General features: G+C 38.7%; 1 protein-coding gene across 2 annotated transcripts; it reads left to right on the plus strand.

Annotated features, from left to right (window-relative positions):
• Positions 1-236: 236 nt before the first annotated feature.
• Positions 237-46,647, plus strand: NAB1 (NGFI-A binding protein 1). 2 transcript variants are annotated; one of them, XM_042994923.1, is made up of 8 exons: positions 237-527; positions 10,913-11,750; positions 21,777-21,910; positions 24,389-24,440; positions 36,456-36,545; positions 38,186-38,348; positions 40,301-40,414; positions 42,124-46,647. In XM_042994923.1, the coding sequence occupies exons 2-8, from the start codon at positions 10,932-10,934 to the stop codon at positions 42,210-42,212; spliced, it is 1,461 nt and encodes a 486-aa protein (XP_042850857.1). In that variant the 5' UTR covers positions 237-527; positions 10,913-10,931; the 3' UTR covers positions 42,213-46,647. The 2 variants fall into 2 exon arrangements, with proteins under 2 accessions (XP_042850857.1, XP_042850858.1); XM_042994924.1 differs by having other exon boundaries at positions 38,189-38,348.
• Positions 46,648-72,089: the final 25,442 nt, after the last annotated feature.

Here is a 72,089-nt window from a genome sequence, read left to right on the forward strand (position 1 = left end):
CCGAGCCCGGGTCCCGGCGGCCGCCGCCCCCGCCCCCGCCCCGCGGCGGCCCACGCCGGGATCTGCGTCACTCGGCCGCGCGTGGGCGGGAGCCGGAGCGGCGAATGTAGCAAGAGCGGAATCTCCCAATGTGACAGCGCGCGGGGGGTGGAGGCGGCGGAGGCGGGCGGGGGAGGGGGAGGGTGCAGCGCGCGCCGGGAGGAGAAGGGAAGGGAGGAGGAGGGAGGACGCGGCGGGGGAGGTGCGGCTGCCACCGCCCGCGCGCCGGAGCCCTGAGGAGCCGCCGCCGCCAACGCGGCCAAGCGGAGCGCCGTCGGGGCTGGCGGGCAGGAAGGAGCGGCGGGTCCGAGCTGGGGGGGAAGCAGGGAGAGCGCGCCCACCACCTTCCCTTCCCCCCTCGATGGGAGCGGGGGCGTCCCGGCCGCCGCTGCCGCCTGAGGAGGGAGAGCTGGGGGCCGTCACTTCGGAGTTGGGGCTGAGCAGTCCTCGCGGGAGAGTGTGCCAAGACCGCTGCAGCCGCTGGCCGAGTACGTACCTGCTCGCTGTCTGCCAAGTGCGAGACGCGTTGGCGCTCGTGAGGCGGCGGGCGAACTTGGGGCGGCAGAGTCGCCGGGCCGCGCGGGCACTCGGGGACCGGCGTCCTGGGGAGCGGGCCCCGCGCGGCCGCCACCGGAAGGAGAGGGCGGCATCTGGCTCGTGTGGGCGATTCCCGGAGAAATTCGGTGCGCCGGGGCAGCGAGAAGAGGGCGAGCAAGGCAGCGGGCCTGGGTTGTGCGTCTTTCCTCCGAGAGAGCCGGGGGTGCGAGTCCATTCTAACGCGACTGGGGTCGTCGCGCGGGGCTCGGGGGTGCGTGGTGTATTGTGCGTGTTGGGTGTTCGCGCTGGCCCCTGACTTTTGCAGCCACCTTCCCCAGGGGGGGAATCTTTTTGTTGATTTGTTTACTTTATAGAAATGTTACACTCAGTCTTAATTTTTCTCCTGGGTATCCTCTCCTTCCAAATGTAGTTTTCTTTTTAAAAGCGGAAGGAGAGTTTTGCTTGGAAGTGGCTTACAGAAACTTGGCACCAAGGTGCAGGGAAGCGAGAGACTCGTGCTCACTAAGGCCGAGTGTGGAATTTGCAAACACATGTGGGACATAAAAGCCTTGGATGCAGGCAGAGGTGTGTGATCTTATTCATGGAGAAACATTGCAAGTGCTATCAGGTTTATGGCTTTCAATCTCAGGGTTCACAAGGCGTAAGATATGAAACGACACTTCCAAGTAAGCCTAAAAATATAAAAATATTCCGAGGTCTTGGAAAAGGATAATTGAGTTGGAAGATGCAGGTATAGATTCTGCAGACCAAGTTTGCAGCAGGTTATCTGAAGGAATCTTTGACTTGCATGTAGCTTTATCCCACCACACTCATTGAGATCCGTGAGGCATGGAAAATTTGGGGTAACTCAATTTCAGATTGCATCCCAAAGAATTGACTTGGAGTAACCTGTCACTACCAATTGGTTTGCCAGTGACGTGTCTGCAAACTCAAGGAGTGCAAAGATCAGAAACTGAGAGGGAAATTCTCAGATCTTGTTTAAAAATATTTTGGCAGTTTTAATAGATAATATTAGATTGCATAGGAACAGAGGAACGGAATTTAAAATAGATTAGTCACGTAGGAAATGCTAGGCTGTTTTGTTAGAAAAGTGTGCACACAGTGAATTACCTTTTTAGATTTTCACTTTTTTGAAGATTTTCCCTTGTGAAACATACCAAATTATGACACGTCACAATTTATGTGTGGGTTTTAAGGAGAAATATTGGAAAAGGATGCATAGGACTTTCTCTATTTTGGGTGAAGGCTTAAAAGAGCTGCTTCTAACCTAAGTGCCAGTAGAAGTGGGCTCTTAGATTCAAGGGTATCCTTTTTCCTCCATCTTTCAATATCATTTGAGACATTTAATATTGTCCTTTAAGCTTAAAAATTATGTTATACCCCTAGGTATTAAAACACATATAAAAGTCCTCTTAAGAATGTATAGCTGTCTGGCAAGGTCAGCCTTCTTTGTTCTTGTTGGGGTGTTGGATGCTGGAAAATTAGGTCTTGAAAGAAAATAATTTCAAGGAACCATGGGAAAGTTTCTTGTTTTAATTTTATTAGTTTAGCATCTTGCACAAAAGTTAATATGCCATCCTGGTATTAGAAAAATCTCCTATTCCTTGTCTCTGGTGATCTCTGTTATATGTGAATTAATCCATATTAATAATAATAACATTGAGGCATTGTAGACTTTTAATTTTATGTCATTCTGCCTGCTAATTGTGGATGTAATTAAAATGACAGAAATCCTTAGGAATACTAAACCTGATAAAAGAAGATTTAGTGAGTTTATGTGTCTAATAAGTAATTTGATATATTAATTAAATCTCATCCTTTTTCAGAATTATTGATATAATTTAATCTCAACTAAAATAATTTAAAATTTTCCTTTTTTTGTGACTATTAAGGAACACCCATTTTCCTATAGGAAAGTTAATAGATTTTCATTCCTCTGAGAATCAGCTAAAGCTTCCGATATTTTAATCACACTTTAAGGACATAATGGTTTATTATTAAGGATTTTGGGGGTTTGCATTGTGGATGCTCTGAAAGAAGAAATTAAATGTATTACAAAGTGGGAGAGACCTTTGAAGAATCTATTGCATGAGCTTTAAATATTTAAAGTAAAAGGTAGTTGAATGGAAACAAATATGGCAGGTTTGTGTGTCTCTTGACCTAGACTCTTTTCTAAGACTTGGGTCTCATCTATTCCATTAGAAGTCTGTTTATTTTTGTTGGTGCTCTTCATGTGCATTATGAATATGATGTTTTATGCTTTATATTTCTTTCATGGAAAGGACCATTTTATAATGTTTTGAACAGTTTAGATCTTGCTAATGTATAATTGTCTTGCATATGAATATTTCATCATGGAGTTCTTTAAATCTATTAAGGAATAAATAATCCCCATTCAGGCATAATAAAAGGTCCCTAGCCCCTTTGCTTTGGATTTAGTTTTATCTTACCTGCTTCTTTCATACTTTTCAGTAGAATGAAGATTAGCACAGTTACGATATTAAATGCAAATTTCCTTTTTGATCTGACATGTTCAAAAAACTAGTACAATAGTAGAATGTCTTAAACTCTCTTAAACTTAATAATGGAACAAGTGGGAAATCAGAGAAGTTGATGCTGGGAAAAAATAGTAATCCTCATCTTGTCAGAATTCTCACAGCTAAAACATACCATTAGGGTTTCAAATAGTTTGTCATTTCTCAATACATTCTGTTTAGGGGGCTGCACGTTAATTTGCACAGTACATTAATTTAATTTTAAAGAGAAATTTTTTTTTCTTTCTTTAACATTTATTTATTTTTTAGTGACACAGAAAGACAGAGCATGAGCAGGGGAGGGGCAGAGAGAGAGGGAGACACAGAATCCGAAGCAGGCTCCAGGTTCCGAGGCATCAGCACAGAGCCTGACGCGGGGCTTAAATTCACGAACCGCGAGATCATGACCTGAGCCGAAGTTGGACGCTTAACTGACTGAGCCACCCAGGCGCCCCAAAGAGAAATTTCTGAAAAAAGTGATAACATTTATATACACTACATGCATTCTGTGTGCTCAGGGGACAATGTTTCTTGAATGATTTGGCTGTGAGTTAATTGAAGAATTTCCAGCCGTATCCTATAAAATACCTATGTTAATGCATAGTTATTGTTTAATTGAAAAAATAAATCTAATATAATGTTTTTCTAATTTAATAGATTAAACTTAAGCATTGGATACTTTAATTAAAACTTTAAGGGGTCTGTAAGACATTTTCTCCAGCTTCATTCAGAAATCAGAAAAAATCAATAGGAGGGAACATTTTAAGTTTCCTAAGTTACGACTAATATCCATTAGGAGCTATATGTTTAATTCACAGCTATGACAGCAATGAGATCCAGAATACCTTAAGATCACTAAATGCTTAGTAGTAAATGTGTTTAAGTAAATTATTTGGCACTTGGAACATACAGGAGTTAGTGCCTAGGCCAAGTCTGCAGTCTTAAGTGTAAGCCATGATGTAACTAAACTTAATTATTTTAACTTGAGTTGTAGGACTAGGATGAAAGTTAGAATTCATTTCCTAGGCTTAAGGCTCATCCGTTCCTAAGCCCAGTTCTGGCTTTTCGTAAACCTTTTGTGTTTCAACCTGTGTTGTAACCCACTGAGCCCTTCTCCCCAGGCCCTATACCTTTAAGCTACAGTCTTCCGAACTTGGTGGTACTTCAGAGGCTTTAAATGCAGTCTCTACCCTCAAGTTTCCTGTTTTTTCCTTACCATTTCCAGTCCCTATCTTTCATTCCTTTGGCACACACTGGATCTCATCTAGATGTTAAGAGGAAAACAGTCTGGTGGAACTAATTCACCTTAATCTGTAAATGACTCATGAGCTAACTTCCCAAGTTTTTTTCACATTTTTTATAAATCTGTAAGAAGCTGCTGTTAACTTAGACAATTTTAAAGTAAAAATTTCAGGCTGTGTTGGGAGGAAGGAATTTATAGTCCTTTGCATAAAAAATCAGTCACATTTTACTGGGATTTTGCCCTTGCTTTCTCCTCACTGCTGGAAGAGTCTCTCCTCTTTGGAATGCCACCGACTTCACAAAAGTGTGTATATTTCCTATGTCATGAAGAGGAGGATTCAAGAGTAGTGATTATGAATCCATTTGGTATTTGTTATTTGAGGATAGCTTCTATTGCATTTTTATTTGTAGAAATGGAGGGAAAAGATTTCTCTTTCATGATCTCTTAAAATGCTGGTGCTGGGTCTGGACTAACACATGAAGTATATTCTAACACTAATCATGTGTAGTTTCTGCATCAGGGAATGCATCCTTTGATCTCTTGGAAAAATAGCCATGTTATGGGAATCAACCATACAGCCTTATGAGAAATAAATATTGAGGATGAGAGAATGTAGGAGATTATAGGGAAAGTAACAGCTAAAGCACTGTTACTAGATTCGAAATTCTTCAGGACACCAATTTACACAGAGAGCATCCCTTTTGGTATGTGAAAGGGGGCCAATGATCAGATTTTGTCTCAAATGTTGGTTTCATTCAACAGCAGCCTTCATAGAGACTTTATTCTACATTGAGCACTTTGCTAGGAACAGAGGGGGACAACAAGGCCGGTTCCTACCCTCAGGGAGCTTATAGCCTGACAGTAACCTGTTCCCCAGAGCCAGGTGGGGTTGCTTCTCTGTTCTGTGGCTTCTTATGTATAACACTTAGAAGGGCATTTGTCACAGTGTTTAAGTGTCTGCTTATCTGTCTTCCTACTCCCTCTTAACTCATTCCCCATGAAGGTCATCTTTCTTCCAGATCCCCAGGACTAGGTCAGTAACTGGCATATTTGAATAAGTGGGGAAAAAATGAGACAGGAAGTAGTGTGGGGTTCAGAGAAGGGAGAGGACACCTACACCAAGGGGGTGTGGGAAAGGCTTTATGGAAAAGGCTAGTGGAGGTGGGTGGGAGGGAGCGTGCCTGGCACAGGGGCAGGGAAGTGGGAGGCACATTCGAGGAATGCCCGGTGTATCAGTTTGGCATGAGCACAGGGGCATGTTTGGGACCAGAGAGAAGGCTGGAAAGGTAGGTTTGGGTCTGGGATGCCTGTATGAGTAGTTTGGATTTCTTTCCCTTGCAGTGGGGGCATTTGCACAGGTGGAGTAAAGAGGAAGATCTTTAGGAAGATAAAGTAGGTATTGCAGTATGGGATGTATTGAAGGTAAGGGGGAGCTGTTTTCAAAGTTGAAGCAAGAAGCAGTCAAAACTAGAATTGGGTGCTTTTGAGGCAGAGAAAGAAAAAGGGTGGTGATGTGGTTTAAAGAGATGAGGATTTGAGAAAGGAAGAGGAAAACAAAGATGAAAGAGTAGTGGCGCAACTAAAGAAATAAGAGTTGGGAAGAGTAGATTTGGGAGTGTGGAAGAAGGGAGGAAAATGTGAAGTTTTGACAATTTCCAGGTAGTAGTTGAAATGTGAAATTATCAGAAAAATGATTTGGTCTGATGGTTCTCAAAACTTTTCAGTTATGAAGATTATTTTTTTAATTAAAAAATTGCACATGTTCATTGATAATTTTTAGTATTTTTGAGTGAGAAACATATACTGTAATGACAACAGCTACTGTGACCACTTCGACCACTACTGTAAATTCGGTTACACTTTTTTTTTTTTTTAATTTTTTTTTTTTTAACGTTTATTTATTTTTGAGACAGAGAGAGACAGAGCATGAGCAGGGGAGGGTCAGAGAGAGAGGGAGACACAGAATCTGAAACAGGCTCCAGGCTCTGAGCTGTCAGCACAGAGCCCGACGCGGGGCTCGAACTCATGGACCGTGAGTGAGATCATGACCTGAGCCGAAGTCGGCCGCTCAACCGACTGAGCCACCCAGGCACCCCTGAATTCGGTTACACTTTTAAATAAGTTTATTATTTTATTAAATCACAAAGTGTTTACTTTCATTTACAAAGTAGGCCTGTGTGAAAGGCATGTTTTTTACTCACTAGCCAGTGCTTGTTGCACATTTGCCAGTAACCCCATGGTCCCTGGCACTGGTCCAATCTTCAGATAACGATTTGGAGGTCAGTCTGCTTTTTGTGATAATTGAAGCCTGGGAGTGGTTGAGATTCTCTTTTGATGGAGAATATGGAAAGACAATAGAAAAGAGATTTAATGTAAAAGTTTAGAGAACTCTTTCACTTAAGGAAGGCATTGCCATTACCAAAGTCTGGCATAGAGTGTTTCATGGAGTTCTGTCAAGCTGCAGAGAGGTTAAAGAGAGAGGCTAATGATAATAGCTGCCTGAGAGTTTTGATAGAGTTGTAGGACCAGGAGGCAGGCTGAAGCTTCTTGGAATGGATTCAGGCAGGTTTAAGGGAAAGGTTCGTTTCTCTAGTGACCAGTAAAGGCCTCTGTCCTACACTAAATGCCAGAGAAGTTTTTTTCCTGTAGCCATATTAAGTGCTTCGTTGTGGTTCAAGGACAAAATAGTAGGAGTTGACCTGTCAAGTTTTCTGGGCCAAGCTAACCCCTTATTTTATTGAACATAATTCAAATCTGACAGGTGACTGATGGTATCCAGTAAGGAAGCAAAGTGAGTTTGTTTTTAAGGTGCTGTAACAATTATTACCATTAAAAATAGATTAATGAATAACAAATGGCCTTAACTGAATCCATTGTTGTTTAATTCCTCTTCCTCTTGAACTGACCAGGCTGAGAACATTGAAGCTAGTACAAGTGGAGGTTTGCTGTATATAGGCAGCAGGCCTTTGGTTGAGATTTTGAATGCAGTAAAAATTAGTAACCGGTTTCTCTTAACTTTGGAATTCATAAAAAGGTCAGACTCAGCATGGTTGTTTCAGCATCCTACAAAGGCCAGGTAGCAGTAGTTTTCAGCTGAGTAGATTTACTATACTATTAGCTACCTGCTTATCGTGTTGTCGTTCGGATCTTTTTATATTTACTAAAGATTGGAGAGATGTAGATAGATGCTTGCTCTTGACTTGTTTGACCTTCATGTTGAAGCATGAATAGATACAGCGTTTGTAAAAACAGAAAATCTCATCTTATAAGAATTTTCTTTTAAATCAAATCAAGTTAATGTATGAAGTGGTGGGTGTTTAAATTATCACAACTGGCTTTTGTAGGAAACTGAAACATTCTCCTAAAGCAAAAGCTTAAGGAGAAAACTCCTTTCCCAGCAGTCAGTGTGGGCCTTTAGAAGCCTCCTGGGACTCTAAATAGTTGACTTATTTATCTTTCATCTGGTATCTTGACTTTGGAAATGCACATTTGGTCCTATCAGTCATTACGGAGGCAGTATGATAATTACTGCTTTCTTAATGGCACTACTTTCTTACCCCCTTAGGAACTAGAGGGTTTCTTTTCTTTCTAGGTAAAGATGAGAAAGGATAGACATTTTAAATTAATATTTTCCAAACTTATAGACTTAATGTCAGAAGAATAAAACTTAAGTTTGGGTCTTTAGTTCTTAAGTTTTTTCTCTTTTATATTTGTCTAACATATATTCCTTTCCTTTCTTAATTGCTAATAAAAAGATTCAAAAACTATTCTTACAGATTTTCTCATGTAGTCTTTCCTTTATTGTATAATTTGGGGGAGCACATATGATGAAATCATCACAAACCCTGCAAAGTTATAGTCCTTTTATTAAAAAGATTGTGTGTGTACCTGTATTTTTTTTTTTTTTTGTATACTCTTGAGCTGCAAGTCTTTGAAGCTCTTGCATTAGGTGCATGATGGGAAAGGAGGTTTCCTTTTTTCTACCTCAGACACTTTCTAGAAGTCCTTCTATTTGGTATAATGTAGTTCAATACGAACTTTATCTTGCGTCTGTAGTTCCAAAGAACTGTGTTCTTAGGGGTTAGTGTCCAGCTGGATGAAACGCTCTCCCTGGAGAGGCTCCCTGGAGTGGGAGGGCAAGCGGATCCTCTTGTGGGTGATTTGGAAGATGCGAGAATGTTTTTAGCCAGAGGGCTGAGGTGGCATGAATATGAAGGTAGACTTAAAAAATCTGGATGATCACAATATGTAGGAGTTTGTGGTACCCAGAAGGTATACTAAATAGGGATCTTCTAGTGTATGTTGCCAAATTTATCAAATCATGAGTCTCCTAGGGTACAACTCTATGACGTAGGAAATTGTATTTTTTAGTAGCACCCCAAGTGATGGCTGCTGCTCCCCAATTAAATTGTTTTTTTTATATCCCTTATAAAGGGATATAACCCTTGGTGACAGGTCATCAAGTCACCTGGCAATACCCTGGTAAAATAAAGAACCATAAAATTTGAGGAAGTCACTACTTGATCCAAGCAGATTGTGGATGACACAGAGGTCCCCTTAGAAGTCAGTCCTTAGGGTGTTAGGGAGTTACATTCTTCTTCAATGGGATGACTGAGACTAGGATTTTGTATAGCATTCTGGTCGATGACATAAAACAGAAGTCCCAGATTTGGTGACCTCCTGGCCTTTAGAGATGTTCCTAAGACTCCTCTGCTTGCCGTATCTCCCAGTTAACTGTTGCTTTGTACAATTTTGAGTTGCAAGTGGAGCTTCCGTTTTCCTCTGATGTCCATACTCTTTTGGCTTTTGGTAACTTTCTCCATGGAGGGCTATAGGATACTTTTTAATCCTAAAGGAGTAGGTTGATTACAACATGTTTGTTTGTTTCTCTTAAATGGAAGTACTTGGCCAACTCCTCTTTGTATGTGGGAGGTCTCCAGGCAACTGTGAATAACTTTTAAAGGCTGCTAAGAGGTCAAGAAGTGCTTTGCTGGGTCTTGTTCTGTCTCTTTAAAAGCAGGCTTCTCTGTCTTGATTGGGTTCTAAGAGTATGTTTCTTCCTGGACTCTGTCTTAGGCTCTCCACTGTTTCTTTGGAGGGCTGTTCCACCCTCCCTTTTTCCATTCTGTATCTCTAACCGTTATACACACTTAGGCTCCAGTCTGTTACTTTGCATGCAGGGCATATCTATTTAAGCATTCTACCTTACGCCATCTTCAAGTGCCATATGTTTGAAAGAGAATCTCATCATCCTGATTTTTCTGTATCCCCAATGCCTGTCGCGGTTCTTAGACTGTGTAATCCTGTAGTCATCTATTAACTCTTTTCTTCGTGGAATCACAGAAAGTGTCAAAAAATGGTAGCCATTTCCTTTCCTTCATCACTTACATCTAAGTGATCACCAAATCCTGTCATTTATTTGTTTGAATTTTTCCTGCTTCTCTTTTTCTTGGTTCTTAAATTACCACCACCTTCTATCTTCTCACCTCCAATTCATACTGAAATCTATCTTCCTCTGCCTGCCAGACTAATCTTGCTAATTTTTCTTCATAAAATGGGAATTACTGTACCAATTTCGCAGGGCTGTTGAGAGGATTAAAGATCTTCTTTGACTTATAACATTCCAGTAAGTTGTAACATGTCATGTGTTGAAAATGCGTTTAATACACCAAACCTAACTGAACATCATTGGTTAGCCTAGCCTACCTTAAACGTGCTCAGAACACTTACATTGGCTTACAGTTGGGCACAATCATCTAACACAAAGCCTAGTTTATAATAAAGTGTTGAATACCCATGTAATTTATTGAATACTGAAAGTCAAAACCAGTGGTTGGCATGGGCACAGAATGATGGTAAGCATATCGGTTGTTATCCTCATGATTGTGTGGCTGACTGAGCGTTGGCTCACTGCTGCTGCCCAGAATTACAAGAGAGTATTGCTAGCCCAGGAAAAGATCAAAATTCAAAATCTGAAGCATGGTTTCTACTGAATGCATATGGCTTTCGCACCATTGCAAAGTTGAAAAATCGTAAGTCAAACCTGTAAGTTGGGGACCATCTGTAGATGTAATGTAAAGTATTTGTCATATTGTCTGAGGCAAAATAAGTATTCGGCAAATGGCAGTATAACATACTTATTATGTCCTTCTGAATTTGATTATCCTTCACTTCACCTCTGTATCCATACCATGGAAGCAGCAACGTGAAAAGTCAAAAGTAGAGGATATAGAGCCCTGTAAGCCTTCGTTTGAGTCTTAGACTTCTGCTTAACTAGTTGTGAGATTTTAGGCAAATTACTTGCATTCTTTATAGTTTTCACTTTAAAATGGAAACAATTATATTGACCACTAGGATTGGTAGGAGAATAAAATGAGAGAACTTATGTAGAGGGGGGATGCTTCCTTAACAGTTGCTATGCAAATGCTCCTTGTCTTTGTTCTTCCCACACTGTATTTGTAAATCCTGTGGTGTTTGAAAAACAGGTTTAAGAATTTTGGAGCAAGTGAGATGAGTATTTCCTCTCTTCTTCTTGCAGGTTAAGACCATCCACAGTAATGGCTGCGGCCTTACCCAGGACCCTGGGGGAGTTGCAGTTGTATAGAATATTACAAAAAGCCAATCTGCTGTCTTACTTTGATGCCTTTATTCAACAAGGTGGTGATGATGTCCAGCAGCTCTGTGAAGCTGGAGAAGAGGAATTCTTGGAAATCATGGCACTCGTGGGCATGGCTAGCAAACCCCTTCATGTCAGAAGGCTACAGAAAGCTTTGAGAGACTGGGTTACAAACCCTGGCCTTTTCAATCAGCCACTGACTTCCCTGCCTGTCAGTAGCATACCCATCTATAAGTTACCAGAGGGATCACCAACGTGGCTGGGGATATCCTGCAGCAGTTATGACAGGAGTAGCAGTGCCCGGGAACCTCACTTAAAAATCCCCAAGTGCGCTGCCACCACTTGTGTGCAGAGTTTGGGACAGGGGAAATCAGATGTGGTGGGGAGCTTAGTGCTGCAGGGTATCGGGGAGTCCAGACTCTGGCAAGGCCACCACGCCACTGAGAGCGAGCACAGCCTCTCTCCCGCAGACCTTGGCTCCCCGGCTTCCCCGAAGGAAAGCAGCGAGGCCCTGGACGCTGCCGCCGCGCTGTCTGTGGCCGAGTGTGTGGAGCGGATGGCCCCCACGCTGCCAAAAAGTGACTTGAATGAAGTGAAAGAGCTGCTAAAAACCAACAAGAAGTTGGCCAAAATGATCGGGCACATCTTTGAGATGAGTGACGATGATCCACACAAAGAGGAGGAAATTCGAAAGTACAGTGCAATATATGGCAGGTTTGACTCCAAGAGAAAGGATGGGAAACATCTCACGCTTCATGAGGTAAAAAGCCCACATTTTTCTTTGTATGTGTGTGGTAGGTTTTGTTCCTTAGAGGTAAGTTGGGTAATATTTTGCAGCGAAGGAGATACACTCCCTGAAAGCAGTGTTAAGAACCTTTAGGTGTTCGCAAAATATGAACTCTTTTATGAAAATAGACCTTGTTTATTGTGTTGGGGTGTTTTTGCGTTGGACTCAAACATGTTGAGCTTTGGAACTACGGTGTAGGGGAAGAATTTAAGCAGGGAAAGCATAAAGTCTGTGCACTTAGAAGGCAGTTTGTATTTTAATGAAGAAATAAAACAGGATTTTAAATACAACCATTTAAAAAGCATTTTTGTAGACATTTTTTAGAAAAAAAATTTGTAAAAAATAGCTGGAACTTAAAAGGAATTTTCAGCTAGCACAGAAAATAAAATTATATTAGATGAACGTTATTATTATAGGTTTGAAAATTGTTTTGGTTTGACATTTGGCATTCAAATTCTCATCATTGTATATTTGTAGCACTCTGTCCAGAAATATCTTCCTTAATTAGAAGAATGCATATATATCTCTTTTGCACGTACTTCCTTTCTCTTCTTGTCCATCTGGTCAGTGCATCATCTTTAAGATTTCACTCAAGCATAAGCTTAAGTCTGTTCTGATATGTTTTCCCACAAGTAGAATGATCTCCCTTTCCGTTTCCATTTTTATCCCTACGTATACTACTGTCATAGTAACTTCGGCACTTCATTGTACTTATTTGAATACTAGTTCTGTCCCTCACAGTTTACTTTGGGTTCCTTCAAGGCAGAGGTAATGTCTCATTCATTTTTATATCTTCAGAGTCTAACACACTCAATATGTGCTTAGAAAATAAACACATTTTCAAGAGTTAAAAAGGCGATTTTATTGCTGATTTTTTAAATAGCTTTTATCCTGTAAAGATTGAAAAAATGTTCAGTTGAATATAGTATTCCATGTAAGAAACGTTAGATTTTTCTCCTAAGATTTGTACTTTAACACAGAAAAGAATGTATACTTACTGCAAAAATATTCAGTCATTACAAAAGGATGTAAAGTAATTGAATCTGTAAACTTTCAGATAGTTTTCTTTACACATACAAATAAGGGATCATATTTTGCACACTGTTCTCCAAATTCCTTTTTTTTTTAATTTTCACATTGGTATTCCTTTTTTTTTTTTTTTTTTTTTTTTTTAAAGTTTATTTGAGAGAGAGCAAGTGGGGTAGGGGCAGAGAGAGAGGAGACAGAGAATCCCAAAAAGGCTCTGTGCTGCCAGCGTGGAGCCGGATGCAGGGCTTGAACTCAGGAAACTGTGAGATCATGACCTGAGCGGAAACCAAGAGCCGGATGCTTAACCGACTGAGCCACCCAGGTGGCCCTCCAAATTCATTTTTTTTTTTTTTTCCAAAAAACTTAACAGTACACTCACAGTAGAATATACCGTTAGATATCTTTCCAAGTAAGTAAACGTAGAGGTGCCTTTTTAATTTTTGTGTTGCATTATATTCCATAATGTGAATGTGCCATTATTTATTTATCTGAACCATTCACTTGTTGGTGTCATTTAGGTCATTCTATTTTTTCGATACTATGTATGGTGGTACATGAATATTATACACCTGGTCCTTTACAGACAGACTCATGCATATTTTCTATGGAATAGCTTCCAACATATAAAATTATGGGATCAGAGAATATCTAGATTTAATATTTTAGTAGATACTGCTAAATTGCCTTCTGCAACTTCTATACTGCCATTACTATATGCAGGTATCCATTTCTCCACACTCTTGCTAATACTACAATTTTCATTCTTTTTAATCTTTGCCAGTCTAACAGATGAAAAATTTTCATTGCTCATATTTACTTTCCTTAGGGAGGATGAGTGTCTTTCTATATGTGTAATGGACATCCAATTTTATGTTCTTATCCTTTGTTTTAATGTTGGGGTTGTTTTTCTTAACCTCTAAAAAATTGATTGGATAGAACTTTTTATATTTTAAGGATATTAACCTTTTGTCTCACGTTGTAAACATTTTCACAGATTATCATTTGTCCTTTGACCTTTCAGACTCATTGCCATACTGAAGTTTGATTTTATGTAGTGTTATTTACTGATCTTGTCCTGTTTGATTTCATTAGTCTAACTCTCTATTCCTATACCAGTGTAGAGTTACAGTAATTAGTATAGCTAAATAATATATTTTGGTATCTGGAAAGGCAAGTGTTCCTTCAGTAGTCTTGTTGCTTCTGTTTTTTTAGGTAGCCATATGCATTTCTCCTTTCAAATGAAATTTTTAATGCATTTGTTAAATTTCCCAAAATTTTCTGTTGGTATTTTTATTAGAAATTCCTTAAAGGTATGGATTCACTTGGGAAAAACTGACATATTTACAATAATGAAAACGCCCATACAATAAGTATAGTGTCTATATTTACATATTCCTCAGTAATTTTATAGTTCTTTATTCACATATCATATAGGTTTTGCACATTTTTTGTTAGGTCAAGTATTGCGTACTATATATATGCATGTTAAATGTTTATTATATATTTAAATTTATTTTGTTTAATACAGGGTATGCAAATATATAGGATTTAAAAGGGATATAATTGTAAATGAAATTTTTTTCCCCACTTTTTTTAAATTACTATCTCTGGCTGATTTTTGTATATTGACCTTGTTTTCAACAATTTCACTACCTCATCTTTTTAAATGCTTTAGATTTGGATGCATAATGGAGCTCAGAAAAGGAAATTGGTTAGTAAAATGTCTTAAAGTAACAGTGAGTCTGTAATTTGATATATGTTGGGCATATCCTTTTGCAATTGTTATACGTATTGTTGCCATACAATAACAGACTCACAAGGATTTAGGAATAGATCCAGAAAATACACTTAGTGTTATAATTCTGATACACTTTGACGTTTTCACTACCTGTGAATTAATAGAGGAGTTGTTGTGGTTGTCATGAGTAGAAAACAAAGGGCAAAACATGTTGGCAGTTTTAGTTTCATGCTTTAATCTAGTTTTTATGTGATTTTTTTAAACATAGCAGATGAAACACAGAATTGAGCCAGTATTATTATCAAAGCAAACGTATGTTAAAGAGATGACTTTAATAAACCAAATCAACCTCACTTTTTTCTTTTAGAAGTCCTAACCTACTTTTAAAAGAGAGAAAATTATTTCACACTTGGTTTTTGCTAAAGGGTTCTTTGCTTCTGTAGATAAATAGGTACAGATGGTATTTAGGTAATGAGATTATCGTGGGTTTCCCAAAATAAGAGAACACTCAAAATGAATGCTAGTAGGCTGAGATGTGGGGGTGGGGGCTTTAGAATATGTGGCTTGTATTTTTGAAACTTAGACCACTTGTTATTTGTAACTCAAGTATGTGAATCTGGTCCAAAATTATAGCTTAGGATAGATGTTTATGAATCAGGATGCTTCCTTCAAACTAGTAACCATTCAACAGCTTGGTGGAAATTATGAAATCTTGAGAGAATTAAAAGAGAAGGTGCTACATTAAGTGTACCATCTAAGTAGGATAATTTCACATCTTCTCACTTGACTGTTTAAAATGAATGAAAGATATTTGAGTTTTTTCTAAATTCCTAAGATTAAAGAACGATACTGGTTTGTCTTCAATTTCCAAATATAGAAATACATTATTTACTGTTAATTCACTGTTCCTGTTTGTGAGTTTTCTTCATATACACGCAGTGGATACTGTTCTTTCAATCTTTCAAGACATAGAGCTGTATGTAGGTCTTTAGTGGATGAAAATCAAGAAGTTATCTACACCTGAAAACATTTTTTCAACTTTCTCAGGTACTTAAAATTCTTTTTTCTTGTATGTATTTTTATATTTGTTTCCAAATGCACTGTACATGGGCAGTAAAGAATTACAGAATTAATCATTGTTATAAACTTTTTTTTAAGCTAAAGAATCAGCAGTGGTCTTAAGACCTGGTTATATTGATTTAGCATAATTCCCAAAGTTTTGGTATGAAGTTATTTTTTCCAATTCTGATTACTTCTCTTTTTATTTATGATTTCGTACCCATGAACTATTTATATGTTTTTTTATTTCCAAATATGAGGGGTTTCCCTTAATTATTTTTCTAATGATTTTTAACTGAATTACAGTGTGGTCAGAACACAAGGTTTGCATGATGCCAAAGCTTTAAAATTTGTTGAGATTGTAGTTACAGTTCAGTATGTGGTGTTTTTTATGTGCTTCTGTAGCTGTTGGTAGAGCGTTCTGTGTCTGTTTTAACAAGCTTATTAACTTCACTAGACCTTCTAAAGTAGTATTTTATTTCATTTCATTTCATTTCATTTCATTTCATTTCATTTCATTTCATTTCATTTCATTTCATTTCATTTCGGTCTGCTTGCTCTATCAGGAAGACTTTTGTGTGAAAATCACCTACTGTGATTGTGGAGTTGTCTGTTTCTCTTTGTATTTTGCAGTAACTATATCAGTCTTTAATAACACATTTTGCTTTAAAAGCCTATTTTGGGCACACCTGGGTGGCTCAGTTCGTTGAGCATCAGATTTTGTTTCCGGTCATGATCTTGCAGTTTGTGAGTTGTGCCCCACATTGGGGTCTGCGATGACAGCCTGTCAGTGCAGAGACTGCTTCAGATCCTCTGTCCCCGTCTCTCTGCCCTTCCCCTGCTTGCGCTCTGCCAAAAAATAAATATTAAAAAAAAGCCCATTTTGTTTGATATTAATATAAATACATGTGCTTTCTTTTTGTTAGTAATTGCTTTATGTTTTCTGCATCCTTTTACTTTCAGTTTTTCTGAATCCATGTTTTACATACATCTCTTGTAAATACCAATAGTTGGATTTCTTAAAAAAATCGAGTCAAATTTTGTCTTCTCACTGTAATATTTGACCTTTTTACATTTATTATAATGACTAATATTTTGAATTCATTTCCCTTATTTTATATTTCTATCCTGCCTCCCCCTCTTCAGATCTCAGGTTTACTATTTGGAATTAAGTTTCCTTTAGCCTGAGGTACATATTGTAGAATTTCTTGAAAAAAAATTTTTTTAATGTTTATTTTTGAGAGACAGAGACAGAGTGTGAGCGGGGGAGGGGCAGAGAGAGAGGGAGACACAGAATCCAAAGCAGGCTCCAGGCTCTGAGCTGTCAGCACAGAGCCTGACTCAGGGCTCCAACTCACTAACCACGAGATCATGACCTGAGCTGAAGTCGGAAGCTTAATCGACTGAGCCACCCAGGCGCCCCATATTGTAGAATTTCTTAATGAAAGCCTACTGACCTACCCCAACCACTGGAATATAGCTTAATTTTGCCCTCATTCTTAACTGCTGTTTATTCTGTGTATCAAATTCTATATTGTTATCTTCCCTTAGTAATTGAAGATATACTTCCTTGGCTTTTGGTTTTCATTATTATGTTTGCAAGTCAGTGGTCATCTGACTACTGGCTGCTTTTGAAATCTTCTGTTTGCCTCTCCCTGGTTTTCTTCTCTCCTGATTTCTCAGTTTTTCTTGGTCTTTTCTTTACTGTATTATTCGTGTCATGTTTTCAACTCTTTTTATTTCTTTAAATGAAATCTTTGAGAGCTCATTCTGCTGTCATTTCTGCTGATTATTACTTTTGATGCCTTGTTTCTTTGGATGTTTTATGATTTCTACCATTCATATTTCTTGGAACTGTGGGAATGTTTGGAGGTCTGGGAAGAAAATGGATTCTCCTAGAGGTTATTTGCTTTTGCTTCTACCAGGCACCTGTTCTCTGCGCAATACAACTCTGGGACCCCCTGAAAAAACTTCTCAGCCCACTTAGTGTGAATTAGGGCTAAAAATCATGTGAGGGCTGATTTGGAGTTATGAAATCTCCAGAGAGTATCTTCTGTTTTCTCCCACTCATAGTAACAAGGGTCAAGACAGGTAATTTCCCCAGCACTCTCCTGGGAGTACAGGTGTATTTTTAATTCAGGCTAATAGTGGGTGTGTAGTGCTTTGGGATTTCAGCTTTGTGGAGGAGGGGTCTTAGACGCCTCACCTTTAGTGGATCCTGCGTTTTTCTTCTTCTCTTCCCAGAGAGATGTTCCCACACTTCAGGCCGTGAAGACTGAAACTCAGGGTCATCTGGTTTAGCAACTGTCCTCAATTTACTCCTTTGAGATACTGTCTTCATTCATTTGAGCCTGACTAACCCTTACTGTTGTCTTGCTGGCTTATTGATGCATTTAAGATATTTTTCCCCTCCATTTCATCCAACATTTTTTACTTGTTTCCTTTGAGGGGGCCAGTCATGCCTTCCCTGTACTGGAAAATGAAAGCCTTGAATGCCTTTTGAGCCTCCCTATCACACAGCGTTCTCATGGTATTTTTATGCTAACAATACTCAGTGGAAAGTCAAATCATGTGATTGTTAAAGATTATAATTTTAACTACCAGTAAAGGAAATTTTAAGTCTAGTTATAAATGATAGAAAGCTAACTTCAAGAAATATTTTACATCAAGATTGAATGGAATTTTGGTGTTTTTAGCCACAAAAAGAGGAATTGGAGGAAGTAAACAATTAGAATATTTTATACTTTTAACAAAATTAGACACTTGGAATTTTTAAAAAGCTAGTGTGGTACTGCAGTGACTACTGTATTAGAGTATTTGTATAAGTTTTTGAAATATATCATAATATTTATTGATTTAATTATTAATTAGTATGAAATCTAGAAAACACTGACAGAAAATACATTTTTGACGGGTAACCTTGATGAGTCAGCTTCTTATTATAACTTGGAGTGGGCCATAGTTATTTCTGCAACCTCAGTTTTAATACCAGAGGTCTCCCTAACAGCCTGGAGTGCTCAGTCTACTTTTTTTTATTTTTTAAGCCTGAATTCAAGTAACGAAGGATGTGTTATGTTTGTTTGCTTTTTTGGTTCCTGATAGGATGGTGGAAAGAATACCAAATACTGTTTTCAGTTTATGTTGAAAGTTTATTTTCTCTGGTTGTGCATAAGGTGGTACCTCTAAAGTGTTGTCAACTAAAATATCTTAATGACAGTCAGAAGTTCTCCATACTAATTTAGGGTTATGAATACAGGAAAGACCAGGCTACATAAGAAGGAGCTTGAGAAGTACTTCAAGGTCATTGTAGCTACTACTAAGCCAAAATTGAAGTTAATTTATTTAGGAAATCATTCTTTAAATATATTTCACTTTTAGCTCCATTAACACTGTGCCTTTCAAAAGCACTTAGGGAAGAAATTGGTCTATTGATGATTCTTTAGGAAGAGGGAAAAGACTGAAAATACATTGCTTCTATTATGCTCTCCTATTCAGTTGTGGATTTAAAATAGGAAGCCTGGGGTTGGGGGGGGAGGGTGTGCCCCAGCGGAGCTCAGTTGGTTAAGCAACCAATTCTTGACTTAGGCACAGGTCCTGATCTCACAGCGGTTTATGAGCTCAAGCCTCGCTTTGGGCTCTGCACTAACAGTGCAGAGCCTGCTTGGGATTCCCTCTCTGCCTCTCCCCTGCTCGCTTACTGGCTCTCTCAAAATAAATAAACAAACATTAAAAATAAAATAGGATACTTGGGTTTATTATAACATTGTCAGTAGCAAAATTATTTGAGAATAAGCCAGTGTAAATTACAGGTGGAAATCTGGGGAGGAGGATGTAAGGTATGTAATTTATATCATATATTCTTTCTAAAATTTTTTTTTATTTTAATGTTTTTTATTTATTTTTTTTGAGACAGAGAGAGACAAAGCATGAGCAGGGGAGGGGCAGAGAGAGAGCGAGACACAGAATCTGAAGCAGGCTGTAGGCTCTGAGCTGTCAGCACAGAGCCTGACGTGGCGCTCGAACTCACGGACTGTGAGATCATGACCTTAGCTGAAGTCGGACACCTAACCGACTGAGCCACCCAGGCTTCCCTATCGTAACATATTCTAAATGGTTTCAGTACTTAAGTGGAAAAAATAAAGCTGTTAGACTAAATTACAGGAAAACATTTATGTATTATTAGGGTGTGAATGGAATTTCTATGCTTGGCACCCAAGACAAAAATTATAAGGCTGATGATAAACTGAAAAAGGAAAATACCTCTGCACATGAAGAGTTAATGTTCTTAATGCGTAAAGAATTCCTGAAGTCCATAAGAAACAAAATAGTTCAATAGAAGAAACCGGCAACTGCCATGAGCAAGCAGATTTTAAAACAACTTAAAAACATTAAAAAAGGATCAGTTTTATAGTTAAAGAAATGTGAATTATAATCAAATGTCATTGAAAATACATTAAATTGGTAAAGCTTTTAAAATAAAATAACCAGTGTTAGTTAATTCTGAGTAATGGATCTTCATACAATTGTTGCTAGCGTTATGATTTGGAGCAATTTTTCTGGAGAGTAATTTGGTGAAATATATAAGTTTTAAAATGTAATATGTTTTGTGGCCTTACAAGTTTATTCATAGGAATTTATTCCAAGAAAATAATTGAATATGTGTGCAGAGATATACAATTAAGAATGTTCTTTGCAGCTTTCTTTGTAGTACATGAAAAACTGGGGAGTTTAATGTTCAGAGTGAGGTTGATTTAAATAATATATTACTCTTAACTATAATGGAATATTTCTAGTTAGTAAAAATGAGATCATAAAGAATACTTAAATTCATTTATCAGTTTACATGCCAGGTGCTGATGTAAACAAACCACCTTTCTGCCTTAATACGTGATGTACAAAAATGTAGCATACTAGAGAAAAGGCAATTGCAAATCTATATTCACGTGTATGTTTATATGTTCACAGATAGTAGACTATATACATGAAAATGTTAGTAGATGGAAGGTGTGCATTCTGCATTTATTTTCTTCTTTTGCTTCTATTTTTGAAAATTTAAATGGAGAAGATTTTTATGAATAAAGTGGGATGCCTGGGTAGGGAGAAAGTAAATGCCTGCCTTTTTATGAAAGGAAACCAAGAACTAAGAACAACTTTGTGCCACGTGTGTCTCCTCATTTATCTCTTGTTAAAATCCCTTGAGGTAGTTCCCGTTTTGATTATCCTGTTTTTGCCTCTGAGAAAACTGAGGCTCTGAGAAGATTTTACATGCCCAAAGTCCTACAGATGCTAAGTGATGGAGCAAGACTCCTCTCAGATCTGTCTGCCATCAAATCCCATTCTCATCTTGCCATCAGTCATGTGTGGAACCAGCATGTTTCTTGCTTTTTAAAAAAGTGTGATATACCTCTTCGCAGTTCTCTCCATCAATTTAAGTTGGTAAAAATATGTGAAAAAAACTTTTTCTGATTTATGAAAAAATTAATAGGTTTTGAATTCAAAAGGTAACATTTGCTACTTTAAATTTCATTACAGAATGTTTTGTCAGGTGGCAACTCTGTATTGGCATTATTTAACACTTTGATGAAAAAGTAGAATTCGGTGAATTTTAGAGAATTACTGACTCTAAGACAGTGATTTTCCTTTTTGGCCCTAATTTGCGATAACTCTGGTACTAAGTGATTTGATAAATATTTAACTCCAGTCATCTAATTTTTATTCCTTTCTAAGAATTTTCATATCCGTTCACTTTGAAAAATGTGTCAGACCACGTATACTCATTTTTAATTAGGGGAATGTTATCACCAAATCATATCCTATCCCCTGGCTTTTCATAAAAATGAGATACAGAACATTTTTTACTTTTTATTTTTATTTTATTTTGCTTACTTTCTATAAATTCTCATACCTAAACAAAAGTATTTTAAGCATATAAATACCTAAAACCAAGATGGCTATTTTGATTAATTTGAGTCCTGAGAGATGGTAGATGATGTGATTTTCTTGTGAAATTAGACATTAGGACTAATAAGGAATAAAGAAAGCCCATCCTGATTTTTATAAATTACGATCTCATTATATAATGACCTCACATTTTTATATCCTTAAGTGAAGCATTTTTCACACTGGTGAAATGAGGGTGTTTATAACTTTTAAACTTGGTTTTGGATCCACAGCTCACTGTTAATGAAGCGGCTGCTCAGCTCTGTGTGAAGGATAACGCCCTGCTGACGAGAAGAGATGAACTGTTTGCCCTGGCTAGGCAGATTTCTCGAGAAGTCACCTACAAATATACCTACAGAACCACCAAGTAAGTGTCTAACTAATTGGCAATATTTTTACATTGCTTTATGGGAGTAGGACATTTTTCCAGACATTGCTAAAGTGGTTTTTCTTGTTTTGTTGAAATCCTCTTTTGTCTTTCTTTTGAAAGACAGTTCCCTAGTATCACAACATTGTTCTGGTAGTGGTTTTAGATGTTCTTCGCACACAGATGCTTTGGTTTTGAGTGTGAGGATGGGATTTAGTCAGTCAGCATGTGTAGGCTTTTTTGTATACTCACTTACCATATGAACTTGTTGAACTCTCTGAGGAAGCACAGGGGTTCCTTTTGCTGTAGGGTGTTTGCAAGCTAAAGAGATTAGCAGAATAGATAAAAAAAGACTCCATTGATGAGTATTTAAGGGAAAATTGAAAGATACCAGATGATGTGGAATATGGACATGTAAAATATGGAAGTGCAATATGGAATATTTGAAATAAACTTAATTGTTGAAAAGCAGTGTGGTTTTAAAATTTGATATAAATATCTTATTCCTCTTATCTCATCCTCACTTAAACCCTAAGCAAAATGGTGTAGTACCATTTTGATTGTATTCTTCGGTTCCACATGGACCCTAACTTCTCGTTCACCATCAGTTGTGTGTGTGACTGCTTCTCTGAGGAGATGCTGATGACCACTGGCATTGGAGTAATTGAATGTGTATTCAGAAACCACATCCTGAGCACCCTCCCCGGCCCTAATAAATCACAGTTTCTGGATGGAACCTCGGAATCCACATTTTCACAAGTATCTCAGATTATTCTGGTGCCTGCTCCAGATTGAAAAACCACTGTTGTAGGCATTTGCTGTCATTGTCATGATTTCCCCCTAACTCCTAGCAGCCTCATTTGCTACCCTACCTAAAGAAAGATCCCACATGTTTACAAACTGACACAAAGTAAAATTCTGCAGACTGAATGAACAAGCTAATCAAGAGCTGATTCAGTGATATATTTATTTTTTTCACTGTATTCTACAAAATTTCTGACTGCTTAATTTAATTTTTTTAATGTTTATTTATTTTTGAGAGAGAGACTGAGCACGAGTGGGGGGAGGAGCAGAGAGAGAGAGGGAGACACAGAATCCAAAGGAGGCTCCAGGCTCTGAGCTGTCAGCACAGAGCCCGACTGAACCCATGAACCTCAAGATCATGGCCTGAGCCGAAGTCGGATGCTTAACTGACTGAGCCACCCAGGCGCCTCTCTGACTGCTTTATTTAAATGATTTGCTTTAATCAGAGTAATACATATACAGGATTTAGGGAGTCATGCAGTACACAGGGCTTATGATGAAACTCAGCAGTTTCTCTGCTCCACGCCTTCCCCCTTCTGAGTACCACATCACATCCTAGAGGCAGCTGCTTTCAACAGTTTTTAGCTATTTCTTGTAGTATGTACATTTACATATTTTTTAAGTTAAATATATTTTTAAGTATATAAGACTCTTACATCATGTAAAAGTCAAAACTATGTGAATATGTAATATAAAAAAGTTGCACTCTGGTTCCTGTCTTTTTACCCTCTTCCTCTCCTCAGTGTGTAAATGGTTTTATTAGGTTTTTTTTCAGCTTTCTAGTGTATGTTTATGCACTTGCAAAGAAATATAAATATATTTTCTCATTTTTACCTTTTTTCCAAAAAACAATAGGCAGCATATATTTACATTATTCTATATCTTGCTTTTAACGTATCTTGGAGATCTTGTCGTGTTAGTACGTACAGATCTAGCATTATTTTTTGCATCTGCATGGTATTGCATTGCGTGGATATACCATGATTTATTTAACCAGTCCCCTATTGATGGATACTGGAGTTATTTCTAGTCTTTTATCATTATAAATAGCACCATAATAGATAACATCATACGTATTTTGTTGGTTCTGAGATATACTTTTTTTTTTTACTTTTTAACGTCTTTATTTTGAGGGATAACTTAGAATTGATGGCTTATTGTAGTTTAAGTGGCCATAGTATTTCATATATTTGTAGGTACCTTTGGGAGATTTCCCAGAAGAGGGATCTGTAGGTCAAGGGAAAATGCCTCTGTAGTTTCAATAGATAGACAAAATGTATTTTAATCTTATGTAGCCTTAAGCATTCATCTTAAAGAGCCACTGGTCATTTTATCCTGAAGTGTTTCTACTGATTCATAAAAGGATATCATGCAGTGTAAACCTCCTTGATTTTTTTTTTTTCCTTTTTCATTTTGTGATCATTACATATTTATTAAGTAATTTCTTTGTGGGTAGTTCTTAGGTAGTGGCCTTTTAAAGTGTATAAGTGTGTCTGCATATTTTTCTAATTTTATTTAGGAGTGATAAAAAGTCTCTTCTTTATTATGTCCATGTTCACTATGAATCTCTTATTTCCAGTGTAAAGGTTCCAGTGGTATATGTTTTGGTGGAAGTTTATAGATTGAGATGTCTTCAGGATAAAATTTTTTACCTTCTCAAGTTTTTCTCTTCAGGTCAAAATGTGGAGAAAGAGATGAATTATCTCCGAAGAGAATTAAAGTGGAGGTAAGATTATGCATTATATATTTTCATGCTAATAATGTTTATTTACTAATTCAAACCAAAAAAAAAGGATATTCCATGAACAAGTGAAAAATGTGAATTTTGGAATCTTTAAAACGATACAGAATTTTGTTGCTTTGAAGTATCTAATTTGAACTAGGAAACTGAAGAAATTCTTAGAAAACAATGATGAGATTGATGTCCAGTCATTTTATTACAGCTTGATATGTCGGTGGGTGTTGCTTATAGATTTAAAACTCTCCTGGTTACATGATTTCTTTCTTTTTTTTTTTTTTTTAACTTTATCTATCTATCTATCTATCTATCTATCTATCTATTTTTTTGAGAGAAAGAGAGATCACAAGCAGGGGAGGGGCAGAGAGAAGGAGAGACAGAATCCAAACCAGTCTCTGCACCATCAGCACAGAGCTCATTGTGGGGCTCGAAGTCACAAACTGTGAGATCATGACCTGAGCCACAATCAAGAGTCGGACACTTAACCCACTGAACCACCCAGGGGCTCCAAATGATTTCTTTTATAATCTTATTTACATCATTTAGTCATCTTATCAAATACGTTTAGAGGAGCCAAGGTTTATTTATATTAACAATCTGAGAGAAATGACAATTTAGTAGCTGCAAGTAATGGAGACTTGCCTATAATTAAGCCTCTTAGAGGATTGTGGTTGAGGCTGTCCCTTCAGATTTTAGGCTTGCAAGAGGTAAGGTGGGAGTTGAGCAAGAAAAACGTGCTTTTGTTAGGGCTGTCAGAACTATAGAATGGTTTCAAAACCACTGTCCCTTAATTTGGAATAAATACTTTTTAAAGGCCAGTCTGAAGCAGAGTAGAAATTTGAAGTCAGAGAGCTCCTTCCTTTTTTTCTTGGGCAGGGGATTGACAAGGGGGGGGAGGGGGGGTCATTAATTCTCTTAGCCATCCATTATTTAATTTCAAGTTCAAACAAATAAACTATGTTTGACTATCCTAAATTGTCTCATTATTTTAACTAAGCATCTGTTTGGACTATTCTTTCAGCCATACCAAAGCCACAGTTATCTTTTAAAAACATAAATCCTGGGGCACCTGGGTGGCTCGGTTGAGCATCCAACTTTGGCTAGGATCATGATCTCATGGTTAGTGAGTTCGACCCCCACATCAGGTTCACTGCTGACAGTGTAGAGACTGCTTCCGATCCTCTGTCCCCCTCTCCCCTGCTTGTGCTCTGTCAAAAATAAAAAAAATAATAAAAAAAAAAACAAACAATTACAAAAGAAAAAAAGGAAGAAAGAAAGAAACAAACATAAATCCCTTCCTTGCTTAAATCTTTCCAGGGCTTTCTACCGTACCTAGAATAAAATCTACACTTTTTCCTGAGGCATCTAAGATCCTCTATGATCTGACTCTAACTTTGTATCTCTGGCCTCATCTGCTACCACACTTCCCCATTCTTACTGTGTCCCAGCTACACTGACCCACTTTCTGTTGCTGGAACATGCCAAACTCATTTGTGCCTCATCACTCACTGTTCCCCTACCTAGATCTTTAGCTCTTCACCTGGCTTTAGCTCATAGCTGAGAATTTGCTCTGACATAGCTGCTTCCCTTTCTAAAAGGGCACCTTTACCTCAAAATCACATTTAGGCTCATTTTCCTGGTTTGTTTGTTTTCATAGCACTTACTGGTACATGAAACTATTATGTATTTATTTTTATTGTCAGTCTTCCCCATTAGATGAGAGTACAGCTCTTATCTGTCCACTACTTTATACTCAGATTTTATAATAGTGCCTTGCACTTAATAGGCACTTAATAAAATCTGTTAGATGAAATAATGAATGGCCATGGTTAAGCATCTTTGATTTCTTAAAAACTTTAGCCTAAAGCATTGGTTCTTAAAGAAGGGAAGAATTTAAAACGTTGTGCTTATATTTGTAATCAACCTCTTATTAGGTCTTGAGTAATGTTTAAGATGGGTTAGCTTCAGATACTATGCAAAAAAAAACTGTTGAAATGATCCAAAAGGCCATTAGAAGATAATCTAACTAGTGAAATAGTTTTATCCTGTTGCATCCCAAGATAATGAGAGAGAATCCCTGTAGATTTGGTGACTCTGCCACTGAGAGGGAAGGCAGGTAAACACAGAGACTGCTAAGAAGGCACGTGCCATCAGAGAGAGGATTTAGAGGAAAAGGTATAAAACCTACCCAGTGACTGGGAAAGGTAGTCAGCTGCTAGGCTAGAAGTTCTGACCACCTTCCTCTCCCACTGTTGGCCCTGACTCAGGACCTGTTGTGATCCTGACTCAGGCTGTTCTCACATTTAAGCCCCAGTTTCCCTCATTGTCTGTCTGCAGAGATCACTGTTGAACATTGAAAGTTTGAGATCACGATGGGGCGCCTGGGTGGCTCAGTCGGTTGGGCGGCCGACTTCAGCTCAGGTCATGATCTCGTGGTCCGTGAGTTCGAGCCCCGCGTCGGGCTCTGTGCTGACAGCTCAGAGCCTGGAGCCTGTTTCGGATTCTGTGTCTCCCTCTCTCTGACCCTCCCCCATTCATGCTCTGTCTCTCTCTATCTCAAAAATAAATAAACGCTAAAAAAAATTTAAAAAAAAAAAAGAAAGTTTGAGATCACGAATCTCATGGACTGTTTGATCTGTAATTTTTTTCTTGTTAGGCTGTATTGATAAATTTTTCTGACCTTCTCAGTGGCTCTTATCTGAAATTTAAGCAAAATATTTTTTGTATCCAGTCACAATGTTTTGAGTTTCATTTTAGTAGTTCAGAGCATTAGGTTATAGCATTAGATGTGACCTTTCTATTCCTTTAAATATGTTGCACTATAGATAATTGAATGATAGTTCTGTATGGTTAGTTTATTGTTTTACTAGTGTTCATAAAGCCATTTGAAGGGTTCTGGATTTAGAATTAAGATAATCAGCATTTTATTTTTCTGTGAATAACAGTTCTAACCTCTCCCAAGTAAGATGCATGACTAGTCAACTGCAGGCTACTTTATTTTTTAATGTTTATTCTTGAGAGAGAGAGAGAGAGAGAGAGAGAGACAGACAGACAGACAGACAGACAGCATAAGCGGGGGAGGGGCAGAGCGAGAGAGGGACACATAATCTGAAGCAGGCTCCAGGCTCTGAGCTGTCAGCACAGAGCCTGACACGAGGCTCGAACCCATGAACCGTGAGATCATGACCTCAGCTGAGGTTGAATGTTAAATGCTCTTACAGACCACTCTTGATGTTTCCCAGAAAGAAATAGGGACTTTAACTTTGAATTTAGGGCAGTTTACTTTTTTTTGTTGGTTTGTTTTTAATTATGTTTTGTTTTTGCTTAGTTTTTTAAAAGCACTCCTGTGTTGCAGGGTGACAGTATCTCTTCAGAGTGTGTGAGTGTGTGTGTTATGCATGTGTGTACCTACACCTGTATCCACTGTAATCCTTTGCAAGATATACAGTATTGGCATAAGTCCTTGTCCAAATTCTTTTGTGTACTGTAATTCAGATTTGAGATAGTGGAGCTATTCATTGGTTCTGGAAGCTGGTACTGAGCTAGTTAGTATTGTATAGGTTTGTTACTCCCTTAAGACTTTTCATCAAGTATTAGTGCTTTGTCTAGATCTACTTTCTATGTGGCTACTGCGAAGGGGAGAGTTTCTGGCATGAGGAGAAATTAAGGGAGGCTCTGTTGAGTAGATAACTGTTTGAGCTGGTTTATTTTATTTTTAAAAAAAAATTTTAATCTTTATTTATTTCTGAGAAAGAGAGAGAGTGTGAGCGGGGGAGGAACAGAGAGAGAGGGAGACACAGAATCCAAAGCAGGCTCCGGGCTCCGAGCTATCAGCACAGGGCCCGATGCGGGGTTTGAACCCATGAACCGCGAGTTCATGACCTGAAGTTGGACACTCAACCAACCAACTGAGCCACCCAGGGCTGGGTTTTAAAATAAGGGTAGGATTTCAGAAGGTAAAGATGTGGGGTGGAGGGTAGAAGGGCATCACAAAGGTAGTCTATCTAGCATGGGCAAAGACACAGAGGAGAAAATCCTGTGCATTTTTAGAGAACAGTGAGAACAGTTTGTTCAGAATATATGACTGACACCAAGGACTTCATAAGTACAACTAGAAAGATTTTAGAATTCTTTTAACATAGTGTTTCTTATTTCATTTGAATTACTAATTCTCTATTAAAAGAATATACTATAAAGATAACCTTAGCACATTGTAAATGACAGCAGATTACTAATTACTAGGTCCATATGAATGAGAATTTTGTCTTTAATTTTCATGTTTCTGAAATCCTTGACAGTAACTAATTGGCATACATGCCAAGTTGCTGACTTCTTTTCATTTTAAAAAGATAATTAAGAAAAAAAATTTTAAGTTTATTTATTTTTCTTGAGAGAGAGGGAGAAGAGTGCATGAGCAGGGGAGGGGCAGAGAGAGGAAGAGAGAATCCCAAGCAGGTTCTGCACTGTCAGCACAGAGCCTGCCTGCCCAACACAGGGCTTAAAGTAAGGATCCTTGAGACCATGACCTGAGCCAAAACCAAGAGTTGGACGTTTACCCAACTGAGCTACCCAGACACCCCTTAAAAAAGATAATTTTTATAATGAACAAAAAGAAATGTAATGTCAGTAGATAAAATAGAAATGACATCACAAATAGACACGTAAGGGAAAGAAAAAATTTCTTGCGTGCCATTATCAGTGCATTAGGATAAACTAACGAAACTAAATGAAAGTGTTTTCTTGTTGCTGAATTATGTAATTTCCTGAACTGTTTGTGAAGGATTGGCTAGAAGTTTTAAAATCCTTGTCTGATATTTTTCCTCTTATTATGTAGTGAGTTGTTCCCTTTTAAAGATTTTTTTTAATATAAAATTTATTGTCAAATTGGTTTCCATACAACACCCAGTGCTCATCCCAACCGGTGCCCTCCTCAGTGCCCATCACCCACCCTCACCTCCCTCCCACCCGAAAGATATTTTGTAATGGTAGTTTTGAGAGTGTGAGCCAGTGCGAGTGGGGAAGGGTCAGAGAGAGAGAGAGAGAGAAAGGGAATCCCAAGCAGGCTTCTTGCTGGCAGGATGGAGCCCGGCTCTGGGTTCTATCTCAGGAACTGGGAGATCCTGACCCGAGCTGAAATCGAGTCAGACTTGCAACAGACTGAGCCACCCAAGCACCCCAGTTGTTCCCCTTAAAGGATAGTTAGCTATTTATTTGATTGTTTTTGTTTAATACAGGATACATATTATAGTAAAGTACTCAGCATAATCTGTTGTCCTTAAGTAGCACTCCTTTCTACAGGGAAAGTTTGACATTAAAAAACCTAGAGATTTTAGGGGCGCCTGAGTGGCTCAGTTAGTTGACCCTCTGACTCTTGATTTCAGCTCAGGTCATGATCCCAGGGTCATGGCATGGAGCCCCGGGTCAGGCCACCCCACACTGAGTGTGGAGCCTGCTTAAGATTCTCTCTCTCCTTCTGTCCCTCTACCCCACTTGCATGTTCTCTCAAATAAAATTAAAAAAACAAAACAACATAAAGATGTTGAACTTTCTTTCTGTAATTCCTAGAATAATGAAGTGGACACAGAGGAAAAGCTTGCTAGCTTGGGGAGGCCTTAGGGTAACTCAGTGGAGCCTCTAGGGAAGGCACCTCTTCAACCCTGTAGGTTAGTAAGCAAGGCTTGGGAATATTTCTCCTGTCAAGGCTAGATGAATAACTTGTCCACCTGGAATACAACCCTTGGTGTAAATCCACTTTCAGCTAAAATAAAAATGAATTTTGTTTATTCTTTCCTTTTTTATCAGAAACCCCAAACCTAAGCTCTGGGACACTTGGAAAAATAACTGCTTTTTCCTGAATGTATTGTATGCCTGTCCCTGCTAGGCATTTGAAATTCATGATCACAAACCTTCCTGTCTCTCATTATATGGAGGCTTTATGATTTCTGTGTATAGCCAAGGAGACACCCGTGAAGTCTCAGGAGCTTGCTCAAGTTGCCACATTGCTATCTAGTGGCAGAGCCAGGGCTCCTAATCTAGGTCTGACTCCTAAACTGCAAAGCAGAACTACCTTCCTGGGTGCTCATGAACCTTGGCTATAAAAACACTGTTAGAATTATACCTTTTCTCCTGCTAGTCTGGTATGAAAAGCCAAGCGTGTATAGCAACTGAAGTCTTTGAAGAAAGGGGAAAGGGTGGCAGTTACCATTTTCTGTTTCAAGGAAGCTTATCCGAACAATTAAGTTTTGAGTAGAAAATTTAACAACATAAATTACAAAATGTATTTAAATATAAGACGTTACCATTTGTTAAACTAAATGCTTAGCATGAGGAAAAGCACTGTCTTTGGAAGGAGGTTAAACCGAGTAAATCAAGAAAAATTAGCTTGATTTACTTATACTGTACCTAGGACAGTGTGTTTAAGACAGCTTGACAACTAAAGGGGGTGAAAAACCAACAGCCAAAGTCCCTGGCACTCATATCTTTCCCTCATTTTTAAAAAATATTAATTAGGGGCGCCTGGGTGGCTCAGTCGGTTAGGTGTCCGACTTTGGCTCAGGTCATGATCTCACAGTTCATGGGTTCGAGCCCGCGTCGGGCTCTGGGCTGACAGCTCAGGGCCTGGAGCCTGCCTTGGATTCTGTGTCTCCCCGTCTCTCTACCCCTCCCCTGCTCACACTGTGTCTCTCTCTCAAAATAAAGATTAAAAAAAAAATTTTTTTTTTAATATTAATTAAAATAGATTTGAGTTGATAGCCTTTCTTTTTCATTAAGAACATAACATGTTCTCAGAACAAACCCTGTCATTACCTTCAGTGTCGTAAGTAGTGTCTTGGAAGAGAGGAAGGATATGGTGGTTACTGTTCCAATCTCATCTGTAAGTTTTCTTCGTTCACTGACATTGCTGGAAACTAGGGAGAGAGATGGGAGGTGACAGCATTCTTGATCCTGTGTGGGCTGGGAGTGCCAAGCAATCAGAGATAACTGCATGAAAGAAATGCAGTTTGTTAATAGAGTCCAGAAAGTCAGAGAATTGGGGTTTTGAAGAAGAAAGACTTAGAGGAAACATCTGCTAGCAGTTCCAGGGGGGTGGGGGTGGGAGAGGGAGGCAGGGGGAGGGAAGAGGGTCAGAACATCCACCTACGCTGTTACTAAGCTATTGAGAGAAAGCTGGTCTAATTTGATGTAGACTCTTCCCCTCTGGATCAGAAAAACAGAAGCATTACAATCTGCTATTCATATAGAAAGTGTGAGTAGAAAAAAAAAAGGAAAATGCACGTGTGAGGCTGAGAACATCTGTTGGAACAAGTCATTTTAAAGACAGCTAAGCAGTGGCTTTAAAGCTTGCCGGTATTTGGTGGGAAAGTTGAGGAGGAATGGGGGTGGAGACCAATGGGATGAGAGTAATTAGGTCACGAACAGCATCCCACCCTGTGTCTTTTATTTTCTCAGTGCTCAGAATCAGAGTCTCACCAGTAAGGGAACACTGTGATTAATGGCAGCAGCCAAGAATATGACATGAAGATAAATTGCTCATAGCGTGGTACAGCTGGTTCTTGGGAAAAAAGCTTGAGAGACATATAACAAAAGTCCTGCACCAAACATAATATGAAAGACACCAGTTTCTTGGGAATGTTCTCACTTTTATTTCTAAGCCACATATTTTGGGTACCTGAAACCTAGATCATGTAGTGATAGCTCCTCAGTCCTGTATTTTTCCGTTAAGAACTATCAAAGACTGTGGGAGAAAATCAGAATGACTAATGTCTTCATTACAGAGACAGACCACTCATTACTTGGATATTGTTTATTGCTTATTGCATGTTTTTACTTCTCTTTATTAATGAAGGAGCAGTGTCCATTTCCCAAAAACTTGCACACGCATGTAGAGTTTGAAGTTACCCCTTCCAGCTTTTCCAAATTCTCATGGTTGAATAATCCTGACAGTGATGCCACTGTATGTTTGTATAGCAATGTGGGCTTTTCCAAGAGTCACTGTTTGCATTACTTCATGGAATCCCCACAAATCTCCACTGGCCAGATAAAGCAGATGGTTTAAATCTCCATTGAACAATAATGAAGTTAACTTTCCTACCTGGGATCACACATCTAGTTCTTAACATAAGAAGACTAGATAGATCCCTCTTTCTTCTGTGAGTTCCTTTAAAAATACCGGAATATTGGAGATTCTGGCCTGGGCACCCCCCACCCAGGGCTTGTTGAGAAGCTAGAATTCTCTAGTGTAGTTATCCAACCTGACTCTTGCCCCAAGTTCACAACTCCGTGAACCTGCCTTGCAAACTTACCTACACAGAGGTCTCCAGAGGGTAAGATGTAGCCTGTCCCCTACTGAATTCATCAACCTTCTGCTCCCTCCCAAGCCTCCTTCTTGGTGCTGAATTCATTATTTTAGAGAATGTTACCACCAAACTCCTGGTTGCCAAAGCCGTATCTTAGGAATTCGTGTTTCTCTGTTGTAAGGCCACTATTCTCTGTCTTGGTCACAGCCTTCTAACCAGTCTCCCTACCACCATCCTTGCCCCCTCAGTACATTGCCCCCATCACATTCAGATTGGACTTTCAGAAACACAGATTGGGTTCATTTTCTCCCTGAGAGCTATGTTTCTCCCTGAGCTATGTTAAATAGTCTCCAGCCTCTCAAGTGTGCCCTCCTGTTCTTTTTGCCTCCAGGCTTTTATATAAGCTGCTCTCTTTGCCTAGAGCCTTCTCTTCCTTCAAGTCGCAGCCTAGATGTCATGCCTTCTGGGAAGCCTTCCCTGATGGCGTCTGTGCTCGGGATCTCTTCGTCCTTGCCTTCTCTAGACTGTTTGCTAGAAGGGCAGGAGGCATGGAGTCCAGGCATCGAGTACTGAGTCTAGAACCTATTATGCAAACAAGAGATTTTGTATGAATGAACAAACAAGTATTTCCAGATTTCCACTGTTCTTTCCACTAGAACAGTTCCCTACCAGTATGGTCAATATTGTCCTGCTGGTTTTAGTGTTAAAAACCCAAGATGTCTAGTATGTAAGTAATCTCTGAGCTGCTTATGCTATATCATAGAAATGCAGTAAGTCACTTAACAGCGTGTTCTCTATTTTACTGTGGTTAAATCCAGTAGCTTTTAAAGGGAACTTAATAAATATCAGTAGCAGACATTTGTTGGGTAATATCTGTGTGCCAAACATTGTGCTAAGTGTTCTTTATCAATTTTTGCTTCTTTAAAATGGTTCTAGGGGCACCTGGGTGGCTCAGTTGGTTAAGCGTCCGACTTCAGCTCAGGTCATGATCTCATGGTCCTTGAGTTCGAGCCCCGCGTCGGGCTCTGTGCTGACAGCTCAGAGCCTGGAGCCTGTTTCAGATTTTGTGTCTCCCTCTCTCTCTGCCCCTCCCCTGTTCATGCTCTGTCTCTCTGCGTCAAAAATAAATAAACGTTAAAAAAAAATGGTTCTAAAGTTAGCAGAGTAGACACAGAAAGATGAAATGGTCTGTCCAGTATCACAGCAAATAAGTAGTACAATTGGATTTGGAACTCAGTATAAATCAGAGGGTTAAACCCGTTCAGCTTATGAAAATCCAAGAGATGTGCCTCTGTTTATTGTTAGGAGTTTCATTAAGTATGTAAGTCTAGGACTTTATCGTTTGAGCACGGGCTTTGAAGCCAATGTCCGTAGCTGTAAAATGAGAGAAAACCAGGGTTGTTTGTGGTGGGGATTAAATGAGATAATATATGTAAAATGATAGTTGGGAATTGGTGGTACATGGTAGTCACCTGGAAAATGATAGCTTCTCTTTTCCAAGTCTTCTACTACCTTACCTTGTTGAACTTCAGAACTTAAAGGAGAGATTGCTAAACAGAAAGTTAGATTTTTAGGTCTAAATTAAGTTCTGAGAGAAACACTGAATGACTAAAAAAGTGTACTTTTGATTTAGACTTAGATTATATACACTTGCATAAAGTTCATTCTGGCTCCGTTAATGATTTTCCATACATTCTTCTGAGCCAAGGGTCTTTGGTCTTGTAGGGGCCTAGACAGGAAGCTTTTTTCAATACTAAAAAAATTCTAGGGTGCCTGGGTGGCTCGTCGGTTAAGCGTCCTACTCTTGATTTTGGCTCAAGTCATGGTCTCACAGCTGTGAGATCGAGCCCCACATTGGGCTCCATGCAGAGTGTGGAGCCTGCTTGGCATTCCCTCTCTGTCTCTGTCTGTCTCTGTCTGTCTGTCTCTCTCTCTCTCTACCTGGGCCCCTGCCCTGCTCACATTCTCTCTCTTTCTCTCAAAATAAATAAATAACTATTAAAAAATAAAAATGTTGATTATACGTTTACCCACCATAAAGCTACATGAGACCATCTCAAGATGTCAAATTTATTTGCTTCTGACTCCGTTTCATTTCATGTCTTTGAATTTTAAAATAGTAAATTACTACTTAAGAAAGGAAGTTTGGTAGATGAAATCTTTGAAAACATGAGTTTTGCAGTGGAAAAACAAGACCCTGTTGGGGAAAAACTTTTGAATCCGTATCTCTTATTTCAAATAAGATAAAATATTTTGTTATTATCACATCTCTTTCTGCTGCTATTATAAGAACTTTGGTTTTTAATGATTTACCCTTTGTTACACAAATATATAGTTCATGAAACAAGGGGAGAAATGTTTTGGAGGTCAATGACCATTTCTGTGAAGAATCCTTTAGTAGTTTTTAGTAAGGTTACTAAAACCATGCTGTCATGATATTTGTAGATAACAATTTCATGTGGAGCAATAAATTACCAAAAAACCCACAAAATAACTGAGAAAAGTAGTAGATTGACACTTTTATATATACATATAGTGTACAGTGGTAATAATGTAAGTTGGTATATTGTCCAGGAGTAGAGTGCCCGAGGTAGGCTCTGTTTTATGTAAGAATTAAGTATGCATTGATACACTTATTTAGCAGTGATTACATGCTGAAGGCAGTATCTCATTTGCTCCTCACAACAACCCTGACAGATAGTTGCTCTTATCTTTATTTTTCATATGAGGAAACTAACCTTCTGAAAGGTTAAATTACTCATCCAGTGTTAAGTGGTAGAATTGGAACTTGAGTGCAGGTGTTGAGAATTCAAATCCCCATTGCCTCTTACATGAAATGCTGAAGGAGAAATCACAAGTCAACATGGAAGAATTCTGAAATTCGGGTTGGGATTATTGGGTAGCACTTCGAAGGAAATTTACATTGGTTCTTTACGATATTACATATAACAAAATAAAATCCTGATGGACTAGAGTGTTCAATTTAAAAAACAAACAAGATAAAGCTTTAGAAAAACTGGAGGGTAGAGTTGAGTATTTATCAAATCTGTAAAGCAGAGTGCATTTCTGAAGTTTATAGGGATAGAAGAATTTACAAAATAAATGTATACACAACTACAGTAAATAAAATGTAACAAAAATTTTTGAATATTGATACCAAAATGCAAACTGGCAAAAATTAAGAAGCCAACACCACCCAGTGCTGGCAAAGAAAACTTATGGTAAGATTAACCAGTGAAGGCCCTTGGGTAGAGGCTGTGAAAGAAAAATGTTCATAAAAATGTCCATCCCTTTGCTGTAATTGTACTTCTGCAATCTGTTGTATCGGAAAATCTAAGCTATGGAAAATGCTATTTCCATGAAAATATTTTTGTGGTGGTTTTCAAACCAAAAATAAGAAAAAGAAAAGAATGTCCAGTATGAAGATAGTGAATATTACTAGTTGAACCACTAGATGAATGAAATGCTATGTGAAATGTATAAACGTATAAATCTTTTTCTCTTTTTCATTTGTATTTTTACTGATGTTACAGCTGTAGAAATAAAGTTCGTACCATAAAAGTCTGAAGTGAAGTATTATACATTAAAATTTTAATCATGATTACTTGAACTGTAGGATTAAAGCTGTTTACTTGGGCCTGTCTTCCCAGTTCTGATATTTTATTTACAAACTCCAACTAAAAAGGACTTATGCTTTGGCCCATAGGATGGATTTCCAGATTTCCAGGATTCTGTGCAGACACTCTTCCAGCAGGCTAAAGCTAAGAGTGAAGAACTTGCTGCTCTTAGTTCACAGGTAACGTAAACCACCAGTTAACATTTCCTAATAATGTCTGTCGATGAACAATAAATGGCTGCTTCGGCTAGCTTCGGTTTTGAGCATCCAGGGATTGGATTCCTTTCTGGTGGTTTTTTAAATGTCCTCTGATCCACAGCTGTATCAACAAGATAGCAACAACAATGTAGTTTGATTTGGTTATGAGCAGAATCTGATAGAGTGATATTTATTCTTTGTAGTTTGTAGGAAGAAAGACAGATTCTCTACCTAAGAAAACTCAATTTGGTACCAGGAAAACAGCCATGTTGACTATGGCTGTGTGTAATACAACTCTGAGATAAACTAGAACTCGTTCTCAACACAACATCAATTGCCATGGTAGCTATTGTTAAATCATTTCAATTCGTGTATGGTAACAAAATCCTTAAATTAATGTGTAGCTTCAGGTGCTTTTGCTATTGAGTTATTGTTGTATGTGAAAATTAACATTTAATTTAAATCTAATTTAACATTTCTAAAAGGTGTTAATTTAATTTAACCTTTTAGAAAACACTGTAAGTTTTATTCCTGTTGATCTTCTGCCTAGTGACTGCTTCGGGTCAAATTCATTAGTGCCAAGTCTTGTTTTTGTCTTGTTCAGAGGATGAAAACTCCATTTCCTCCTCAGAAATCTGGCTGAAGTTTTATCAATTAATAAGCTCGAGTGAATCGACATTACTGTTCCTTTTGATCTGGTTTATGTGCATTCAGAAAAATAGCATAAGCTTTTATCCCAGTCTCTGAATTAATATTTTTCACCTGTTGATTTTTACTACTGTGAATCAGGATTTTTCGTAACTAATTTTATATAGGAGCTTCCTTGTGCTACTGTTTTATATGGAATGGTAGTGATTCCTATCTGCATTTTGATTATTACCTGCTTGGCAAAATACATAAATACAGTGCTTTCAGTGTCACATGTAAGTAACTTAAAGCAATTCATAAAGAAGAAACTTACAAAACACACACAGAGATAAATTTGTATGTCAGCCAACTTAATTGTGATTTTTAAAGCATGTCTTTTTACGATTGGTTGGGAAATACCGCAGTCTCATTCCACGAGCAAGGTGAAGATTCTTGTTGGCACTCGTGTTTCCTGCATAATTTGCATTGTTTGATTTTGGTGGGAGGTGTATTTGTCTTGTTCTTCTAGACAGCCATTTTACACCTTTTCTCCCCCAAACATACTGTCATCATATCAGAGCATGTGTAGTGCCAGATCCTAAAATAAAAAATGCCAAGATGTCACCCTGTGTGTTAGAAGCAGATTATAGCAGATGTTGCTGTTGCTCTGAGGTTCCTTTTTAAAAAAAATATTTTAAAGGACTCAGTACTTTGGGAAACAAAGCTAAGGTTATTTTGCCTTTGAGCTGAAGTGGAATTCTCTTTCAAGGATGAGCAGGAAGGTTTTTTTCTTTTGCACAAAATCCAACATTTTATGTTTTACCATGATGATATAGACATCTAAGCATATTTATGGAATGTGTATACCACATGAAGTGTGAACTAATTTAATGAATACTAAATATATTTGCTGGAGTCTGAAATTGGCATCTTTAAACCATTAAAACCATGTAGAATGTTTTAGTTACTGATTTTATTTTTGCTTTACTTACTAGCAGCCTGAAAAGGTGATGGCAAAGCAGATCGAGTTCCTTTGCGCCCCAGCTGGCTGTGAGAGACTGCAGCATGCTGAGAGAAGACTGTCCGCGGGGCTGTACAGGCAGACGTCGGAAGAGCACAGCCCTAACGGCCTGGCTGCTGACAGCTCTGACGGACAAGGTACCTCTCGAGAGTGGCCTACACTTCTAGCGCAGTTGCTAGGTGCACATCAGAGAGAAACAAAAGTTTGCCTACTTTTAAATCTTAATATTTTAGAGAGATTATTTTATACATTCTGTGTAAAAATTAATTGGTAAATTGTCTCTTTTTTAAAAAGAAGGAATTCATCCTGCAAATGTAACTCGTAATTATTTGGGTTTTTTTTTTTTTATTTGTATGTTTGGTTTTTACCTTATTATCCCTAAACAGTAGCCGACACATGCATTTGCCATGTATTTTGTAAAGGGTGAGTGGGAATGGGGAACGTAAACATTACAGATCATTTCCCCCCAAGAAACTGATTCCATGGGAGACGTTTGTCATTTTTTAAAAGACCACAACTTCATACTTTTTTAGACTTCAAAAACAGATTTATCTATGAAATTTATAACATTTGGTTTCTAAGGGAATATGGTTAACTGCTTCTAAAGTACTGTGACGAGAGTAGAGATTTGTAGAGATAGTATACAAATGGAGAGACTTGAAGAAATTATGTATTCTCTCAGGCTTTAGATTGGCCTACAGTCCCTATGAAAATATTTTGTGTGGTATGTTGGAGATTGTTCTCTTAGACATTTAGGTTTAGAAAGCTATGATTCATGAGTATTTTTATCATTTTAAAAATTATTTTCATTTTTTTGTATTCACACATGAAGAAAATCTCAAGTCATTGTCATTTACTCATAGTATTTCCTGGGTGCCGCCAGGCATCCTTCTGGGCACTGAAGATGCATCAGTGAAGTTAAGTCCCTGCTGGCTTGGAGCTTATGCTGCAGTGGAGGAAGATAATAACTAGCTTCAAATAGTGATATGTGTCTGAAGAAAAACAATAATTTTTGTAGGACCGTCTTTTTTGTTTTGTTTACATATTATTACAATTTTCTAGAGAGTGGTTACTACTGTCAAAATATTAGATTTCTTTCTAAGTAACAATACCATCTTTTTGTTGTTTTTTTTTTTTTGGAGAGAGAGAGAGAGAGGGCGCAAGTGAGCGAGGGGGCAGAAAGAGAATCCCAGGAAGGGCAGAGAAAGAAAGAGAAGTGGGCTTCACCCGAAGAGGGGCTTGAACTCAGAACTGTGAGATCATGACCAGAGCCAAAGTCAGATGCTTAACAACTGAGCCACCCAGGTGCCCCAGTAACAATACCATCTTAATAAGCATTCGCCAAATGTAGAGTAAAATATGTCAGCTGATTTCAGAGTACTGGAGGAGAAGAACATTCCTCCTTTTTAAAATATTATGGAAACTTTATAGTTGAGGTCTTGTTTAACTTCTCTAAGTCATCCTTGACAGTTAAGACTCAAAAGGGTTAAGAAGCAAAAGCAAAATTAATGAAAGATTTGGTGACTCTTAATTTGTGAAACCAGGACAGTGCACTGTGGGGTAGCAGTCAGCTCTGTGTGATGGATTTAGGATTATGACAGAGAATAGGATTTGGTGCATTAAGCGTGATTACCATATCTGTGCTAATTCTGTCTTCATGGATTTACCATAGACTTTGTTGTTAACAGGAAGTTGCTTGAAGCCTTCTCTGTCTCTAGTGTTATTATATAGTTAATGACATGTCTTGGTAAATAAAATGGTTGCACTGCTAAGAAAATGCCTTACTCGGGGGATGTATTACATGCTAAAGCTGGAGTGCTTACTGGAAATCCCAGTCTTTTGTTTAGTTCATGTTTCAGTCTTAATGTCCCGACAGATTCATAAACCTTGGAACTAGTGTGAATTGCCATTTCCCTCAAGTTATCATTTAAGATATTTCTCTAACTCTTATTCAAATTGTTCAGTGCCTGTTGGCCTTCCTTACTTCTTTCCTAAGGAGTGTTCAGGCAATTTGTGAAAACTTATTTTTAAGAAAAACCACAAAGTGTTTTTAGTATTGTTCATGTTGCTTTTTCCCCCTTTTCATTAGGAGAAAGACCTTTGAATCTCCGAATGCCTAATTTACAGAACAGACAACCCCATCATTTTGTGGTGGATGGAGAGCTGAGTAGACTTTATCCCAGTGAGGCAAAGTCCCAGTCAGGTAAGAATATGGGATATTATTAGAGTAACACTTGAATAAAATATCTTTAAATTCTGTTTTCCTGCCCTCCACTGTCATTCCCTACTCCCCTCCAACCCCGTGTCCACCCCCCACCCGCCAAAAAAAAAAAAAAAGGTCATTTACTAACAATGTTACTAGTCAGTTTTTCTCCTTTGGGAAATAATAGATTGCTCGAATAATAGCAAGTCTTTTGTTTGTATAAAGTAGGCTTGAATTCATGACCCTGGGATGCTTGACTCGGGATGCTTGACCCCGAGTTAGGGTCTTAACTGGCTGAGCCACTCAGGTGCCCCATTAGCCAATCTTTTTTAGAAAATGGTATTCCAAAGAATTGACAGAAGCTTATGAAGGTTGATACTATTTTGATTAGCTATTACACGAATGGTTACTTTTATACAAGATTTAAAACCAAATAATACATGGCTGATTTATGTAATTACCTTTTTCCAGCCTTTCATAATGTGAAATTGAGGGATTACATGTTTCTTTTCATACTAAGAAAACCCTGTACACCAAGTCTAAACTTTTCTTACAGATGCATTTTGGGGGTGATAGTTATATTTCAGAAGTAAACTGAACTCCATAAAGGAAAAGTTATTCCTTATTACTGTTAGATGTTTACCTATTTTCACCCAAGAAAAAGTGAGTTAGACACAGTATTAGAGAACAACACCATTTGAAAATATGTAGTATCACTCAGCCTTTGAGTTAAAGTAACTTCACTTGAAGTCCGTTGCTTCATCTGTAAAACAAGTATCATTTCTATCGCATGGAGTTAATGAGTGTTCTACAGGTAGCATATATATAGAATTGTCTGGCTGATAGCATATATATATATAGAATTGCCTGGCTGATAGGAATTCAGTAAATGGTAGCTACTGTTTTTATACTCTTGCTAAATTTAAAATCTACTTTTTCATAGTGAGAGTAAATTCATAAATTGAACTGCCTAATTTCGGATCAGCTATTCGTATTGGTTACATTTCTAGAATCCTTTTCAAAGTGTGTGCATATATATTTGTCTTTTAGTGCTAGTGCTTCCTATCAGTGCTCTATGCTGTCATTCTCTGGTGTTTTTGTGAGGTTGAAATAACTGCACACACCTGACTCCAGGAAATGGTTCCTTATGAAAGTAGTCTTCGTTCTTCTATCATGTGTCATGGCTTGAGATACTTTTAAAGATAGTTCTGTGTTGAAATGTGGAAGATTTTTTTTTTGTCTCTTTTTTTCATTGATAGTGATTAAATATTTTAGCCAGTAACTTTGTATACGTGTGACCCATTTTATTTCACATATATTTTTTTATCATGTTGAACCAAATGTTAAATAAAAATATGGTCTATTTGTTAAATGCTTTTTTGTGCCTTTCATCGTTTAACTCTCATGCCGCCCTATATAGATACTATCCCCATTTTACAGATGAAGAAAGATACTAAGGCTTAGAGAGGTGTGTACGTTGCCTGGAGATGTGCACAGCTAGTAATTGGCAGAGATGGAATTTAAATCCAGAATCGAAGCTCTTAATCACAAACTCTATAAACATAAAATGTTTTTATGGAATTGCAGAATTATGAATAGTTGATACTGTTTGCTGTGGATTTGGGGGATTTGTTTCATATGTTTGAATTTGTTTTTTGTGATCCATTGATTTTAAAGTATCAACACACCCTGTTTCCATTTTTATGCAGAGAGTCTTGGGATTTTAAAAGACTACCCTCACTCAGCTTTTACTTTAGAAAAGAAAGTCATCAAAACAGAGCCTGAAGATTCAAGATAGCTGTGATTCTCCCACTGTTCTCTGGAAATGGCATTCAGTTTAAGGATAATAATGCTCCATCATAGAAATAAGCCTTAATAACCAACGTTGCCTCATTCAGCTCAAACAGATTTCATAGCCAAAGCATAAGGATTGATACAGTAGTCTGTGGAAACCAGGAAGACAAAACAACAGCCACAAAAGAGAAAATTGAGAGAATGTTGCAATCTGTAACAGAAATATTGATCCATTCACATTCCTGTGTAAGTCATTTTACGTGGAAAAGCTTACAAATTAATATTGTAAGCATTCATTATTTAAGAATGTACAATGTATTTGTGTAATTTATAGAAGTAAAAGCTAGATGTGGAGACCTGTTTGGTCCAATAGATGTGGATACAGTTTATTTTACTTGAAATTTCACTGTCTACTTTTAAGTGTATTTAGCATAGATATTATTATTTGTTAGAGTTTAGATCTTTGCAGTCATAAAGAAAGTTTAAGTGATGTAGTTATTGGCAAGGTTGCAATGACTTTGGAAAAATGGAAAGCAAATGGCTTAATTTAAACCAAGAAAAATATTGTGTATTTAATATTTGATAAAACTGATTTTAATAGGAAATGTGTCTTTTTTAGTAGTAAAATGTCACTTTTGCTGGCTTAATCAGGCACATTTATGCAATTAATAAATACTAAAGTAAGTTTAAAAATGGGCACTAGAGTAGCAAATCTCTTAGTCGACTCAGATTGCATTATATCATTGTATCGTAACAAAAATAGGAAGCTATTACTTGGACAGAGTATTTGAAACAAGTGAACTGATGTGTAAAAGCCTTGACTTAAACATTGTTATTTAAGAATGTGTTAAATAGATTAAGGCATAATAAGTTAACCTCAAATGTGATAAGGATGGTGACTAGTAAAAAGGCTATAATATATAATATTATAGAGTAAGAACCATTTTATATCCAGAAATTCTTTTTTATGTCCTAGATAAAGTCTGAGAAAGTAGGTGGCTCTCCCTGGGGAATGTCTCACCACCCAGACCGTAACAAGTGTGGACAATCACTACATCCACATTTGCAGGCATAATTCTGTGGACATTTAGTTGACACCTGTATTTGTTATTTATTTTACAATTTTGTGGACCTTTCATATTTGTGTCTGCAGTTTTTTTCTTAAAATTCATTTTAGCTTGAAAGTATGTTTTAATTTCTTCCCCCTAATTAGTGGGCTGTGTGCATATTTATGGGGGTGTGCTTAAATGTTAATAATGTACTTGCATACTTAGGAGAATTTCACATTGGAATCCATAGTTTAAAAGAACCAAATACTATTTCTACCAATTTACATTTTTTCTTTTGGTTTAAAAGAAGACATTTGACCGCTTTACCTACTTCCTCCAGATTCATCTAAACCCAGATATTGCTGACAACAGCATACTGAGTTGAATATGTGGGTTTTTTTTGTTTTTAATTCTGCTCTAGGTCATAATTGTGTACAAAATACTCAGTTGTACTCTGTTATACTAAAATTCATCAGCCAAATGTTGGATGAAATGTCAGGACTGTAGTCTCTGATCACTGTCACATATATAATTGCTTTTTCATTTTGATATGTAGAATAGCTTTACAGTAGAAACACCAGTAAACAACTTTTATACTATTGAAAGGCTCTTTCCCCTACCTAAATGTTTTAATTGTACCATAGTGTTTAGCCCACTGAAGAAGCTTTTTATGGACCTTGCAACTTCGTTGCTAGCGTGAGGTTGATTATTGTGGTGGTATTGTTCACTGTGTAGAAATAGTAGGAGTATGATTTAAATAGATTGTTCAGTTTTTAATATTAGCCATAGAACTGGTTAGTATCTCAGTAGTTTCATGAAACGTTTCCTGTATTCTAATCTATTTTGAGAAATTTTGTGGGTTTTTTTTAATTGTGTCTTACAGTTCAAGTTTGTAGATTTTAATAAGCAACAATTTTTAAAGATGCGGTAATCTTCCAACTAATATTTATCCATCTTTCATGGCCCCACAAACTGCATCTTTAAATCCATAAATAAGTTTCCGTAAGTATCATACTTTCCTGGTCTTTCAAGCTTAGTGATAAGGGGGAAGCACAAGAAAAATTTCAGTAGAATACAGTTTTTATTTTGTAAACACTAATGTATTAAATTTGCTATACATTGAAGCAAATAATATATATTTTTATTTGAATTGTATATATGAATTGGATGTTATAATTAGTTGATTTTTTTCATTGTGTTGGAGGTATTTTCACTGAACAAGGTCAATTGGTTACCTCAGTATTACGGCCAATATAGTCCAAGGGACCATTTCTCCCCAAGTCTGTGTTGTACTTTATTATGTGAAGTCTGCGTTTCTGTGACTCTTAAATCTGTTGGTGAGGTGGGACGAGTGCACTTGCTTCCTGTGGCAATAAAGATTTTCTGTGCCTCACACATTTATGTGTATAGAACTTTCTGCATAGCACTTTTCACAGTAGGTATTAGTAGTCTTCTCTGCCTCCCCTCTGTGATTTTTTGGGCTGGACTTGGGTGTTAGGAGCCAGGGCCAGGACTTCTCTCTTTAAGTCAAAACTAAATATCATTGTCTGCCTTCATTTCTAGAAAGTTACTTGGCAAACAGTTACTTAATTTGACTCTGTCGGGGATGGCGTTTGGTTTATATTGTTCTCACTTAAGAGAAGTTTACAAAGACATTGTAAAAACTATCCACCGTATCTAACCAACTAATAAATTAAAGGAGGAACATTAGGATTTAACATTTATGATACACTAATATTTATAAAGTGTTAATGTGATTTGGCCTCAGTGTTACAGCTAATTACATGATATTGAGCCAAACTGTGGTAGAGAATTAGCAAAAGCTTTGCAGTGAAGTTTTAATTGATGAGTTTGGTGGGTTAATAAAGAGCTTCATTGTGTCCCAACACTGTGCTAGATGGTAGGATGAGGGTGGAGGCCACAGAGGAAACCTAAGACATGGTCCTTGCCCTTTGTGAATCCAATACCTAGTTGAATTGGAACTAATACCACTCAGATAAAAATACAGATTTTCATGTGTTACAGACTTGGGATGAATAAGGAGCTGACATTTATGTGTATTCTGTGTTTAGTAGGCATTATGGGAGTAGGCACTTCACAGGTGAAAGAAAGCATATTTAGTGATTGAGATGCAGAAGAGATCAGCCACGACTAGAATAGTTAACAGAAGGCCATGAGATGTGATAAAAAGCCATAGCAGTTGCGCATTTCTCTTTGAGGCCACTTAAAAAAAAAATTATTAGGTTGTTGTTTTTTGTTTTTTTTTTTTTAAGTTGAATGCCAGTTACATCTGCTTGCCAGGATAGTAGTTCTTTTGACCTGCCCACTGAACCTGTCAAAAGGCAGGGGGAAATTGTGTTTTTTCTTGATTTTCCTTGATTAACAAAACCACTTGGGTAAAAGCTTTAGGACGTGGTGATTATGAGGCTACTAGCACCTAGTGTACCTTTACAATTATAGTTGGCGGTATTTAAGACTTAAAACCTAAATAAGCATGCAAGGAATTTTCTCACATACTTGGTTACTCAAATGTTAAAAAGTATTATTGACACGATACCTCTTTTACTTGTATGCGTGTAACTTCACTTATTGCACTGAGACTTCAAAAGAAGATCAACCAAGGTATTAACCTACTGAAATTGAGGAGGTCTGTCTCTTATAGGAAATGAATTCGGTTAAGTAAACAGCTAAAGTTAGAGTTGAGTAAATGTTTTGTGTTTGTAACAGCTTAAAGCATATAACCAAATATGGTAGCTGCTATTTAACTAAAAACCACCTTATGGTCCAGCTGTGTGCCTGGGTGTTGTTTCAGGGAATCCAGGCTTATTTATTTATTATATTATCCGTGGGTGTCCTCATAAATGAGATTCTCAAGTGGGCCTCCAAAATTAATAAAAGAATGAGCCAATGTTCAGAAATTTATTTTTATTGTAAACCCGTTTAATCTTAAAAAAACCCTACTGTTAACTATTTCCTTACTGTCTCTGTAAGATGATTCTTATTTTACATAGAAGTGACCAAAAGCTAAATGCGAGGGCCAGAGTTTTTCTTACTTTTTGAGTATGCACTGGTTAAAGCTTTAAAACCTCTTCTCTGACTTCCATTTCTACCGACCTTTGAAAAAAAATTTTTAATTACCTTGAAGGTCTTTTTATTTTTTTGTATGTGTGCAGAAAAAGCTAATCGGAAATTTATTTTTTAAGTTCCAACTTGGCAAGTCTTTATCAGTGGAGAAAATTTTAACAATCACTTTTAAGGGAACAATGAATAATGACTGGTTCTGCTTACAGAATTGGTTAACTAAGCTTCTTTCTTTCTTTATTCTTTCATATCCTCCCTGTCTTTTAAAGGCCATGAAACTTCTAAGTATTAAAACAACATCTTACTGAATTCTGGGTCTCCTGGTTGTGTATGTTTGGTCACAGTTTCCAAGGTTATTCTTCTGACAGCTAAATACCTATTTTCAAAGTTTAGTTCATCTTCAGCTAAAGGAGATTTTTATGACATTTTCGTAGCGATTGGATAAAACTCTCCAACAAGAACCTCGAAAATGAATCACATGAAATACTAATCTTAGGTTTTTTTCAACATACATACGAAATGTGTATTTACAATCCTCTTTCTATTTTATTCTTATTGACCGATTCCAGACACTTTAGAGAGAAGTTTCCTCTTAACTTTTTTATTATACAACTGCTGTCTACTTAAGTTTTCCAGTGGAACTTCTCCAAAACAACTGACTTCTTCACAAACTCAGAGAAATAGAGTTAATTGAATATTGCCACCAAACATGTTGCAGATGCAGGTTACATAAACAGAACAGTTGTTCAAGGTAAGAGGGTAGTGCCACACAAATGTTAACACCAGCCCAAGAATTTTTCTCACCAACTCAGGAAGGGTGGCCAATTTTGTGAATGTCCTGGCAGTGCAAACAGTTTGGTAAACAGCCCAGTTTTGCTGTGGGTGAGCACCAGTGACAGGGTAAGTTAGATTGTGCTTCATATTTACACATTCTGAAACTTTATGAGTCATCTTTGCATTAGAAGTTTGCACCTCATAAATTTATGTTTAAAGTGCCATGTTCAACACCCACATACAATCCTAAGCAAGCAAGGCCATTCTCTTACACTGTCACAGATACCCTCTGCTGACAGGTCACTTAGGCTCAAGTATGTGGGAAGATATTGAAGTAGTGCATACGTAGGTGGGATCTTACCGGTAACTGGCTCAGCAGAAGCATTTTCTAATTTTCTGAGACGACCTACCATCGTCAACTGTGAACTGTTAAACCAGACACTCGTGGTCTAGCCCCATACCCTATTTATTACCCTTCCCACAAGACAGTGATTTCTTTGGTAGCATCTTCTTCTACTGTAGGCCCTCTAGAAGTCACATCATTTTACTTAGTTGTTTTTTTTTTTTTTTAAAGCACACACTTTCCACCCTCAGGTTCCTAACAGCATAAGGTAAGGATGTTTTCCATCAGCAGTTAAAATGAACTGGGTCATCCTTTTCCTTTCTGAATTCAGCCAGTTAACTCTTTCATCAGAACACATCCATATACGGATTGAGTGAATTTCTTTTGTGTGCATTGGCTAAGTCTCAGATTGGACCACATCTTTCTGATTTTTACTGATGAGAAGACAAGACAGCTTGTACAATGAGAAGGATACCACAGAAACAGCCACCTACTTAACTCCAACGCTTAGGGTATTAAAAAAGCAATTTGCACTTATTTAAAAATTAACTTTTCAAAAATTAACAGTTCAAGGTAAGAAATTTGAGGTTACCTAATTTATTCAAAGAGAATAAAAAATGTATTTTTTAAAGTTTATATATTTATTAATTTGGAGACAGCGTGCAAGTTGGGGAGGGCCAGAAAGAGAAAATCCCAGCTCCGCACCATTAGTGCAGAATCCGATGTGGGGCTTGAACTCACAAACTGTACGATCATGACCTGAACCAAAGCCAGACGCTTAACCAACTGGGCCACCCAGGTGCCTCTGTTGTAATATTTAAAAGTAAGAAGAAATATCGAATTTCCCAAGACTTTGAACAGGAGAAATAAGTCACTTTCTATGTTCCCTTATTAAAAAGACAACTAGTTCTGCTTTGGAAAGCAAATGACCTAAAAACAGGCTTATACTCTTAATCCTGTGGTAATTGTGTTACTGCCATGTATCACATTTACCATTTCCTAGCACTGGGCCAATTGCTGTACATTTAATCCAACTCCAGGAAGTAACAACCCATTTTGCAGATGAGAAAACAGGTCTTAAGATTAGGTAATTAGTTATCACAGAGCTAGTAAGTAGTAACTTGGGCCATTCTGCTTATTCGATGGCAAGACCGCATGCACCCTGTTCTGTTAAATTTCCTTTGAACCAAGTGATCAGCTGGTTAAGTTGTTAGTGGTGTCTAGATTCCAGCAGAAACTTCCTAAAGGAAGGAAATATTGAGCCATTCTGAAGGCAGGTATTTAAGCAGAGGAGTAAAAGGACATTGCACTGCTTTGGGATAGGCCCACAATGGGGGAGCAGAAAAGTCACAATCAAGTACTGTTAGAAAATTTAACAGACTAGAGCAAAGACTTCAAACAAAAATTTTATTAGAGAGGAAACATCTAGAAAGGAGATCATGTCCATTCAGTGAAATCTTTTGAAACTCCCACAAAGTTCTGGTTTAATTTGGGAAGCAATTAGAAGCTTTTCGGGAGGGTAGTGAAACAGTCCAAAAATGTCTGGAACATAAGAGCAAAGTAATCAAATTGGATCCTTAAGGTGTTTCAAGGAGCCCCCAACGAGTGTGATTCTGGCTCTGAGGTATGGAAGGAGTGGCTAGGATACTACAGTAGTGTCCAACGTTCAGGTGGCCAAAGTGAGCAGTGAGAATCAGGACCAGGGAGAACAAGAATGAAAGCTACCCAATCATGCAATCATTCATTAAGCCACCTGCTTAAAAATACCCAGGCACAATGTTAGGAACTAGGCACACAAAGATCTCGAGGCATGGTCCCTGCCCTTGAGGGACACTCACTATTTACTAGAGGAAGACAGCAATCAAGATCATTGATGATAAAGTGGCAGTACTTGACAACAGATTAAAATAAATGTCTGGCTCATGAGAAAGGAACATATTAACCAATCGGATGAAAACTACCATGCCTTTGACCCTGGGAAAAGGAATAGTAGTGCCACTTTCTAAAAAAGAACTTAGGAAAGAGTTTAGTGTTCAATATTTTGTTTCACATACATTCCATTTTGGTGTTGTTGATCTGTATGACTAGGGCTGCCTTACAGGCAGCAAGAAATATCAAAACAAAGATCATGTAAAAGGTCCAGGATGGAGTTCCGGATTTTTGAGAATTTGAAGTCCTGTTCCCGGAGAGACTCCACCAAGAGCAAAGTTTGTATACACAAACTGATAAACCCACAAAGAAAAACACCATGATGAAAGGCTAAGGTGTGTTTACAGTGAATTTAGATGGAAGAGAGGAAGGGTTCGGTGAAGGAAACAAATTAGCTAGATTAGGAACTGCTTCATTTAACTTCATTTACATCTCCAAATTTCACCTACAAATTATTAATTACAAAGAGAAAAAGCGAATTTTACTATTGTGAAATCCTGAACTGAGTGGAAAAATTCTAGAAATAGCGCCTTCACTTAAAGCTTGCAAGGCTATCTTTATCATTACAATTGTGACCTAATTAAATCCTTTTCACACCCTGCAAATTTGGCATTATTTTCCTTGTTCTCTGAAAGAAAAAACTGCACCAAGAGCTTTAGGAACCCATTGATACCTAGAGAAGGAATTAGTTTGCAGGTGATGGTTATTTCTGCTGTGGTTTCTGTCCTTAATGAAGAAAAATTAGACTGTACATTTAAAGAAAATACAGGTTGCCTCCAGCTCTTTTATGAGAGCCAATGTGAGGCACTAATGAGACAATTATGGAAGATTTGAGGAAGAAGCTTGGGCACTGATGGCTTAAGATACTCAAAGTAAAATATAAATATATACTGTGTTTTTTAAATTGAGGGTCTTTTTTTAATGTTTATTATTTTTGAGAGAGAGCACAAGAAGGGGAGGGGCAGAGAGAGAGAGGAGGACAGAGGATCCGAAGTGGGCTCTGGGCTGGGGCTCGAGCTCATGAACCTCAAGATCATGACCTGAGCTGAAGTCAGACGCTTAACTGGCTGACCCACCCAGACACCCCCATTGAGGATTTTTTTGTTTTGTTTTAAGATCGAGAAATGTTTTGTTAAAATACTTTTTTAAGAACTCAAAGGTTTCCCAAATACAACAAAAATTATCATCTGAACAAATGCAAAGAATAAGAACTACAAACTGTGTCCACCACCCAGACCCATGCTCTGCCTCCACTCAAGGGCATGAGTACCCAAAACGGTATCACTGAAGGCCATGGTGAGAGCTGACTTCCACAGTGAGTCCTGTTTGACATGTTGAGTTTGAGGTTCTCTGTCTTAGCGGAGGTACTTAGGATTTACTTGGAAACAAAAATCTGGACATTGAAAAATATGGAGCTCAGGTCAAGACTGGCATCATAGATTTGGGAGGTACTGGTGTCTCACAGATGGTAGTTGAAGCCCTGAGAGTGAAGAGGACAAAAATAGAAGATAGTTAAAGATAGAATCCTGAGAAATATTAGCTCATATGGAGCAGGTGGGATGACAGGAGCCACCAAAGATACTCAGAGCAGAGAGAGAGGAGGACTAAGAGTAACATCAAGCAGCCACTGAGTAGAGGTCAGCAGTAAGGTCAAATTAGACAAGAATCAATTAGGATGAGAACAGGCTGGATTTGATTATTGCTAAGTAGGTCACTGTTAACCTTTAAGGTAGTGCTACCAAAGAGGGTAATTGGGAAGAGTAATTGATGCAATTGTTTAATGCCATTAAAGTAAAACAATATAGTGATAAAAGTAAACAAAGAGTATGAAAATTACCAACTGGCTTCATACAGGCCTCTTCTATTCAAATCTAAGGTTGTTTAAACCTTGATAAAACACCACATCCTTCCTTCATCACAGAAACATTTTTTTTTAATGTTTATTTTTGAGAGAGAGTGCGTGGGCAGGGGAGGGGCAGACAGAGAGGAAGACGCAGAATCCGAAGCAGGCTCTGAGCTGTCGGCACAGAGCTCGACACAGGGCTTGAACTCATGAACCGAACCATGAGATCATGACCTGTGCCGAAGTCACCCAGGTACCCCTTTCATCACAGAAACTTAAGATAGATTTACTTAAAACTATGGGACACATTTAAGCTTACTATGCAAGCCAGAAGGCAGGGCACTAGAATCCTTAAGCAACTCATCCCAGCTGCCATCACAGTCTGCATCTCAAAAGGCTGCAGTAGAATCCTGTAACAACTAATTGGAAACACCAGACCTTACAGCAGAACAGATTTGTATAAAAGAAAAAATTTGTTTTGTTTTCGGTTTTTCTATGTGTTTCAGTAAAATGACCTTTTAACAGTAAAATACTGATTCTCAACCCATGATGCCAGGCCACCATCACAAACATCTGGCTGTTTATTATAATCTTGTGTTTCTTTTTGAACTCTACTTTTATTTCATCCCTGCTTATTTGCGGTTTTTATGGTTTCAGAAACAGGTAGCCATCGCTTCTCAGCCTTTTGGCTAAGATGAAGTAGCGAGACAGGTAGAAACAAGTAGTGAAAATCAAGAATGAAGAGAATGTTTAGAAGAAAGCAATAGGGCACCTGGGTGGCTCAGTCAGTTACGCATCCGACTCTTGGTTTCAGCTCAGGTCAGGATCTCACAATTATGTGAGTTCGAGCTCCATATCAGTGCTCGGCACTGAACTTGGAACCTGCTTGGGATTCTCTCTCCCTCTCTCTGCCCCTCCCCCACTCACACTGTCTGTGTCTCTCTCAAAATAAACAAACTTAAAAAAAACCCAAACAATCCATCAAGCGATATATTTTTTAAAGATTTGAAGTACGTTTTAACCTCTAGAATGTGCTTGTTTTCCTCATGCTAAAGGCAGCTTTGAGGTATGAATAGAACACTCTGATAGCTGTAGTTCAGCCTAAACATATTCTCCCTGATCTCACATGCCCTGAACTTCGATGCCTTTAATTCCATGAAAGTGAACTTGACTCATCTGCTCTTTGCTTCTGCCACCAAAGCGAGGGGGTGTATGTTGACACAACAGACCCTAAAAAGAGGTATGTGCCCTGGCAGTTTGGAAAGATAGGCCTGCTCAAACTCAAAGAACATAAGAATCGAGACCACAGAGCTGTAAAAATTAAAATTTTAGTAGTCTACAAGGTAATTAACTTCTATAAAAACCTCTGAGTTAAGGAAATCAGCCTCATTCTTTGAAATTTGCTTTTTTCTTTTTTTCTTTCACTTAATAAAAGCATCTTTTAAAATTCACTTGATTCTCAGGACACCTGGCTCAGTCAGTTAAGCGGCCAACTTTTCTCAGGTCATGATCTCACAGTTCGTGGGTTCAAACCCCACATCGAGCTCTTTGCTGACTACTCAGAGCCTAGGGTCTGCTTTGGATTCTGTGTCTCCCTCTCTCTCTACCCCTACCCCCTACCCCACTTCTCTCTCTCTCTCTCTCTCAAAAATAAATAAAACATAAAAGAATGTTTTTAAAATCACTTGATTCTCTCAAAATCTCTCACAAGATGTCCATTCTATGTTTGCTTGAGTGCAGATGGGGACCTGAATTCTAACATGGTGAATGTTATCATGAGTGCGACACACACACATAGATGGAAGAATCTAAGGAATCTTTTCTGCTGAAAGAGTCCAGAATGTTGAGATCACATGCCCAGTTCTCAGAATGAACTGAGGTGCACCTGTTCGGTGACTTGTTAAAGGTCCCACCTCCCCCAAGTGACAGAGCCAGGGCGAGACTGTCTCCCTGGTTTAGTGCTGTCTCTCCTGCACCGCTTTCCTTCTCCACTAGGGAAGGTTTGTGTTACTTCCCCAAACCAAGCAACCAACCAACCAACACCTGTTGACTATTAGTGGTTAGAGACAATTCAGGAAACATGAATGTGAGTCCTGCTGTGCACCTACCATTTATTTACTGCCACCAACAAGCCACCTTTTATCTTGTATCCAAAGCTGCATTTCCCTCATCCAGAGAAGTGCACTTTGCGGTTCAAAGCCAAGTGCTACAGATCAAAGGACTCGGGGTCAAAAACCCTCCTTTTCATAAGTGGCTCATCTTCAGGTGATGAGACTTTTAAGCAAGTCATGAAAGCTTTTTGACCTTCAGTTTCCCTTTTGTAAAGGTAAATCATAAGGGATGCTCTCCAAATTGCAGGACTGTGGTGATCATGGCATGTAAAAAACCATAAAGGTGCTCTAAAATGGTCCGTCTTTTATAAGGTGCATATACCTCAGCTGGTTCCATGAGTGCCCTGAGAACCCATGAAGCTACTCTTACAATGTTTAAGTTATTGCTACGAGTTACTGAGGAAAAAACATCTTGTAGTCTGCAACTTATCTTTTCCATTTGAGAACATGCTTTACTTATTTGTTACAGTCCTACTTAAAAAAAATCAAGGAGGTTTTAAAAAATAATAATAAAGGGGCTTTTTTATTTGAGCACTTAGGAGATACCGCCATGCAGCAAAAGAATACTGAATAAGGTTCAGGACCCCAGGATTCCAGCCGTTGGCTCTGCCACTGTCTTTATATGTCATTTATGGGGTCTTTGCCATGCTGTAATTTCCTCATCTGTAAAAAGAGGCTGGGCTTTCACTGGTTTCTGGTAACAGGTGCCCTTTGATAATCCAGTGAAGTCTACTGATCCCCTCCTCCTAATGTACACAGGCCTCAACTTTTGCATAAACTTCAGTGGACTCACTGCCTCATCTAATGCATAATGGATTCCAGGTAAACAAGTCCTAACCTCACTGATCTCTTCGAGCTTTAATCATCTAAGAAATCTATAACTTTATCAATTTTGAACAAAGATGGCATTCCATTTCCAGTTAGCTATTTTATTCGTTAGAGTTCAACCTGAATCCTACACAGAGTAAGAGATTTCTGGCACTAGATCACTCCACAAATAGTTGAAATTTGTGAGGAAAAATATCTGATGGCCTCATTATTTTCTTTTAATTTTTTCATGTTTTTTTAAAATTTCTTCTTGAGAGAGAAAGAGAGAGAGGGGGAGAGGGGCAGAGAGAGAGGCGGGGGAGACAGAATCCGAAGCGGGCTCCAAGCTCTGAGCTGTCAGCACTGACCCTGATGTGGGGCTCGAACTCACAAATTGCAAGATCATGACCTGAGCCAAAGTCAGAGGCTTAACCGACTGAGCCACCCAGGTGCCCCAGCCTCAACATTATTTAGAATGAGAACTCCTGAATCTATTACCTCATATCTTAAGCATATGTGACTTCCGGCTCTCACATCTAGGCCTTCAACTAAAATAAAACGGCATTTGGTAAAACAAATTCTTAAATCTCTGTTCATATTGAAAAGCAAATTCAAGAAATTGAAATACCCCCACTCTGCTTGAAAAAATACTCGGGAAGGGGAAAAATAAACTTGGATTATGTTCTTTTTATTTGCTATTCACTGTATTGAGAATCAGGAGAACGGGTGTCAGGCTACATACTCTATCTTATATAATGACTGGCCCCTACAGTGAGCTCTTTATTGAATGCAGCAGAGCCCATTGGAATCAGGTTAAGTGCGCAGGAAAGTTTTTTGGAAGAATACAAGGATATCTCAAGGAACCCAGGACAGGAAGTCAGGGCAACTTCAGGAAGAACTGGAGCCCAAGATTTGGGAATTTAGAAGCAGAAGTTGTTCTCTCTTGCTGTATCACAGAAGCTGAATGCTTCCCAGTTTCCCCTTCCCTCCGCACGTCTGTCAGACCAGCAGTCTGCTTCAGGATGCTTATGTCTGCCTGGCTCAGCCTGACAGTGACTTTCTGTCCAGATATCAACCAGGACTGATGAGAGTCTTGAAAGCCCAATTCCAAATTCCCTGCTGAGAGAATTTGATTGTTCCAACTCAAGGCACAAACACATTCCAGTGAGCTGTGAGAAGTTAGGTCACATCACTGCCTGCTTAGAAGGAGCCATGGGACCAAAATTCCCAAGAAGGGGGCTTGCCCAGATTCCCTAAAAAGAGTCAGACAGAGTGAAAACAATAGGGAAAGCAAACAACTTTCATCCCTAGGATATGGCAGACTTCAAAGCAAGGTAAGGTAAGGGCACCTGGGTGGCTCAGTCAGTTAAGCTACCGACTCTTGATTTTGGTTCAGGTCACGATCTCACAGTTCTTGAGTTTGAGCCCTGTGTTGGGCTTTGTGCTGACAGCATGGAGCCTGCTTGGATTTCTCTCTCCGCCCCCCTCTCTCTGCCCCTCCTCCACTCATTCTCTCTCTCTCTCTCTCTCTCTCTCTCTCTCAATCAATCAATAAACATTAAAAAAATTTTTTTTTCCATGATCAAGCGGGATTCATTCCTGGACTGCAGGGCTGGTTCAATAAAACATTTGCAAATCAGTCAATGTGATATATCATATTAATAAAAGAAAAGATAAGAACCATATGATCCTGTCAATCAATGCAGAAAAAGCACTTGAAAAAATTCAGCATCTTTCTTAATAAAAACCCTCGAGAAAGTTGGGATAAAAGGAACATACTTAAACATCATAAAAGCCATTTATGAAAAGCCCACAGCTAATATTATTCTCAATGGGGAAAATCTGAGAACTGCCCCCCTGAGATCAGGAACACGACAGGGATGTCCACTCTCACCGCTGTTGTTTAACATAGTGTTGGAAGTGCTAGCATCAGCAATCAGACAACAAAAGGAAATCAAAGGCATCAAAATTGGCAAAGATGAAGTTAAGCTTTCACTTTTTGCAGATGACATGATATTATACATGGAAAATCTGATACACTCCACCAAAAGTTTGCTAGTACTGATACATGAATTCAGCAAAGTCACAGGATACAAAATCAATGTACAGAAATCAGTTGCATTCTTATACACTAATAATGAAGCAACAGAAAGACAAATAAAGAAACTGATCCCATTCACAATTGCACCAAGAAGCATAAAATACCTAGGAATAAACCTAACCAAAGATGTAAAAGATCTGTATGCTGAAAACTATAGAAAGATTATGAAGGAAATTGAAGAAGATATAAAGAAATGGAAAAAAATTCCATGCTCATGGATTGGAAGAATAAATATTGTTAAAATGTCAATACGACCCAAAGCTATCCACACATTCAATGCAATCAAAATCCCAATCAAAATTGCACCAGCATTCTTCTCAAAGCTAGAACAAGCAATCCTAAAATTTGTATGGAACCACAAAAGACCCTGAATAGCCAAAATAATTTTGAAGAAGAAGACCAAAGCGGGAGGCATCACAATCCCAGACTTTAGCCTCTACTACAAAGCTGTAGTCATCAAGACAGCATGGTATTGGCACAAAAACAGACACATAGACCAAAGGAATAGAATAGAAACCCCAGAATGAGACCCACAAAAGTAGGGCCAACTAATCTTTGACAAAGCAGGAAAGAATATCCAATGGAAAAAAGACAGTCTCCTTAACAAATGGTGCTGGGAGAACTGGACAGCAACGTGCAGAAGGATGAAACTAGACCACTTTCTTACACCATTCACAAAAATAAACTCAAAATGGATGAAGGACCTGAATGTGAGACAGGAAACCATCAAAACCCTAGAGGAGAAAGCAGGAAAAAAACCTCTCTGATCTCAGCCGCAGCAATTTCTTACTTGACACATCCCCAAAGACAAGGGAATTAAAAGCAAAAATGAACTATTGGGACCTCATGAAGATAAAAAGCTTCTGTGCTGCAAAGGAAAGAATCAATAAAACTAAAAGGCAGCCAACAGAATGGGAAAAGATATATGCAAATGACGTATCAGACAAAGGGCTAGTATCCAAAATCTATAAAGAGCTCACCAAACTCCACACCCGAAAAACAAATAACCCAGTGAAGAAATGGGCAGAAAACATGAATAGACACTACTTTAAAGAAGACGTCCAGATGGCCAACCGACACATGAAAAGATGCTCAACGTTGCTCCTCATCAGGGAAATACAAATCAAAACCACACTCAGATACCACCTCACGCCAGTCAGAGTGGCTAAAATGAACAGATCAGGAGACTATAGATGCTGGCGAGGATGTGGAGAAACCGGAACCCTCTTGCACTTTTGGTGGGTATGAAAACTGGTACAGCCGCTCTGGAAAACAGTGTGGAGGTTCCTCAAAAAATTAAAAATAGATCTACCCTATGACCCAGCAGTAGCACTGCTAGGAATTTACCCAAGGGATACAGGAGTACTGATGTACTGATGCATAGGGGCACTTGTACCCCAATGTTTACAGCAGCACTCTCAACAATAGCCAAATTATGGAAAGAGCCTAAATGTCCATCAACTGATGAATGGATAAAGAAATTGTGGTTTATATACACAATGGAGTACTACATGGCAATGAGAAAGAATGAGATATGGCCTTTTGTAGCAACGTGGATGGAACTGGAGAGTATTATGCTAAGTGAAATAAGTCATACAGCGAAAGACAGATACCATATGTTTTCACTCTTATGTGGATCCTGAGAAACTTAACAGAAGACCATGAGGGAAGGGAAGAAAAAAAAAAAGGTTAGAGAGGGAGGGAGCCAAAACCTAAGAGACCCTTAAAAACTGAGAACAAACTGAGGGTTGATGGGGGTGGGAGGGAGGAGAGTGTGGGTTATGGGTATTGAGGAGGGTACCTGTGGGATGAGCACTGGGTGTTGTGTAGAAACCAATTTGACAATAAATTTCATACTTAAATAAATAAATAAATAATAAATAAAACATTTATTTGATGAGAGCTAAAAGGATTAAACGAGACAATGCACACACAAAAATAAATAAATAAAAATAATAAAATAAAATAAAATAAAATAAAATAAATATTTTAAAGCAAGGCAAGGTAATCAACAGTATCCAGAGCATCCTGTAGTAGCTGAGGACGGAACACTGATGCTTGTTCCCAAGGTCCAGTCTCTTCTTGCTACTACTCCTCAACACTCAGAAGAAGCCTTTGTCTAGAGAAGATATCTATAGCCCAGCAACTCCCAGTTAGCATGGGAAGCGAGTATATTATCTGGTCCATATCTCTTTCCAGATGTGTACCAACAGTTAGGATTGTATGTTGGCAACCACATTCTGAAATCCTTGTCAAGAAAATTTTAACTACAGAGTTACAATAAATAATACAGATTTTCATAATATAAGTTTTGGACCATTTAACCACCTATTTATTAATCTCTATAGTGTCTTTTCAAGACAGTTGGGAAAGTGTAGATTAGCCTTGAAACTATGAAACTGTATTCCTTAGCACCATTTTGGTTAGCTAAATATATAAGTTCACCTGAGCTAGCTACAGAAAGATTAGAAATTGATTTTAAAAATACAGTGATATTTAAGGATATGAGGCTAAAAGGGTTCTAGCTGGGCAGAAACCAGGAAGCTAAAAAGTATTAGGAACCCCATCATCCTCCCCCCATGATTCCCCCACAGTTTTCTCTGGTTCTTTTTGAGAGTCTAATTCATTATTTTCCCTGACAACCGGCTTTTACCTGCTTCTAATTCATAAGGTGGAATATGACCGCTAACAACAGTGAGTTTATCCACTTACTGAGGTGATTTCTTGAAATATGAATTTGTGTGTATATTTTGTTTTGTACTTCCTTCTGCCTCCCACCCCCCTGAGCCATCTACATTGACTAAAAGAATTAGGAAGGTTCCAGACAGTATGTAAAGATAATGAAACAGTCAATGCTTAATGCTTTCTTTCTTTCTTTTTTTTTTTTAATTTAAAAAAGGGGCTTTTTTTGTAAGAGTCTTTCAGAAACAATAGTTTTGGAAACCAAAGCTTTTCTTCTTTTTTTAAAGAGCAGCTTAAGGTTCACAGCAAAATTAAGGGGAACTTAACAGAGATTTCCCACACATGCATAGAAGCCAAAGCTTTTGATCTGAATGAGGTAGGTTTTTGTTGAAGGGAGAAAAGGATTGTGAAAATTGGAAGGAAAAGCCTCAAAGGAAGCAGGGCAGAGAATTTATGTGCTAATAATAATACATTGGAAAGAGGCTGCAAGAAACTCCTGACTGTAACCACCCCTTCCCCAGGGAGAAGGGAGGTGAGGTCAGCAGAGCCTGGGATAAGGGACCAGGATCTCTGAGGAACCATGTGGATGGAGGCAGAGTTGGTCTAGAGAGATGATGAGTACCTTACACCAGGGCTGGGAGCCACATGGGAGGGCCAGCTGGCCTGCAGATCATGGGCCACTACTGGAGTGAGCCCACACTTACCCTGATCCTTTGTGCCAAGGAGCCACAACTAGCTGGGCGTTTTGCTTTGCTACCTGTAGAGGCCCTTCCACTGACAAAAGTGAGCACATCACATCACCTGGGCCCATCCAGCAGAAGGGGCCCTCCTGGACTCAGGAATTCGAGGACCTCCATCTGATCTGCCCACACTGATAATCAGCCTTTTCAACACAGCAGGATATTCCTAAGCTTTCCAAAGGAGAAGGTGGGTGACCTCAAAGGGCGGTAGTGGTAGTGGGGAAAGGATGCCACTGCCCCTGTACTTGGCTATTTCTGAACAGTGGGGAACTTGACCTTGTCACAGAGTCACATAGATTGCTGCTCTCTATCTCCAAGTCCAGTTCTAAATTGTCAGGGAAGGGATTCTAAATGGCTTTGTCTGGGTCAAGTGTACACACCTGTTTAACCAACTGTGGAAAGAGAAGTAGAGATTCATCTACTTTAGGTGGTGGGGATATTTTATGGTGATGTCACAGACTGGGCATATATTCCAGGGTGCTTTCATATGAAACTCTTTCCACAGTTATACTTCATAGCATCAGATCATCACATATATGTTAGTTAGCTCTCAGACTTATAAAATTTAATGAACTATTATGTAATCTTGGATCCAATATTTCTGTGCCCCAGATTTTTCCACTTAAAACCACAAAGACATTAGCAAAAGTATCTCAAAATTTCTTGTCTTTACTTAAGATTCTATGATTCTCTTTATCTCACCATTATCTGTAGATGGCTACAGGCTGATCATTCAGAGAGCCAGTACTGAAAAATTAAATTCTGTGCTCAAATAACCAATACCTTCTATACATGCAAACACATTACCTACCTGCTGCACAGCACAGCACTACCCGGTCATACTGCCCACTCTCACCACCCACACACACATTCATATGTCAGAGGTTGCTTGTTTCCACTCTTCAGGATTAAAGTCCTTGTCTTGGAACTGTGAGAGGAGAGAGGACTTTTGTGGGACAGATGGGCTGAGGTGGAGAGAGAAGGCTGGAAAGGGCAGAGTGAAGTGTCTCCTCCAAATCCCTTGGTCTGATTTGGCATCCTCCGTGCCGTGAGGGCCTGGAGGCTGGAGCTGAGTGAGTTAGTCAAGAAGACTCCGTGAGATTTTGAGTACAAGCAGAGCAGCTCCAGAATCCCAGGTGACATGTGTGGTTGGAGTGTGGCTGAGACTTCCCTAAAGACTGGCAGCTGTGGGAGCAGACCCTACGCCCTGGACAAAGACTCTGGAGATGTCAGAGGCTGGTGAACCGTCTCCCTGCAGCCTTATAAGGAGTAGATGTCATGAAGCTGGAGCTGAAGTAAAAGAAGAAGAAAGCAAGCCCAAAGTACATGTCAAGCAGGGTGCTGGCATGGTTTGGGGAATCTGCTTACTTAGGACACACTTTACCTGAGAACCAATGTGCTGCACTGACTCAAATAGACACGAAAGACCTTTAAGAGCCACAAAACTTTGTTTCCAGATGTTATGGGGTAAATTATGTCCCTAAAAATTCATAGTTGAAGCTTATTTACTTATTTATTTTGAGAGACAGAGAGAGGGCGCATGTGAGCAAGGGGCAGAGAGAGAGAGAATCCCACAAGGGGCAGAGACAGAGAGGGAGAGAGAAGTGGGGCTTACCCAAAGCGGGGCTTGAACTCATGAACCATGAGATCATAATCTGAGCTGAAGTTGGATGCTTCACCACTGAGTCACCCAGATGCTCTCACATGTTGAAGTTTTAACTCCCCAGTACTTCAGAATGAGGCCATATTTGAAGCCAGGATCTTTAAAGAGGTAATTAAATTAAAATGAAGTCTTCTGGTGGACCCTCCTCTAATATGATTGGTCTCCTTATAGAATGAGGAAATTTAGGCACAGAAGCATACAGAGAGGGAAGATGATGTGAAGAGACAGGGCGAGGATGGTCATCTACAAGAGGAGGACAGAGGCTGGAACAGATCCTTCCCTCATCACCCTCAGAGGGAACCAACTCTGCCAACACCTTGATCTTGGACTTTTAGCCTCTTGAATTGTAAGAAAATAAACTTCTGTTGTTTAAGCCACTGGGTTTGTGGTACTTTGTTACAGCAGCCCTAGAAAACTAATACTAGGTCATTGTTTTCTGAAGGAAATTTCTTGATTTCTGCCCTTTATAAACTTCCTAATAAAACAGACTAAAGATTTATTGAATTATAACTCTGTGTGTGTGTGTGTGTGTGTGTGTGTGTGTGTGTGTGTGTGTTTTAAGAACAGGGAGAAGACATTAGTATTATCCACGTAAAGCTAAACATGTCACAACAGAACAGAAAAAAGAGCTACACCTTTAGCCTAGCTAGTGACTGATGGCATCACAAATAGCAAAATGGCCAGTTTCAAGTGATTTCATAATGTTCTCTGAAAGAAACCAACTAGCTGTTTAATTATTGAGTCCTACAGGATTTCCCACAAAAGGATTATTTTAAACTCAGAGCAGCCTTGAAAGGTGCTCGTTGACCATCCCGGGACTCCAGTCTATAGGAATTCACATGGACACACCAGAACAAACTGAGAATATGGTGATGGTTAATGGCATTAATAGGCTAATTGTAAGTTGTTCTGCTCCTTTGGTGTTCTCGAGCAGAAATATCAAACAATCTCTGGTGAGTATCTTGCAAAATACAAATGCCTATTGCATACTGCAATTTCAAGTTGTATACCAAACATGAGATCAGCTGACAGTTTCCTGAAGTCTCACCAAATATGGCAAAGCATGACGCTATTTACTGGAAACAAGCGATTTGTTTTATTGCCTACATTTTGAACACTTAATATAGAGATACCCAGGCAGTTTCCTATTTCAAAAAAACTTCAAAATAAAACCAGAAAGAAAGACAAACAGACAGTGAGACAGAGAGAGAACTACAGAAAAGTGGGATCTTCTGGCCAAATTGTTTTACTCTTGACTTTGGGCTACAGGAAAAAAAAAATCCCTAAATGAAGGTGCCTTTCTTTTGTTTCTCTAAAGGTTTCTTGTACAGAATACATTTCATTTTCCAATTGTGACATGAAAAAATTAAATAGAACAATGTTGGATGTCTGCTGGGTCAGAAAATTACTTTAATATTCTATAACTACTAATTGAAACCGGAATAGTATTCTTTTCCAAATGAAGCAAATTACAGTGGGCCTGGCAAAATAAATTTGATTGATATTATGACAGTAGCAACTGAAAACTGAAAATGTTATGCTACATTCAGGTCATGTAATAAATCAATTCTTTTGAATACAAAGAAGCTTTTGCTAGTAAAATATCCATTTATCTCCAACCCTATTAAAAATATACGCGTAACAATACTTAAATTACACTGGCTTGAATTTATATCTTTGTTAAGTTCTGCCTATATTATCTTCCCTATGTACCTTAGAAGAACTTTGTGATTAGGGAAAAAACTGATTCTTTCTCTGCTCTAATCACCTGATTCAAATATTTTTGGCTCATCAACTTCCATAAAATGAGCTTTTTCCCCAAAATATGCTCAGGAAAAATTTGAAGGGGAAACCAAAGAAAGGGTGACTTACGCTTACTCCTGGTAGGTGCCAAGATTTTTCTCTTCACTTAAATTTGAAACCTGAGTCATTTTTGAAACTTATCTTTCTTTATCCTTTATATTCAGTCAAATACCAAGTCCTGTTAATTCTTCATTTGTATTTTCTCACACAAATATGCATTTTTTTCCTAGTCTTATTGTCACCTTTTAGTTCAGTCCCTTTTCATCTCATGCAATTTCAACCTCTATTTCTTCTATCCTCCAACCCATTCTTTATATTGTTCCCAGAATAATTCCCCGTCAACACTACTTTTCTCATTCATTGCCTTGCTAAATTTAGAAAACACATCACAACAAACAATTCAATGAATCTCCAATGCTAACAGAACAAAATCAAAATTCCTTAGATAAGCATTTTGTTAGGCTAATTCAGTACCATTAAAAGTTTACTCTGTAGTTAAATGCCAGTGACCCTGGCTCACTGAAAAAAGCAAAGTTAAGGGCTTTGGGTCAGATGACCCTCCTACCTGGCACTTCAAACCTTTGTCCTGTGTCTCATCACCAGATTTCTCATTGCCCGGTCCCTTCAGACGGATAGTGAGCTGGGATTCCTGCTTGGCTTTGGATTGAGCTTCTTCCCAATAGGGGCTTCTGAGATGCAGCTCTATATGGTGCAGCCAATGATAGCCTCTGACAAATTTGACTCAGCTGGGGAGCAACACTCTAGCATTCACCAGCTGGAAATGGGAGATCAGATAGCCTTTAACGCTCTCTTCAATATGGCCTCTACATATATTTTTTGCCTTTCCTCCCTATCTAAATGATTTATTTCAGCAAAGAGTCCCCTTATGGTACCCTAAATCTCTACTCACCTATCTTAAGCCCCCAACTATGACAGCCCAAAGGAAAATTTTGTATCAGAATCCCTATTATTCATCACCAGAGAATGATGAGGTCCCTCCTATTTGTTTTTTAGGATGGTTTCTACTAACATATGGATACAATCTGGGAATCCAGTATGACCATCTCTCTGCTTCATCATGTTGTTTCTGTAGACAATAGGTCTCCTCATCATTGCCATTAACCACGTATGACCAGGTCTAGTAATCCACTTGAGGGCAGAGTCCCCTCCAGCTCTGTCTCTGACCTCTTGGTTTGCCATTCTCTACCTGATGAAATAAATAGAGAGCCTCAGTGAAATGTTTTGTTGTTGTTGCTGTTATTGTTGCTTTCCCCCATGAGGGTGTCAGATCCCAGGTTAGCAGGGCAGTGTGAGAAAAACAGTGGTTATGTTTCTATCCAAGGTATCCCTTTGTCCCATCTTAAGAAAGGCCCTTTCCAGGGTACCTGGGTAACTCAGTCGGTTGAGTGTCTGACTTTAGGTCAGGTCATGATTTTGTGGTTCGTGAGTTCGAGTTCCGCATCAGGCTCTGTGCTGACAGCTTGGAGCCAGGAGCCTGCTTCAGATTCTGTGTCTCCCTCTCTCTGCCCCTCCCCTGCTTGCATTCTGTCTGTCTGTCTGTCTGTCTCTCTCTCTCTCAAAAGACAAATAAGCATTAAAAAAAAATTAAAACAAAAAAGGCCCTTCCCAATTTGGTCTTTAAAGGAGAGATGTCTTCCATAGATCCATCTTCCTGTCCTTTCCTCCCTCCATCTTTCCCTACTCTTCATTAAGGGGTTTATCCTCTCTCTGAGGAAATTCCTTCCATAGAAGGAAGAGGAGGCACTGTCCAGAGAAAGCATTTTGGTTCTTGAAAAGTTGAGGTCCTCAGGCTTTGATAAAGTGTTTTTTGGGGCACTGAGGCTGGTTCGGTCAGCTCTGGAGGGGAGGGACAGACACCAAGCCCCCGAATGAGGGTGAAAGTAGATGTTCTAACCCCAGTCTCATTTCCCCACTATGAGAACTGCAATCAGTTTCCCTTGCTGGTAGCCTAGCTAGTAATCACACCTCACCAAAGCAAGCATTACTTTTGGTTAAGATAACACAATGTAAACTCACCTTGAAGAAAGGATATTTCTCCTATTTAAAAAAAAAATTATTGTTTATTTATTTTTGAGAGACAGAGAGATAGAGCATGAGCAGGTGAGGAGCAGAGAGAGAGAGGGAGACACATAATATGAAGCAGGCTCCAGGCTCTGAGCTGTCAGCACAGAGCCTGACGTGGGGCTCGAACTCACAGACGGCGAGATCATGACCCGAGCTGAAGTCAGATGCTTAACCCACTGAGCCACCCAGGCGCCCCAAGATATTTCTCCTATTAGCATGGCTTTTTTTCTTACTCTTTTCAGAAAAAATGGAACCCACTGTTTTTGTTGGCAAGAGACACTTGTTTCTTTACTGGACCCAACTTAAAGACTTGAGTCACCACATCAACTGTCTAAGAGAGGTGGCTCAGGCTTAGCTCAAATTCTTCGGACTCCAAGTTTCCCCTTGATAGAATTGAGACAATAAGGGGGATATTCTAGTTTATCCCATCTCTCACTATTATGGTGCTCATATAGCAATTATATAACTTCTCCTTTACAGCTCATGTGTAGGAGATACATGCAGACTTTGTGGGATATACATAGATAGATGGGACAATCTGAATTCTAGGAGTGTAGAAGCTAACAAATGATGTAAGTTATGTCAGCAACTAGTCATGACATAAAAAATGAAATAACTGTGGGACCCAAGGAATTTTACAAAAATCCCCTACCCCTGGACAAGCAGAGCAAGACTAACTCCATTTTGTGCTACACCCACCGTCTCATGTATAACCCCCACATGACCTACTTATTGCTTAAGATACTCCCCCACCCTAGTCAAGACACTGAGCACACCCTTACTGGAAACTGGCTCACTTAGGAATGCAGAACCCCTAACCACCAAAGAATGTAAACCCCACCTTTTGCTCGCCAAACTCGCGTGCCAATTCTGACCAGAGTGATAGGCTAGTTCAAACAGTTACTATAGGGTAAATTGCAATTCAATTGGCCACCTGCGTGTGGACTGACAGGACTATGCAACTTTCTGTGTGTGCTACAACCTCATTGGCCACTGACCCCCATAAAACTGCTACGCCTCTTAGCCTAGGGGTCCAAGTCCCTGCTCCGCTGTGTCGGGTATACTTGGTCCCAAGATCGAACTTGTAAATAAACCCTCGTGCGTTTGCATCGGTATCAGCTCCTTGGTGGTCTCTCGGATTCGAAATTGGGGGCATTACATAACTAATAGGTTGCAAATGAGGATGGAGGGATGTTGATTTTAACTGGGGAGGGTTGATTTTGATCAGAAAAGATTTCTTGGAAGTGGTGTCATTTAATGTCCTTCATATGAGTAGGGTTTTAATAGGTGAACAATGGCGTTAAGGTAGATGAAATAACATACACAGACCTAGAGTAATGGAGAATATGGCACTGTTGGGGGAACAGTACAGGTAAAGCAACAAAAATGCATTTTCAGTCTTGAGAAAAGACTATTCTCATCTAATTTTTTGTTGAGAAATAGAACTCTATGTTAATGAGAAGACTGGGTTGGAAAGACACATATCAAATACTTGATAGGGCTGGTGAACTTTGCTTAGACATAGCATGCTTCCTTAAGGTCATCTGTAACTAGCAGAAATCCAGTCCTGCCACTTCTTATGCCTTGGAGGATCTTCTCTGTTGTTTCAGGCCTTGTATCTCCCTATCAGTGCCATTAACCAATTTTGAATTCTAGTAATTCATAGAAAGGGTCAAAGTCTCTCTTTGTATTATATCACACTTGAAATACCTCTGAAAGTACATAATAGAAACATAGGTGACTTTGTCATTAGAAAAGAAAAACCATTAAAGCAAATAATGTGCTAATATCACTTTAATATTTACCTTCTTATTCATGATGGTTACTATGTATTTTTGAAGATCCATAAAATTGATTTTCTACCCACTGGGGAATAAATGGGCTATTTAAAACCAGAGGTTCACAAACAAATCCCCTGAGGTGCATGAGAGCACATTTCCCTCCTGATAATCACCCACAATTAGGACAGATTCTTGCAGATACATAAATTAAAGCAATAAAATGAGATAACTATAAATAGCACTGCTTATTCACACTGAAGGAATCGAGCTGAAAACTACAAATCCTTCCTCAAAATAACTTTGTTCTGTAGTTGCAAGCATTGACAAGAATAGGTTATGGAATCTCCAGATGGAAGAAATCCTAGTCTTTTCTTCTGAACTAGACTGGATCAAACCTTTCAAAGGGACAAGAATCTGTCTTGCCCTGATCAGCCCTATCAGTAAGCATCCACAGATGAGGGCAAAAATGACCTGAGAGTGCTAATGCGTGTTTCTTACTGGTGACACCTATACAGCATTCCTCTCATAAGACGTGAGACCTGGACAAAGGCCAGAAGATCTCACATGCTATGGCAGTGCTCAGGGACAGAGTATCTCTTCTTATCCATGGTTGGGTTGGTTGAGAACTGTGTCCTGAAGAGGCTTCTGAGATACTAAATCTGAAATCAGGATACCAATTTGGAGGTCTGTGGGGAGATTGAGAGCCAAGGTATGGAAGCAAAATAGAACAAAGAGCCAAAATCAGGGATTCTGAAGGGCTTGGGGTGGACTGGGTCCCTTTAAAAGATTTGTTATGAGGTGGACCACACTTCCATTCATGGCTTTTTTTTTTTTTAAACGTTTATTCACTTTTGAGCTGTCAGTACAGACCCCAATGTGGGGCTTGAACTCATGGACCACGAGATCATGACCTGAGCTGAAGTCGAATGCTTAACCAACTGAGCCACCCAGGTACCCCCATTCCTAGGTATTGAGTACAGACACTATTTCTCCAGAGCAAGTTTTCTTAATGTGAACTGCAAGACAGACAATCGACTAATTAAAGAACATGTTTTGCATAACAGAAATTTCTTACAATTATAATCAAGAACTAGCACCAAAATAAGAAAAATGAAATACTATGGTTCACACGGGCTAGGAATACATTGCTGCTTTGTGTGCCTGGCTGCTCATTTAACTCTGCTTTCTTTTGTAATCTCATACTAATTTTGTGTTTTGTTTGTAATAATAATGGAAGTGATAAGAATTGTGTATAAGAGAGTCTCTAGATCCTAACTCCATTTCCCATGGAGATAATTATGTTTACAACAAATTTTTTGATAATGTGCACTTTCCATAGGAGTACAATTTATGCACAAAGGTAGAATATATACTTTTGTTTACATTTCTTTGCTATAAATTTAATATTATTTATTTCAAAAATACAGAAAATGGCAAGAAGTATATCTGGAAAAATGCACCCTCAAGGACTTTATAATCCAGTTTAGGTAAGACCTGCCCATTTCTCCAGCTATTCAATCAGTTACAAAAAAAAAAAAAAAGTTAATTATGTTTTAGAATCATCAAGTCTTAGAGATGAAAACAAAGTCAGAAATCATCTGGTTCCAACTATCCTGTATTGTATGAAATATGAGAAATCATGAGTAAAGGAAATTCTGAGGCCCCGGAAAGGTTGGGCAGGTATTGCCAATACTGGGTAAGATTTGTGCCAGGAGATACCTCAGGGCATTTCAGAGGGGAGTCAGAATGCGGAGGAGCCTCCTTGCTTACCGAATAGAGTCTTTACTATACTGAAGACTTACATGGACTGAAGTTAGAATTCTCAGAAAAAAATATTTTCACCGACTTCATGAGTAAATGCCATTCCTTTCAATGATGTGTTTTGCAGTGTAAGTTATTGTATGTTCCTTTGAGAAGTGTCACTACAATTGTGATGGATTAAATCTTTGATGAGGAAGTACAGTGTTCAATTCTGCATGGTACATGCTTTATAAAAGGGGGAATATTGGTAAAGTGTGCTAGAGGATTAAAAGAACATTAGATTTCTATCTCGGAAATGTTAAATATTAAAAAAAAAAATTTTTTTAAAGTTGTATTTATTTTGAGAGAGAGAGAGAGCATGAGCAAGGGAAGGGCAGAGAGAGGGAGAGAGAGAGAATCCCAGGCAGGCTCCGAGCTGTCATCGAGGAGCCCAATGTGAGGCAAACTCACGAACTGCGTTGATCTCAGTATCCTAACTGTAATGAACTATATTCAAGTGTTTTTTTTTTTGTACGAGGCAGTTGGTGCTTTTATATATTTTGTTTCAACAAATGCAATAGGCTTGCAAGATAGAGGTCACTTAGAGATGAAGACAGGGAAGTCCAGAGTGGGTATGCCCTGTAAAATATAGCAGATAGTGGCCAAGCAAGGGTTTCAACTGGATCTGACCTACTGCAAAGTTAAGAAAAGATTCTGGGAGAAATAGTTGTTTCTTCAACCTTTAGACTCATTCTAAGAGAAAATCTTTTAATTTTTTTTTTAAGCTCTCATCAGAGTCTTCAGGATCCTCAAAATTAAACCCTGGTGAACTAACCTAGTCGTTTCTTATAAATTGGAACTCGATATTCCCGTTGTCTCAATATCACCCAGGGAGTATTTTATATAAAACCCTACAAAGATAGAACATATACAGAAAAGAAATTTAACCTGTCTTCTTTTAAAAGATAGCATTAATTTTATTAGTTTAATTTTCTGACATTTCAAAGCATGAATCAATTTTATTATAAATATACTCACATATTTTAAAAATACAGAAACTAGAAATGAAAGAAATCAATTCTAACTCCATCAGACTTAAAAAGGCAATTGCTTGCATGTTGTTGTGACTTTTAAATTTCATAGTTTTTTTTCTTTTGCATATTTTTAAAAACCTAATATATATTATGAATACAGAATATCCCTTTTTCACCTCTAAACTTTGATATATAAGAATTGGTCATTTAATCTTGACTCTTCTGTTAAGGCAAATTAGACCAGAAAGAGTGGGTAGAAAGAAAAAGGACAAAAAGGATGGAAAAAATTTCCTTCAGCCCTTAATATGTTAAATTCTAATTAAAAAATTTTTTTTGGTAACATTTATTTTTGCGGGACAGAGTAGGAGCGGGGGAGGGGCAGAGAGAGAAGGAGACACAGAATCTGATGCAGGCTCTGGGCTTTGAGCTGTCAGCACTGAAACCAATGTGGCACTCAAACCCATGAACATGAGACCATGACCTGAGTCGAAGTTGGATACTTAACTGACTAAGCCACCCAGGCGCCCCTCCCAGTCCTTAAATATGTTTGTAAAATACTACTCAGGGTCTGGATGAATGAGAGAATCAGGTGAAGGAGATGGAGATGCTTAGCTTGGAGAAAAGAAGCCACAGGGACCATGACAATTGTGTGTAAATGTTTGAATGAAAAGTCTTAACTGCTTGATCTTCTGATAAAGCCAGCCATGTTCCAAATTCTAGAGCAAGAAATATCCAAAACTCTTGGCATGTCGAGGGGGTTAGACTTCCTTAGTGTGGCTCTAGAAGCAGAATTAGAATTGAGGGATTTAAAGTCCCAAGGATGCCCTCCAAGAATTCAGCTCAACCACAAGAAGAACTTTCTGTATGAGGGACATTTTATCAGGGTAAAAGGGCTTTAATCTTATGCACTGAGTCTAAGTCCTGGATCTACCACTAATAGCTGTATGATCTTGAGAAATGTACTTAAACTCCATGAGTTACTCAAAGAATAACTCATCAGTAAAATATTTCCTCACCAAAAAAATATAGGTAATAATACAATTTTGAGGCTCATCTGTGATCATTTATATAAAGGCCCAAATATAATGTCTAGCATTGAGCAAGTAAAACAGAATGTTAATGGGAAGTTTTTTTGTTGCTCTGGAATTAACAGTTGGAATCCAAAGATGAGGGCAAAGATGTCAAGGACCCAACAATAATAAAGGAACAAAGATCAGATATCCTTTCAGGACTTATCAAGAAGTGGCTAAACCAGTCCTGCTTCTCTATCCTTCATCTCTGCCACCTGCTCCCAGTCCCTAGAAGCAGGCAGGAGCCAGGAGGAGGGAATTCTGGAGAGTCATTGTATCCTTGGGGGGTACATTCTGATCAGATGTTTTTCCTGCTTTCTTCACATTTACCAATGGGGCATCTGCTTGTACCATCAATGGGCTGGTCTACCTCTGTCTATTTGTTAAGTGGAAAAGAGAATTGGAAGGAGGGGCAGAGCAGAGAGAAGGGTAGAGGCCAGAAGCTTCCATGACCCACATTTAGCATTTGGGGATAGATGTATGATTTTACCATGGATCAGAGGGATGCTGTGGCAGGCAGCCAGGCTTGAGGTTGTCTCACTAACATCCAAGAGAACTGGCTGCCAGGAAAGTAGACCCTGGCCACAGGAAACAGTGGGGTGAATCACCAAGAATGGGGCAGATGGTCCAGAAGGTGAAGTGAGGGGCCTCCTATAGGGCCTCTGGAAAATTCACATAAGCAACAGTGAGGGAAACAGATTTGGACATCTGCCACAGAGAGGGAGCCAACAGCCAGCACCGCCAGAGAGGCCTTCGACACCCCAGGTGGGTAAGAAACCCTTGTCTACCGTTCCGTCCCTCTTCCCCGTCTCCACACAGAGAGGAGGAGAGTAGGCAGCAGAGGGGGGCAGGTAAGCCCCTCCGTGGTTGGGGAGCTGGCCAGGGCTGGGAGAGGGAACATGGTCATTGTATTAAAGCCAGATTTTTAACTGGACTAAACTGGACAGGGCATTTTATCCCTGAAAGTGACAAGAACTCTACAGGTCTACCAGAGATCTTGTCAGGGGACACAACAGGGAGATTGCAGACTTTGCAGAGTTGAAGACGGGGATCGTAGAAAAACAAAATCTTTCCAGGTTTCACCCTCCTATGAACTAGGAGTGTTTGATAAACCAGATGTGGTAGCTAATATTTTCATTAACAACAAAGTGGCAACAGGCACGACTGAATGATACAGCTTGGGGAAAATGCGCTGGTGATGAGTCACTGTGTGATTATGCGGGTGGGTTTCCCCTGAAGGGACTG

This window comes from Panthera tigris, chromosome C1 (assembly GCF_018350195.1).
Source record: "Panthera tigris isolate Pti1 chromosome C1, P.tigris_Pti1_mat1.1, whole genome shotgun sequence".
Lineage (NCBI taxonomy): Eukaryota > Metazoa > Chordata > Mammalia > Carnivora > Felidae > Panthera > Panthera tigris.

What these genes read in the sequence shown, in the direction of transcription:
- NAB1 (XM_042994923.1), top strand. Translation starts at nt 10,932, where the DNA reads ATGGCTGCGGCCTTACCCAGGACCCTGGGGGAGTTGCAGTTGTATAGA. An exon ending in TATACCTACAGAACCACCAA is followed by an intron (nt 21,911 to 24,388) that starts GTAAGTGTCTAA and finishes TTTTCTCTTCAG; the next exon opens with GTCAAAATGTGGAGAAAGAG. An exon ending in TGACAGCTCTGACGGACAAG is followed by an intron (nt 38,349 to 40,300) that starts GTACCTCTCGAG and finishes CCTTTTCATTAG; the next exon opens with GAGAAAGACCTTTGAATCTC.